The following is a 71,166-nucleotide window of genomic DNA, read 5'->3' on the forward strand; positions in this document are numbered from 1 at the left end:
CCCTGGCAGTGTTCCAGGCCAGGCTGGACAAGGCTTGGAGCAACCTGGGATAGTGGAAGATGTCCCTGCCCTTGGCAGCAGGTTGCAGCTGGATGCTTTTAAGTCCCTTCCAAACCAAACCATTCTATGATTCTATGATTTTACCCACTTTGATACCCATCACAAGAGTTTCCTTCTATCTCCAAAAGGGAAGCTGTTGTCCATCTCTCCAAGGTCCAAGGCAGTGAGAGAAATTCTCTGGATTTTCTTAATGCCCAGCAGCACAGGCTCTTCTGGAGATACGATGCAGAATTGCAAGGGTGGAAAAATTCTTCTCTTAGGTTCTGTTGTGCAGCTTGCTGCAAAGTTTTTAATGTCAGGGTAATTAAAGCCCTGAGAGCTGTATTCTCATGCTGCTGTAGAAGGATTTGACCTAATGGCCATGAAAATCCACAAGAACCTGTCTTCTGGTCCTAAGATGTGTTGGGTTCTGGCTTGAATTGACAGTGAGATACAATGTGGATCTCAGCAATTCATACTGAAGGAAATATAGTTTATTTAGTTACACAACAAATACTTAATACCGTTCTATTAAAGAAATGAAAGCAATTCATTAATTACACCTACTTTGCAATGTAATGAAGGATCCACTCTGCTCCATCACTCTTGGTGCCTTCTGACACTTTGCCTGTGCTGCCAGGAATTTCACGTCTTCTCTGAGCCTTGCCCTCACAGCTTAAATAAATATTCTATAAGTGCAAACAGGATCAGCAATGCCAGTGCGAGCAGCTGGACCCAGGCCCTGGGTTGAGGCACTGTGCTCTCACGTGTGTGTGCTTGGAAGGTGAAACTCAGAAACCTCCCAATGACTGGGTCAGTCCTGTAACACACACAAACCTGAAGAGACAAAATGAATCCCTACAACCCCATGTATGTAGTGACACACAGAGGTGACACGTGAAAAGCCAGCTGTAATGCCTGGGAGGCCATGAAGGCCTTGGTAAGGTGACTTATTCGTAGCAAAGCACAGGAAATTGTTAAAAGCAATAAAGATATCAAATGAAAATCATGCTGCAGCACTGCTAAGAACAGCCTTTCTCCTGTCACCCTGTGCCACACAATGTGGGTGCGAACCTGCAGCCCCTGGATGCTTCCTGGCACCACAAACATCCCACTGACAGCAGCAGGACTGCAGGGAGGCTGGGGACTGCTGATCATGGAGGTGACTGTGCAGGATCAGGGCAGCACACGGTGGCAGATCAGTCCTGCATCTGCAGTGCAGGAGAGCAGAAATAAAAAAAAAAAAAAAAAAAGGAATTTTTGATTTAATAGTTGAAGCAGTGGGGATTTACTGAACCAGTGTTCCACCGTCCATGCAGCTTGCTCAGTTTCCTGTTGCTAGCAATTCAGATATTGTCCAAGCTGTCCTGCTCATCAGTGCATGAACTCTGAAAACACTTAGCCACTACCAGCTCTTTGCATTATTTCAGCTGGAAGAACCATGGTAGGTAAAGCAGCGATGATGGATCTAAACGATAATAAAGTCTCCCTGTTGAAAATTTAAAGTGCTATACAACTATTTTTAGTGACCTCTCCAGCTGAGATAATGCAGAAAGCTAACTGGATGTGAACATCCATCTTAGGAGAATTGATTCTTGCAGTTTGCAAACCAAGGTGAACTGTAGAAGGTTAATGTTCATGCTCCAATACAAGAGATATCAGCTGTATGAAAAGTTGTATACTGCACATGTAAAGTAATAACCTATTCAGTGGCTAATGTGGATGCAATGGGTTTTTTCTTCCTCAAGCATGTTTATTTCCATAATGGACATTTAGCTTAGACAGAACACTAAGAGCTCTCTCCATCACAGCCTCCTCCCTCTGTGTGTGTAGATGTGTGTGATGTGTGTGGGCATGAGGGAGGGAGAAGAATCTGGTTTTAGTTCAGGAAAGCGAACATGCAAGCATTCAAGCATGGCCCAAACCTAAGTTCTTGGGTCAGCATTTTCAAATTCGGGCTTTTAAAAGGAGGCAACTGCATTATGTGGCTTCCTAAATAAAAGAGCTGAGCACCAGCAGTTCTCTCTCTGCAAAGGAGATGGAGAGCACTGGGTGCCTTTGCAAAAATGCAGCACATACTGCAAAATGCAGCACTTATTCCAGGGCTGCTACAGCAAATTCTTTGCTTCTCAGAGCTGATTTATCTCAGAAGGGCTCCACATCCAGCAATGCAGCCTGCTGCCCTGCCCCTCCAAACCCTCAGATGGCAATTAGCAACATCAATAAGTAATAGAACAAATACTTTGTCTCTGAAAAAACAAGCCGCAGGCAGAGCAGCTCATTCACTTTACTCTGAGACTGTGCTAAAAACCCTAAATTTTTAATATTTCATCTGCTTAAAGCTCCAGTCCTACAAACACTTAATTTTGAGATGAGACACTTGAAAGCCAATGTGTGATGAAGGAAGGGTGAAAGGCAAGACCTGATGCTTGTAAACAACCACACTCATCAAGTCTGGTGCACACCAAGGATGCCACTGTGATTTTTAGCAGAGTTCCTGTGGCTCACCTCTTTACCAAAGAGACAATGATTTTTCCATCAGAAGCAAAGCCAAAAGAAAATGGCAGAAAACAGCTAAAATACTGTAATAGGAAAGTTTATTAGCAGCATTAACTAATAATAAATTGAAGTATTACTGGGGAAAAAAGCTTTTAAAAAGTTGAAAAATAGTGAGATCCACCAAGAAGCCATGAGCTTTGTGCTCTTAAGTAGCAATGTGGCTCTAGTCTTGCTTCAAAACCATTCTTTGCAGAAGACATCCCACCACTGGAGCCCTGAAGTCCCTCTGACCCACAAGCGACCTGCCACATGAGTCTGCCAGGAAACACTCCAGCAGTTTAAGCTTAACAACCAAATTGGTTTGCATCACTCCTTCAGCACTTGGGGCTCTCAGGGGATAAAAAGGATCACCGACTGAGTGGGAACAATACTCACAGAAATCAACTCTGGCCTCAGGAGTCTCCTCTCACTCTGCGGTCAATAGGTAGAGACGAGCCTCGGCAGACAGTGAACTTGATTAGAGAGATGATCTTGGTTAAAACTGCCTAGATCTCCTTGCTGCTAAGGACAGAGGGGGAGGAGGGTGGGGCCGGCTCTCCAGGCAACACAGCCTGATTGACGGGGCTGGATTACCGTGCCAGCGTAACCAGAGTGGGATTAGGTGCCCTGAGTCACCTACCTGAGCACTGCTCTCTCCACTGACCACACGGCAGCCGCTGGAGATAAGCCCTCTCCATGGTGGTTTTGGGGACATCTGTCCCCAAGGTGACTCCAGGGACTGGCTGCTGACCTGCACGAGTGGAAGGTGTGGTAGAGAGAGCGGTTGCAAGCCGTAATAACAACCCATAAAGTCTTCAAAATTGACTTAAAAAACGACCTGGCCTGAGGAGCAGTTTCCAATATAGATGTCCTGTTTATGAGAAGGCTTTTTTTTTCCCAGCCTGCAGACACAGTGATTTGCTCCCTGAGGAATGGTTGTGTGTTCATGTGTTTCTTCAAGGTGCCTGAAAGGCACTGGAGCCGTGTGTCCCAGTCTGTGGCTGGTTCATTGTACATTTAATGGGGAATTACCTTCCCATGCAGAGTTCCAAACAAGAGCTCTCATTCCATCCTCGGTTACCTTGGTATTACAACTATGTGTTATGAAAGCATTTTAAGAATTGCTTCTGAAGAAGCACCTGCATTTCAGTCTGTGAAATAAGGAGGAATGGGATGGCTTTGTACTGAACGGAACCACTAATGGCATTGAAAGAATATTCAGACTAACAAAAGGCTTCCAGATGAGAAAAATCAAGTTCTGCTCTCCTGTTGTAGAGCTCTCTGTTGAAATCAACAGGTCTTGAAAAAGAGAAGGTAGTGCTGGGTTAAAACTTCCTGCTTGTCCTAGAGCAGCCCCAGATAGTGTGCCATTGGGGTTACTATGGAGTTATTGAATAAAGGCTGAGAAGCTTGTTCTGCTGATCAATACCTGTGTGTGCATGCAGACCTCAGCAGTGACTGTTTGTCTCTTAGAGGCTCCACTCTGAAACCTTTATCCTGCTTTTGTGGAGTTTTCAAAGGGGTTGAACTTCTGAGACCAGTCCAAATAAGACGTGGGTGCTGAGGACAAATAGATGCCTCCATTCTGCTCCTGCCTCTAGATTATTATAACCTCTCTTCTCACATCTTTGTTTTATATTAGACTGTTAAAAAAAAAAAAAGAGAGAGAGAGAAAAAAAAGGGGGTATCAAGAGGAACAGCTTTAAATGGAAATAAAGAGATGTGTCTAAATCCTTTAGGCTGTTTGGGATGTCTCAAGTGATTTAGTCTGGCTGTATCTGTACATTAAAGCATATGAGGGCACTGAGGTTCACCACTTATCCTATTAAAACGTTAGAAGAGTCCCTGGCTCGGGTTTGCCTCAGACCAGGCAAAGCTGTGTCACACAATCCCTAGGGCAGAGCTCAGTAGCTGGCATGGCATGCAGAGGCTTTCCCATGGACACAGCCACCTTATTGGGAGGGTGAGGGGGCTGAAAATCACGGAGCACTGACCCCACCAGCAGGCAGCAGTATCAGGACAAGTCATTTAATAGCATAGGCATGGCAGAGTGTCTTTCTGCTCCAAGGCAAGTCTGTACTGTGACAACAAAGAGATAAAACCCTGCCAGGTGTTTTCCAGTCAGGAGTGTGTGCTGGATAGGGAAAAGAGAGACCACCCCATAAGTCTGGTCTCCATATGGACACTCTCCTGATAAGGCTGTCCTGGTAGCCTGAAAATGAGCTGCCAATCCAGATTTTGGGGATAGTGAACTGCAAGTCTTGTCTGACACCATTTATTTGGCTGCCCACTGGGGAGGAATTCCTGGACGTCCTATCAAGTCCCTCCTTGGGCACTGCTGGAAAAGAGATGCTTTTCCCTCAGCAGTAAGTGGGGAGGGTGAGGATCCCATCCTGCCCATGCTGGGTGTGAAGGTCACCCACAGAAGTGGGTTTAGCTCAGCACTGTGGGACAATCCCAAAATAAAAGACAAGTCCCCTGAGTTTTACTCCATACACTGAGAGAAGAGCCTGTAAAGGGAGAGCACTGGGTGACTGGCACAATTTATGGGATTTCTGGGACAAAAATAGTGGAAACAGTGGTGAGGGCTGATGCTCTGGGCTGACTCCAGTGGGATGGAATGGCACCAGCTCTGCTAAGTGTAAGGAGAAAATTAACAAAGTGTGGAGGATTATGGGCTCCCACCTCTGGGAAGGCGCAGACACGACAAATATGTGAACCCACTTTGCTTTTACATGGTTTGAAGCTGGAAATTTCCTTCCAAACTCTATTTCTTGCTGGGGAAAGTGTGTGTCAGAGAGGCCTATGTCACAGATCAGAAGGCAGTAGGGTTAAAATGAGCTTTCTGGGGAATGTCTGCAATTCGGGGGAGTTTAGACTGGATGCAGCTAGTAATGAAGGAAGGGGAGACTTTTCCTGGCCTTTGGCTGGGGGTTTTGCAGCCAGTCCTGGCAGAAGGAAATATACATCCACGGGCTTTTTCTGTCACCCTGGTGCCAAGAATAAATGCTGATAGAGTGCAAAGTGCTGTAAGCCTCGGAGGATCTAAGATGAAATGTTTCTTCCCTGGATCCTCAGCTAGGTCTCACCCTCGTGGGGGCACACCAAGGTCAGGCCGGGGTTCAGGCTCCTTTGGGGTGCTGGGGCTGTAGGGTGGCCTTGGGGAAGGGACGAAGGAAAGGACAGGTCAAAGTTTAGCAGCTCCTGCACCCCACAGTGCCCTTTCCCTTCGGCTTCTGACGTCTCCATCCTCCTCTCCAGCAAACACACGTCGCTCTTCTCCTGGAGAAGAAAGAAATAACAAACATGGAAGAGCCGGTGCCTGGCATTGCTGGGAGGCGGGGGCAGACACGGCTGGGGAGTATTACGCTCTCTCTCACGGTATTACCCCAGCGGCAGCCAGGGGTAACTGGATCTGCGAGAGTCTGATCCTCCCAAGCCCTTAATTGGATGCGTGAAACGTCCAAAACGCGGCTCACTCTCCTGCTTCCCCCAGCTATGACACACACACACACGCTCTTCTTGTCACACGAGGGTGTTTCCCCCTGAAGCCAGCCCCCTCCTACCTCTCCCAGCACCCAGCTAAAGCTGACCCTTTGTACGGGAGCCCTCCCAGCCAAGAGAAGTGCTGCTGGTGGTGCAATATTCAGCAGATTTCCAGACACCCCCTTTTTCCTGCTCTGCAAAGAAAACACCTTGGTTAGACAAGGGGCAAAAGGCAGTGGTAGAACAAACAGGGAACAGCCCCTTTTTTAGGACTGGCCTATGGGATGGGATGAAGGCTTTGCAAGGGCTGTGCAAACTGGAGCGTGAGGATGGACGTGCAGGGAGCACCTGCATGGACCAGGCAGCAGCTGGGGCAGTACCCCCGGCCTGGAGAGGCTGCTGTGGCTTTTCCAAGGCTCTTGCATCCCCCAGCCCACCCTCCACCCCAGTTTCCACTCCACTGCAAGTAGCAGCCGTCCTCCTCTGCAGTGTGGGAGTGGGACAATGCTCCCTGGATAAGTGGGCCTTCTGTCCCCAGCTGCACCAGAGCCAGACTCTCTCCCCAACCTGCATTTGCTTTTCCTTTTTTTTTTTTTGTTTTTTTTTTTTTTTTTTTTTTTTTTTGTTGTTGTTGTTGTTGTTGTTGTTGCAAGGTTTTTTTCTGTTTTGTTTTTATGGTGGGTGGTTTGTTTTGTTGTTTTGGGGTTTTTTTTTGTTGTTTTTTTTTTTTTCCCTCTTGCAAAATCAATTTACGGACAGCTCACTCATTTTTCCCCCTTGCAAACTTATTAGGTATTCAGTCCCGGCTAGCACTCGTAAGCATCCTTTGTCCCAGGGAGGGCTGGAGACCCCTTCATTAGCAGTGATTACCTCTGAGCAGTTTGACAGCCTCCCAGCCCGCTTACAAGACTTTCCCATTCAGCCCTGCCCGGGGCTGCCCCGCTTCTCAAAAGAAACGGAAATATTCAAACATTTCTCCCCCCTTCCCAGCTGAAGAGAGGAAAAGCTGTTTCTCTTCTCCGCCTTCCCCATTCACTTCACTTTTGATACAATATTTTCGGTCTTTGTTAAACTGGAGAGAGAGGAGTCAAGGCAGACTTTTTAGTGACCCTTTTCGGAGCGTTTTGTTTAATGTAAATACAAGCTCCTTCACTCTTATCCGTTTATAATTATTATTATTATTAAAACAACCAGAGGCTCGGGAGGGCGACGGCTTGGGCTGATCTTCAGTGGGGAAAAAAATTGCTGAAAAAGCCAGGGGAAGGACATTCACTTTCAATTAGGGACGAGAAAGGGCAACTGAAAAAAACCAAAAAAACAATTAAAAAAAACAACCAAAAAAACACCCCCCACAAAAAAAAAAAAAAAAAAAAAAAAAAAAAAAAAAAAAACAAACGGGGGGACGGGGTGGGGAAACCGCGGTTTTATTTTTGGGTCTTATTGGTCGAACTAAAGGCGCCGGCGCAGCCCCACGGCCCCGGCCCCTGCAGAGCTCCGGCGGGGAAGAAGCGGAGCTGGGAGACGCTCGTTTCTCGCCTTCTCCCACAGCAAGCAAGGCCGGGCAGCGGGGCTGCTCTTCCCACGAGGGCTCCGTGCTCCTTTCCCCGCCCCGGCCACTCTTTCCGAAGAGGTTGGTTTGTGCGCTTGTCGCCAGCATCCGCCGGAGGTTCCCTCCACTCCAGCCTTCATGACAGTCAAACCCTTTGTCGAAAGAAACGTTATCATCCCCGCTGCCTATTGAACAAATTCCAGGTGTTTTTTTTTTTTTTTTTTTAGCTGGAAGGAAATCCCACGTTACCAGGGCTGAGCGCATGTGCTCTCCGCTCTCTTTATATCTTTAATTCCCCACAATAAGCGCTGCTACTCTGCCCGCAGAAGCCGACGGAGAAATTGAATCCAATTCACCCATTTCCCGGGGAAGAAAAGAAATAAAGAAAGAACACGATGTTTTTCAGCAGATTCCGTTTCGAGGGCGAGCACCGCTTTTGCTCCCAGAACAACCTCGCGGATGGGAAGCGCTGTCCTTCAGCGAACCCCAAACCCAAGGTGAAACCCCAACCTCGTTTGACGCTTAAACAGCACAGCCGGGCTCTTCTTGCACGCTTAAATCCGGTGGGGTTCAGGAGCCAACAAACCTCAGGGTTTGGGGTGCAAAGTGCTCTCCGGACCATCCCATAGGCGGGCACCCCAAAGACAGGTGGAGACCCCTACTCTGCGCTCACTCCCCGCCCTGCGATCCGACCCTTACGTACTCCTAAAATGTGGATTATTTACACCCCACCAAGAAAAGAGCTGTCTGTAAATTGACTTGAAAGAACAGCGAATAAATTCCTACTACCTGCCCCATCCCTGGAACAGTCTGTAAGGAAAACGAAGGCACTTGCATTTGGGGACGGAACGCAGATTTAGGCATAGGGAGTGCCAACGCCTTGAATCCAGGTTTTAAATTCAAACTTAAACAGAGCGGGGAAAGTCACCGCCGAAGCGGGAATAAAAGGCAGCAGGACTGAATTAAACTATCACGGAGCTGAAATGCCCCTGTGCCCCTCCGGCCGCTGCCCTTGTAGGCAGCCGGAGCCGAGCGGGAGCCGGGGCATCTCCCGCTCCCAGCGCTGCCCGGCTTCCCCCAGTGCCAGGCTTCGGCTGCTAAATAAAACGAGCCAAGCAATCAGCTTACAGGGGAGGCATCTCTCTGAGGACAGGGAAGTAAACGCGATGAGACCGAGAAGACAAAAAAAGCACAGCTCAGGCGATTTAAAGATCAATGTCAAATTGTATAATATAAAATCCTTCTGCTGGGGAAAAAAGCTTAGCACGCTTCTTGGACCTGGCGTTTGGTCTCCTCCAGCAAAACCGCCGCAAAACAAAGCGAGGGAGGCGGATGGTGGGGACAGCCATGGGCACATGGCAGGGGTCGCGATTTGGGGTAATTTCGTCCCCGTTATGGCCTTTCACTGGCATGGAGAACTGTTAATTCCCCATCCTTCCCTTGCCTTTGCCAGGTGAGGGAGGAAGCTTAGTTTTCCCGGCGGGGCTGTGCCCCAACCACTCCACTCCATAATATTGTCTTTTTTTCTTTTTTTTTTTTTCTTTTTTTCCCCCCTCCCCCGTTCCTCTCATAAAGTTCGCCTCCGATAATCCCCAAAGCTTCAGCCCTTGGGAGAGAAGAAGCTGCGGCGATTCTGCCTCCTTCCTTTCCTCCGGCATCCCCCAGCAGCCCCGTTCCCGCTCCTCTCGCCTCATCCCGGCTCCTCCCAGCTCCCTGCCTGGCAAAGACATCACCCCCGGTCCCGGGGACCGGCTGGTTCGGTTCCTGCTGACCTGCTGCTGAAATACCCGTGGCCTCGGAGATCTGCTCTGCGTAAACTGGCGGGGCTTGAGAGCGACACCGTCATTTCAAAGCAGAGGCGAGGGTCGTTCACCAAATATTTTATTATGGTTTTAGGCTGCTTCATACAGTTTCGTCCTGCACATGCTCTACAAGTCACCTGTGCACATAGAGAACAAGCCAAAAATAATAATAATAATTAATAATAATAATAGAAAAAATCTACCATAGCAATCCCTTAAATAAGTAAATAAACATTATATATATATATAAAAAACCCTTTAAAGTAAAGCAAAACCCAACCAAAAGAACAGCGTCTTTTCAACATGGAACAACCCCGCGGGATAAGGGCAGGGGCTCAGACATTTTGCAACTTGGCATTCGGTTTTTAAATTATTATTTTTTTTTTTTTTTTACATTTCCTGGGCCTTCTTTAATTATTTCTTTTTAGGCATCAATTCTGCAAATCCTTCAAAATAAAGGCGACAACGATTTTAACGACGTTTTTTAATGCAGTCTGCTGCGGGGCTGGGAGGGAGGCTCGGGCGGGCGGCCGGGCAGCGTCCCCCGTACCCCGCGTTCGGCGCCCGCGCCGGGCACCGCCAGCCCCGCTGCTGCTCCGGCCGTGTCGGCAGGCACCGGTGAGCCGGGCCTCCCGCTGCCCACGGTTTGCCATGGCGGTGCTGTCAGATGTCACATTCACTGTCGCTGGATGTGATGGAGATGGCGGAGGTGGCCGCTTTGCTGGAGAGGCTGGCTGCGGGGCTGGAGGCGGCCCCCACCGCCTCCCCGCCGCTCTCCTCCTCCGCTTGCAGCGAGCGCACCGAGCCCTGCGTTAGGACCTGCTGCTGTAGCCTGCAAGGAAGCGGCACACACAGCATCACCGCCCGCCCTCCGCATCCCGGCACCCACCGACAGCCCCCGGTGTCCCCACCAGGGGCTCCCCCGACCGGCACCCCCACACCGCTGTCCCCGACCGCCGGCTCTCACCACTTATACCAGTGATAGGAGAGAGGAGAAGCTGGGTGGGCACACAGTTCCTCAGATCTGTCTGAGAAAGTGGGTACCCACGCCAGGGTCAGTCCCGCTCCTAGGCTGGTACGCCCAGGGAAAGGCTGTCCCCCTCCTCCGCAGCCTGCCCCCAAACCGGGCCTCATCTTAGGGGTCAGTAATGCCCTGCAGCAGCTCCCCAGCGGCGTCTCCCGTCCGGTAGGCCTTACATCTTCCCCTGGCCGATAAAAAAGGGCTTCGGGTGACAGTACCCACGTCCTCGACGTGTGACAGACCGGCTGAGGGGTGACAAGGGGAATTTTCCTCATCCCGGAATCCCAGGTAGGAGATAAAGGGGGAACTCTGCTCCCTCTCCTGCTTGTGTCACTAGCGTTGGGGTAACACTGCTCATCTAGAGCCGTGATTTTGTTCTGTAACACATATATGTGTGTGTGGGGGTGTGTGTGTAGTATTTCTATTATATATTTATATATATAAAATAGAAACAAGAACAATATCTCAAGGAATGTTCCCGGATGGCTCCGGCCGAGGAACAGGGCACGGCGGCTGCGGCAGGGCCTGCAGAGGGCATGCCCGGCTCTTCTCAGGATGGACAAATCTCAAACCGGTATTTCTACGTCTGGACAAAACTTTGAAGGGGGTTTGTCTCCTCTCAGCCCCTGAACATGGTCTTTCCGCCGCCAGCTCCAGCCGGTGGCTGCAGGCCGCCCCTCTCCTGCTCCCTCTGTCCTGCTCCCCCACAGGGCAGCCAAGAGGGAGCCTAGGGTGGGGATCCTCCCCTCTTAAATCCAAGTAATTAAAAAGCCTTAGCGTTTTCCCGCTGCTCCTGCTTTATCTCGCTGCATTTCCTGGGGAGAAACCTCCCGGGCTCGTTTCCCCCATCCTCTGCCGGCAGTCTCGCACTGCCTCCCTGCAGCCTCCGGCCCCGGCGGGCGGGGGCGAATTCTCCCTAAGGGGGAACCTGTGTCCCGACGGGACGGGCAGCACCTTACCTGTTCTTAGCGGCTGCTGCCCTGTCCCTTTGCCGGCGGTTTTTGAACCAGTTGCCCACTTGCGTGGGGGTAAGTCCCGTGGCCTGAGCCAGTTCCCGCTTTTTGCTGGGGTTGGGATAAGGGTCCTGCAGGTACCACTCCCGTAGCAAATGCCTCGTCCGCTCCTTGAAGCAATGTGTCTTCTGCTCGCCGTCCCAGATGGTGCGGGGCAGCGGGAACTTCTTCCTCACCCGGTACTTGTCCACCGGTCCCAGGGGTCGGCCCCGCAGCTTCTCCGCCTCTTGGTAGTGCGCTTCCAGCCAGAGGGCTTGCAGTTTGGCGTGGGACTCCTTGGTGAACTTGTGGTTCTCCAGGATGTGGTAGAGCTCCCGGTAGTTCCCCGTGTGGAAGGCCACGATGGCCCGGGCTCTCAGCACCGACTCGTTCTTGTTGAGCGCCTCGCAGGCCGCGGGGGCCACGGGCAGGGACCAGAGGAAGCGCCCCAGGCGCTCGATGTCCCCGCTCTCCTCCAGGGTCTCGCATACCCCGGCCACCTGCTGCGGGCTGAAATTGAGGATGGGCAGCTGGAACATGGAGGCGGTGCCGGGCTCCGCTCCGCGCTCCGCGCACCCCCGGCGATGCCCGCCGCCAGCACCGCGCACAGCCCCGCGGCGGGGAAGGGGCAGCGGCCCCGGGCCGCCCCTCGCTCCGCTGCTGCCTCCGCCGGCGCCGGCGGAGCTGCCGCGGGAGGGACGGCGGAGAGGCGATGGGGACCGCTCGGCAGCTCCGGCGACTGGGGGCGGTGGGCAGGGGCGAGGCGGAGGAGGATGGAGCAGGGAGGGAGGGCGGGCGGGGGGAGAGGGAGGGAGGGAAGAAAAAAAAAAAAAAAGGAGGGGAAAAAAAAAAAAGAAGAAAAAAAGGAAACCAGAAAAGGCACAAGCACAGCTCCCCGCCGCCGCCGCGCTGCTGCGGGAGCGGCTGATTTGCTGCTGCAGGCTCGGCAGATTGGCTCCCGGGTTTCCATGGCGGGGCTGCCACTCACTGTCAGCCGCTGCCAATCACGGCGGAAGGCTCCGCACCGCCCCGCTCCCCGCCCCGCTCCCCGCCCCGCTCCCCGCGGCTCCCCGGCCGCTCCCCGGGGACCGCGACCCCGACACCTTGCCCCGCCGGCCCGGGCAGGGCAGAGCCGCCCGGCCGCCCCGGGGAAGTGAAGGCAGGCTGAGGGGAGGGAGGGGGGATCCCACTTCAGGGTGCTGGCGGCAGGTTGGAGGGAGTGGTCCCAGCAATAGGGCGGCCGGGAACCCCACATCCTCCCCGGTAAAGCTGCGGGGTCCGGCCCGGTGATGCTCGCACGGAGCTCCGCGCACCCGCGGGCGGGGAGGGGGATAAGGGAGAGCTGAGAAATCAGATTTAAAAAATTGGCTGCATAACTGTGACAGCGATGCTGGGAGTGTCGCTGACAATGGATGCAGCGGGAGGACCGCAGGAACAGCCGAGATTTGGGGAAAACTCTCCCCTTTTCCCCTGTAGGTGACTTCCCATTTAGATTAAGACGAGGAACTATCTGCAAAGAGCCAAGGGCCCTTCCCGTTCAACCAAAGTGTTATTTTTTTAATTCTATTTTTTTTCAGCATTTAAACCCCTTATTGTTTTCGGCTGAATGGTCCTGAATAGACGCCGAGAACAGTCGCGAGGAGTGAGAAGTCACTTGTAGGTCAGGAAAGCGACTTAAAGCAGATTTCGGGAATCTTTTGAAATATTGATCACCTCGTGGTAATCATTCCCCGTGGGTTTTTTCGCCCCTCGGTGCCCCGAGAGAGCAACCGCGGGGCTGGGTGCGAGGTGAGCGCCGGACGCCCCTTCGGATGAGCGGGGCCAGCTCCAGACGTCTCGGGGAGGGATGAAGTCCCTTTCTGAGCTGCAAGGATACGATTTATTTTCCGTAGAGAACGGGAGGATGATCAAGAAGCCACTCTTTATCCTACAAATAGCTGCTCAGTCGTAATTTCTTCCCGGGAATATTAGGGACTATGCTCGGAAAGGCAGCATATATTTTGAATTAAGCTCAATATGTTCTCCCTTTGCTCTTTGCAATGCATTTTTTTTCTAGAATGCTTGTCAAAAAAATCCCTTCTTAATTTGATATCTTGTTATTGTCTCTTCCCCCCCTTATTCTTTTTTTTCTATTGTTTTTGTTTTCCTTTCTTCCCTTCTTTAAGAAAGCTCCTTTGCTAGTTGCCTGTAGACCGAAATTAAACAGATTTACATTTTGTCCAATCATTTCTCCGCAGAAATGGAGCTGGGCTGAGGCTCGCCGTCTTTTCTTTAGTATCAAGTACAATTTGTCTTTTGCTTGTGAAGATTTGGTAAATCAGAAGGCAGATAGATAGCGCAGATGGTCGGAGGTGTCGGGTCAGATTATGGTACGCCTCAGTACAGTGCTAAGCTCATTCTGACGGAAAACCCTGATATTATTTTCACAGATCTACACAGTTCACTTGAAAAAAACCCTTCGAGCCATTTACATCATTTATGTGAGGCTCACAGCTAGCGGGATGGAAAAGCTTTCAATACTGCTCATTTTCATAAAACCCGACAGGGCTAGGGAGACATAAAAGCGCTCACAAAACTCACGAGTTCAGAGATACTCCATAGAAACTTAAAAAAAATAAAAGAAGTGATTTTTCTCCTTCACCTTCATCCAGGTTTGATTTGCCCGTCTGTTTAAGGGGGGAAAAAGAGGGAGAAAAAAATAGAGAAGAGGAGAATATAATCTATAAATATTGCCGAGAGTCCTCTTCCAGCCTTCTATCCCACCACTGTCCACTCCGTTAGGGAAAAACAATAATTTGACCAACTCAACGAAAGATCCCAAATAACCTTTTCGGGCAGGAATTTAAAAAGCCTTCAGACCTCCCCGGTATGAGCATAGGGCTTCCCCAGCGAGCGGGTGAGAAGGCGGCGACCTCGGTGGCTCCGGGCGCATCCCCGCGGGCAGGAGCTGCCCCGCCGCCCCCCAGCTCACCCCGCCGAGCCCCCGGCAGCGTCCCGGGACGGGGCTGATGGAGAAAAACCTCTGCTGGGAGAGACGTGGAAGGGTAGAAAGCCTGTATTAATGGGTAGCTAATCTAGAACGGCCAGATGATGATGATGATTACTAATATTACTGAAGGGGTCCTTTTTCTTCTTCTTCTTTTTTTTTTTTCTTATTTTTTTTAAATCATGCACATGATCTGGCGAGGGAGTTACTGGGCTGCAGCCTAATGACCATGAACAGAGCGAGACAGGCTCCGTAATGAAAGCCAGGACTGTAGGCTAAAGAAATGAATCCTCATTAAGAGCGGCTCGCAGAGGCGAGGGGCTGTCCCCCAGGTCCCCAGCCTTTGTTCCCCAGAAACCGGCCCGGATGGAGCGATGCTGGCAGCACTGCTGGGAGGGGAGAGGAAGAAAAAGAAAAGCGACACCGAAATGGACCCAGGAACCTTGTGTTAACCATTTAAATGGTCACCCAAGGCGGAAAACCAGCCCAACCGCAGTAGTTTTGCACCCTCTCCAGCTGGGAACGATGGGTTCTGGTTTTGGGATGTGGCACGGTCCGGTGTGACTGGATTGTCCCTGTCTGGGAAAGGTTCTTGGGGCTCCTTGCTTTGTGCCATCAGGGCCGAGAGAGATCAGCTTCAAGGGGGCCCCTCCATCCCTTTCCCAGCTCTCAGGGAATTTTATCCACGGCCGGTACCACAACAGGTTCCCCGTTGCCCCGCCGCTCCCAGGAGCTCTACCGTCGGACCGGGCCGAGTTTTGTCTCCGGAGCGCGACCCGCAGCAATCGCAGAGACCCCAGGAGCGACCCCATCCCCGCGGGACGCGATGCCCTATCCAGGGAAGCCGAGATTCCTGCGGTGCCCAAGCTCCTGGCTCAGCCCCCGTGTCTTATCAGAGCTGCGGGCGAGCCTGAGGGTGCACTTGGCCGTGCCCTCTTAATTTCGGCCCTTTCCACTCATTTTCTTCTTTCCCCCTCCTTCGTCCCACATAATAGAAACACTTCTCGTGACATTAATAGCAGGCAATGATTACTACTTTTATTTAGGTGACATCTTTGACCCTTGCTACAGGTGGCGTGATGAGTCAACCCTGCAAAGACAAACCCACCGGAGACCAAGAAATAAAATTGTACATGAAAAAATATTTATCAAAAAATATGACCAGACGTCTCTGGCATTTCGACGGCCCGCATGGACACGGGCGTTCTGGCCTCAGGATAGGACATATTCCCCTCTCCTCATAGACTTAAAGCAAAAATACGCTGAGCAACATACCAATACACCTTCATATCAGCGTTTGTCAGCTATCCTGGGTCCTAGAATCTCAGTACTGGGGATTATTTATCTAGACGGAGCTCCCAAACGCAGCAGAGATGCGAATACATTTTTCAAGCCCTTGATTGGCGTAAATAGTGTATATTAAAAAACACCCTCGGGAAGGAGAAGCCTCACTTTAAAGTCTCGGTAGGATTGTCAGAGATGTGGGAGTTCATTAAGGGATGCTGACCGGGAGAACTGGAGCGCAGGCAGTCCCTCGGGCGGATATCTGGGAAACCAGCCGGGATTTTCCGGCCTTGGATGGGTCTTGGCAGGACCCGGGCTGGTGCCGTGGAGCGCTGCGGGACGGGTGGGGCTGGAGAGAGCAGGAGGCTCCCTGTCCTCCCCCCGGCTGGCTCTTGCCCCGCTCCCTCGGAGCCGGCGGGGGATGCTCAGCCCGAGGACAGTGCCCACTGTCGGGGATAGAAAAGGTTACTGGAAATGTCAGTCCCCCTCGGGGAGCGGGGTTTTCGGGAGCCTTTCCCACCGAGCCATCCGGGAGCTTTGATGGTGAACTTCAAGCTCAGGATGCTTGGTGGGGAAACGACCTGTGTTTCCATGTGTTTCACGTGCTCGCCTTCTCATTGTTAGAAGTGCCGAAATTCTTGAAATAACAGCTATCAAACGTTCCATTGCTTCCTAAAAAAATGAAGTTACATTTAAAGCTGTAATCTGCTTAATATTAAAGAGAGCGGGCAGGTTGGATCTGCACTTAAGCTTCTGATACCTGTTGAAGCACTGAAGAGTCCCTAAAATGCTGTTGGGCAGGGAGGGATGTTCACCCATTTTCTACTCTCACCCAATATATTCATTAAATCTTTGTTCTTCGGTGTATTATTAGAGTTACTTGTCAAAAGAAGCATCAGGCCATGACTGGTATATCTGAAGTTAAAATAAAGACGCACTGAAAACTCAAAATATCTGAATTATTTTGATATTGGTAAGAAAAGATGTTCCTTGTACAGGCCCCTGGCCAAGGCCATAGCTGGAGACAGAAAGGATCTACCACCCAAGAATAACCCTTAATTTTCTTTCGAGTGTAGCTATGAACCTAGTTTTAAAGTTTCAAATCCTTTGAGATTTGTTTGGCTGCTGCCTTCACCTGCAGATAAATACACACACTGCCAAATCACCTTCTACAATGAGATATTCCTGTACAGTCTTCAATCTGCTTCCATCGGGATTTCACTGAAAATTTCAACAAAAGCAAAAAAAATCACAAAGTATTCAAATAAATAGATTTTTTTGATTCATGGTGTTTTTCTCGACCATTAAGTCTCTCCTCTCCTCTCCTCTCCTCTCCTCTCCTCTCCTCTCCTCTCCTCTCCTCTCCTCTCCTCTCCTCTCCTCTCCTCTCCTCTCCTCTCCTCTCCTCTCCTCTCCTCTCCTCTCCTCTCCTCTCCTCTCCTCTCCTCTCCTCTCCTCTCCTCTCCTCTCCTCTCCTCTCCTCTCCTCTCCTCTCCTCTCCTCTCCTCTCCTCTCCTCTCCTCTCCTCTCCTCTCCTCTCCTCTCCTCTCCTCTCCTCTCCTCTCCTCTCCTCTCCTCTCCTCTCCTCTCCTCTCCTCTCCTCTCCTCTCCTCTCCTCTCCTCTCCTCTCCTCTCCTCTCCTCTCCTCTCCTCTCCTCTCCTCTTACATTCAAGTCCTTTAAACATTACAGCTTCTCCCAGTATGGGGATGAGGGTTGTCAGGAGAACACTTATTTAGCAGAAAGCAGGAATGAGGACAATTCGCGGATTTGGGGGAGGTGAGGAACCACGGTCAGATACTCTGAGGTATCTAAATGTTTCTGGGGCTGAGTCCGAGAGAAATCCTGTGTCCCGAGTGGCCTGAGCGCTGGCACTGAGCAGGACTCCAGCTCTTCCTGGAGGCGACTCGCTGCTGGTTGAAGGCTGCTCAGGAATTGGGGTCCCTCTTTTCTTGGGGGGAAGCTCCTCCGCGGCTTTGGGTACCATGTGGGAGTCAGGCACCACCTCGGGCTTGGAAACAGCTTTAGGGCCATGGGTGAAGGTGGGCACCTGCCTGAGCTCCAGAATTACAGCGCTGCTTCAAGGAAAAAAATTATTCCGGAGCAGCTTCATGAGGACAGGAACCTTCAAACCCTTCTCCCAATAAATCAGACAGCGACAGTTCCCTGCTTTCTCCTGGGGGTATTTGGCTGGGTGCCTCCAGGGGCCTTCCCAAATTAGTTACCAAAACAGGTACTGCTAGGGGCACTGGGCTCCCTGTGCTCTCTGCGGGGAGATCCCGGGTTTCCACCAGCTGGAGGAGCCGGCAGTCAGGACTGGGGGGAGCCGCCAGAGCACAGCAGAGGGGCACGCAGCTCAACGAGAGGCAGCACCGGGGCCGCCCACGAACAGGATGATGGGTTTGGGGGTCTGCCAGCAGTGGGGAGAAGGTTTGGGAGCCTTTTCTGAGCTCTGACTTGACTACATTTCTTTTCAGAGTAATGCAGCCCATTCATCATTGATCAGAGATGATACTATGAAAGAGCCCTTCCTTCTTGCCATCGGTAATGAAAGTGCCTGTTTATGGCCTTGGGGTTACTTGGGGACTTTTTAGAAAGATTCTGCTGGGAAGCAAGAGAAAACAAACAAGTCAGAACCAGAGGGATACAAAATTCCCCTGTCTGCAGCTTCAGAAGGAGTTTTTTTGGTGGGTACAGAGTGATAACCTCGGCTAGGGAGTTCTTATAATAAATAGATCGGTAAAGAAGACTCCCCGACCCAGCCAAACCCCGGTGGGAACAGGCCCTAGAGGGAATTAACCGGGAAGTCTCTGCCGGCTTTATCCAAAGCCTGTTGAACTGACTGACCACCTTCCGGGTGAACTGGGGTCCCTGGATCTCTGGGAACCTCAGCCTCCCTTGGCACCGCTTCTTAAGTTACCGGGACAGGGCGAGGTGTTAATGAGCATCATTGAAGTTGCCGGTTTCTCTGCTGTTAAACTCCCACTTCGAGAAGTTTAGTGGGTCTTTAACGAATTGCTTCAGGCAGGACAAAGCTTTGAAGCCATTTCTCCTTGGCAAAACATTGCGTGTTTTGGGAAGACGGAGCGGCAAATGCAGAGCCCCAGGGGCATCTAGGAATTAGTGTCCCTAGGGAACAGGGCAAGGAGGCGGCTCTCACCCTCCAGAACAGGCAGGGAGATTGGTGGGAGATGTTCCTGGAAAGGACAGAGCCTCACCACGGGGCAGAGGCCGTAGATATCTACCTTCCAAAAGAACACGCCTATTTCCATATCCCTCTCTTTTTTATTTCCCTTCCTCATGTCTGACCTGAAGCCAGGTAGATCAGTCATTTCTCTCTGAAGCTGCATTTCTTGTTGGTTGAACCAACTGTTCTGAAAGAAGCATCGCATCTGACTGACGCCTGGGCTGCAGCTAGAAGGGAGAATTTTCTGTGTATCTCTCTCTTCATTCCTGTTTCAATTTCTTTCTCCTTTCTTCTTTCATCGGCTGATTTTTTTTTTCCGCCTCCAGCTTGTACCCTACACCCCAGTTTATTTTCCTTTGCTTATTGATAATTTTAAATCCATCCTCTGCCTCAGTAATCTCAACTGGGGGTAAAGAACAACCAAGTCTAGAGGGAAGCATCATGTTCTAGTTTTTGCCCGCCCGGGCTGTGCATTTTTGCCTCCTAATGCCGCACTTCCATAAACAAACAAATGCACACAATTTTGTGAGCACAACTTGTGTCGAGGCAAGCGGCGGCATTCCATAGCATCCTTAGTGTGAAGCGTTGCTCCGGGATGAGAAGGGAGATGCTTTAATACATTTTTAAACTATCTGAGGGCCGGGCCCGTGAGGGATTGAGGGAAGGAGGATTTAGGCTGATTTCCACCAGCTGGCTCAGCAACACGAGCGGGACCTGGAGGGTTGGATAAAGCAGGTTGCGCTCTGCAGCTCCTTATTTTTGTGCCACATCTCGGAGTGCGTTTGCGTCTATTTAACCCTCAGTATCTTTCCAGACCGTGTCCCGTTCTAGCGGCGCTGCCTCCTCTCCCCGCCCAGCCACCGCCCGCCTGCGCGCTGCCCCCGGTAGATGGAGCATCCTCATCGCTTTTCGCCCTCAGAAATGTTGATCTTTCCTTCATAAGTCCCACTGCTCAGGCAAACGGGTGGTTTGGGGGGCACACGCGCCCCGCCGATGTGTCCCTGCGGGAGCGGAGCTCCGCGGCCGCTGGCGATAAGCCCGCCCGGCAGGCGCTGCGGTTGTTCCGCTGGGTGAACGGGCTCAGCCCCTTCTCCCGACCGCCGAAGCAGCTTCTGGCTTGCCCGACTACCCCGGCTCCCGGCAGCCCGGGCACGGAGCGCGGCGGGCAGGCGGCACCTGCCGCCCTCTCCGCGCCCTTCGGCGGGGCTGAGGTGGCCCGGGACGCGGGGGCTGCTCCGCGGGGCGAGGCCGGCGCTGAGGGGCAGCGTCCGGCGGTGAGGGGGGCTGTGGCCCCTTCGTCCTCGGTGAGTCTCTGGACGGCTCCTCGCCTTTTCCCTTCTGGCAGCGCCCGAGGCCATGCGGGGCCGCCGCGTTCTGGTCACTTTCCCAGTGCTGGTGGCCCCGCAGAGGCAGAGGGTCGGCTGAGTGCCCCGGCCCCGCTCTCCGCCCTGAGGGACTCGGGCCCCGTTTCCCACGCCGCCATTTTGTGGCGCTCTTCTCAGCCCCTTTAGTGTCCCGCAGGATGGGGGCCCCCCCCCATTATTTTCTCCTTTGACAAAAATAGTTTTAATTTTTAAATCCCAGTACTTTAGGGAATGATCTGCAGCAAAAGCCTTTTGTTGGGCATGTGCCGGACTAAGTAAAATGTAGCGGTCCAGTGGGTGCTCGGTTCAGGTCTCCTCAGGGGGTTCACGTCTTCTGCAGGGTTTCGTACAACAGTGTTGCAAAAGAAGGGCAGAGGAGCATAAACGTGATGAGCCACACATTTTTATTTTATTCTATCAACAGAGATAAAAAAGCCACGAAATGTAAGCTCTTCTAAATTTCAAGAAGGCTCGACCAACCAGTCCCTTTACAGTCATAAACAGTAATGAATAACACGGGAGAAGCACAGGTTTGCTCTCAAATGAGCCTCCCTAAAATGAAAATTATGCATATAGAGCCAACGGGAATTAATACTGTTTCACAGCCTACAACTGGTAGAATCGAGATGTGGATTTTAAGGAAGATATTTACCTCAGAGTTTATGGGAATTTTCCACCTATTGATGAAGAACTTGTCTGTTGCCAGATGGGTTACTGAGAAGTAACATCATCAATGTTAGTGCTCTAAAGGCTTGAGACCACACCAGGCAGTTTGCCTGTGGGTTCTGCACCCAATGCAATCTTCTGATATATGGAACTTTATTGCCACGATTGAATTCCATGTAATTACATTAATGCTGTGCAAAAAAAAAAAAAAAAGCAGAATGCATGAAAATACTTTTCTCCTGGCAGCATTCTGAATAGCCCCATTAGAAAGAAGACATGTAGTCTGAAGCTGGTTTACCCAGGCGCGTGTGTTACTTATTTATCTTTAACAAAAATATCAGCCGGGTAGGGGAGTTTCCTCTGAATCTCTCATCCTGAGTTTGATGGTTTGATGCTACTTTTCTGCAGTTATGTCCAGGAATCAGTCTTTGCTACAGCCGTATCCTTTGAAGACATCAGATATCAAAAGTTTGTTGCAGGCTAGTGTTATCTACTGTTTTTAAAGTCTGCAGACACCGTATATATTACCAGTGCAATTGAATCTCTCAGCCTTTTCTGCTAATGACACCTGTATCCTCTTAATTCACAGCACAGAATAGCATTTGACATTTGCAGTTACACTACTTCATTTTAACAATACCAGAATAACAAGGATTTTACGTGTGCATGCTTTCAGAAGCACTGTTTTCTGCAACTTTGCCCTTTTCATAAATTTTATGGTAAAGCTAAAGGAAAAGAAAATAAACACTTTAGTTCTCTTTACAAAAGCATTAGTACTCTTCTAAAAACGTTTAAAATATTCAAAAGGTAAAATTATTTGTATTTTTATGTGATAATATAGTAGTCTCTACCTTAATAATATAGAGTCTGCTCTATTGAACTTCGTGTTGCAGTTTATTAAACAGTAAATAAAATTTATTTGCCCCAATATCTTTCAGTTTTTATGGGAAGTTTCAGAAAACCAGCTAATAAACATTGTTAAATTTTTCTCAAGAACAGCTTTTTAATATGTGCTCTGAACTAATTTTTTTTTGTAGTAAGGAATTACTTAGGATTTTTTTTTTCACATGGTGTGAAAGCAAAAATATTCTGCCTTAATCTGTGGCTTGAGGTAGTATTTCCTAGTATTTTTCTTAGTGTTTTCAGAAGATTTTTTTTTAAAAAAATTTGCTACCTGAAGTGTTTCCAGCAACTAGGATTTCAATCTTTTAAATACATTTGGTAAATCTATTATCCCTTTCTCGGAGTTTTTATCACAGCCTGTGCTAATCCACGCACTTGGATTAGGTGTTCTGATCCTCCCCTAACTCCCTGATGAGACAAATTCATTTCTGTCAAACACCCAGCGTTTGAAACGCCGCCCCCTCCCGCTCCCACAGCCTCAGTGCTGCAGGATGTAGCCTTAATGCCACTTTAGTTCAATTCTGCACTTGTTTTCTGTTCCACTTTATCCTGGATTAGGATCTCACCCTCATCACCCACTGGTCGTGGCTTTGCTTCTCTCGCAGTGCGATGGGGAAGCCACTGTGGGACAGTTAAAGCCCGGACAACTTCGCTCGCTGTTGATGCACCTGAGCTAACGAGCTGTTCTCACGAACGGTGTTTGCATCCTTTTAGAGATCTCCATCATCCCCCATCTCTTTAAAAACTCATCACAGAATTTCTGCACGTAGCAGCGCGGTACAAACAGAAGGAAGAATTTATACCAATCCGTTTTCCCTTTGATGAGCATTCTGTCTTTAATCACGCTTAGCATTGATACACCTTTGATTTAAATGGACTTGGTGGTTGTACGGGAGGAGTGGGCAGGATGCTGAAGGAACTTTTCCATCAGCAGCACTGCAGTTCATAGGCTTAGTAACCAGCTACACATTTTGTACACAAACATCTCTCCTTGCATTCTTCATTGCCTTCTGAGAGCATTAAACCTCTCAAACAGAACTGTTCCAGGAGCAACGCTTTACCTAAATTATAAATCTCCTTTTTTCCTAACCGTGGTTTGGACTCTTACAAGTCCCTCACCACCATTAGTGAAAAATTTGGTTCCAGCAGAAAGCAATTCAAATACAGTTAAAACTGCTTTTCTCCCTTTTATGTTAAAATGTGTGGCATTGTCCTGCCATTTTGACTTGTTTATTGTATCAACAAGGCTTTTGACTGTGTAAATCCTTGAATTGCATTTTTCTTTTGAAGTTTAAACAATGAGTGACAAGGCTTCAATCAACTTGGACAAAATTCTGGTCAAGTTTGGTAGGTCTTTTATACATTTTTTGTTAACAATTACTTTTGTGCTGCATACAGTGATATATTCTGCTTTAAACGGTTATATTAACTTCAAATAAATGTATAACATTAAGCTTTTGTTCTTTGCCTACATAATGTTTTGTTACCTGGGAGGTTGTGGAGAGGGGTCCTGACAGCTATTTAATAGTAAAATTTCTATTTGATATTTTGCTTAAATGATTGTTAATCAGAGTTTGTGCGATTAATGCTGCACAGCATATGTTTGTTTCACAGCCCCACCCATATATATGTATATAACGAAGGGTCAATTTTCTTCTTAAGCTTCTGATATAGAAAAAACTCGCCGTGCTAAGGAACATGTGGATCGTCAGAAGAATGGTGAGTGGTGATAAATTATCATTGTATTGGATGCTGAACACTGATTTTGTCTCATCAATCCTGGGACATGCTCTGTGCCTCGGGGGCGGAAGCGGGGTAAACAATGGGAGCTGTCCCGTGTCCTGCTCTCACCCTGCCTCGTCTTTAGCCCTCAATACTCGCTCATTCTCCCCAGCAGACTTTGCTTGTGCTCGGACTTTTAGCTGAGGCTGTTCAGCTGCCTCATGGACAGCCAGTTTCATGCTGCGCCATTTCCTGCCCTGACTCTGCAGCTCCTCACAGTCACTGGCAGCCCTTTGATTCAGCTGTGCTTGCTCAATACATCTGCCACTTGCCTCCCTTTCTTTCTTCATGTTTTTTGTTCTTTCCAGATTTGGACCTCTGCCTCACTGCATCTTCTCTCTTTCTGTTTTCTTAAAATAATGAAACTTCTCTCAGTTGCTGCTACGTACTCAAGCCTGGTTCTTCTTTTTTTGCAATCAAGCAGCTGGTTACTTTATTTGAAATTCAAAACAGTAAACCCAAAGAGAAAGTCTTGCTCTGCATCAAATTTGTTCTCTCCAGGGCTTACAGACAACACAATACTATGGACTTATGTCTGGACTGATTTTTTAACCATGCTACTATTTGGAATCCCTCATAAGAATGACTGAAGAATAGTCTCTCTACCACAAACAATCTGAGAACATCTGTGCTCACCTCTGGTACTTCATAGGTGGATATTCAAGCACATAACCTCCATAAAAAAAAGGGAAGAAGAAAAAATTCTGGTCTAATTGGTGTTCTTTCTGATTATAGCATTTCAAATAATCTTCACTGATATGTCCAAGCAAGTACTTATTCATTAAGAAGATTATCACAATTAAATTGAAGCATCTTAAACATGAAAACATCTGTAACGCTAAATCTGGCACACCTTGCATTCTGGTTTAACTCTCCAGTCACACAATTGAACCTTAAAGACAAGGCTTTTCTTAACATTTTTGCAGGCTTAGGGGAAATGCTCTTGGGGAAAATCCAAAGGCTGTGTAGTAACATGGCAGAGCTGCTTTTATGTTCAGTTCAGAGATACCTAAATATATGTAAACACACAGCCAATGCTCAGGCTTTTAGCTGTTTGGGTTAAGTCTTTCAAAAACTTAGCAAAAAGTAGTAACACTGATGTAATTTTGTCTCTGTGTGAGTATTACTTGGCAGATGAACAGCTGTAGCATTCAGCCTTGGACTTTTGGTATGAGATTCATCAGGCTATTTGGCTACAGTCCCTTTCTAACCAGTGGAGAGAAATAGGCACTTTTCGGGTGTGGTTTACCTTATCCTGAAGAAACAGTTTTAAGTGGGTTAGATAAAATAAACTTTAAAAGTGTCAGCTTGTCTCAGCTCCAGCCGTGGGTGTGTTATTCTGAACGTTCCTGCACTAACCTTGAGTGATGGATCTCACCCACCAGGTCCTTGTGAAAGCACAGGGTGAGTTGAACAGCTCACACAACTGCTTCTCTGTAAAAATGACTAAATGAGATGTGAAGTGTATATTTTGTTAATAGCATTATGTTACATTTTGGTAAATCTCTAAAAGCTGTTCTGCTACATCCAGCTGTTTATTTACAGAAATGGAGCCATGTCAGTTGTCCAATATTTATGCTTCATGCTAGGTAAAGGCAAGTTACTGACTTCAGATATTGGAAATATTAAGCAACTTAAGATAACCCAAGGATAACCCAAGATATTAAATTACATTGAGAAATTTTTGCTCTTCATTAATGGACATTTCTCTGTGAGAAAAGGTTTATTTTCTGCTATACATGCAGATGCTGTTGAAAATTAATATATAGCAAGTGGTGCAAAACCAGAGCCAGACTTCAGGATGAACTGAAGTTCCAGAGCAGTAATTCCAACAGCTCAAGGCCCATCTTGCATCACTAAGATGCTCTCCCCAGTTGAGTAGATGAGGATGTGGCAGGATGTGATTGACTTCTGTGCAGGACCACCTACTCTGGCATTTAGTGCTTCAGGGCAGCACTGATTGCTCGGGATGATTTAACACTGGTAAATCTGAAATCTTGCATAGAAAAAAGAAGAATTAAAAAATGCAGAGGAAAAAAATCCACCAAGTTGTGCTTGTTGCATTGCAATGTGAGCGTGCACGATGGCTCTCACAGCTTTCACTTGTGGAGAGAACACTGATTGTGTTCAACAACAGGGATTCTCCTCTAAACACTGATTCAGAAATTGTCACCAGCTGTCTGCTGTCAGAAGAGGCAGAATTAAGAGTTTGCCTTAAGAATCTCCACAAATATCATAGTCCTTGAGAACCTGTCATTATAATGCACTTTTTAATTAACTAACCTGTATCCTATATTAATTTATCATACATTACACATTCCCACATTGAATAAAATTCCTTTTTATTTAGATTTTTCTCTTTCTGTTTTCCACTAATTGCTTATATGCCTTTTGTGATGTTTTTTCTTTTTCCTCTATTGCAGTCAACTTTCCCACTCAGAACATTTGACTTTCTGGGGCTTCTGCAAAAGAATGCAAATGTTTGAAAGAGTTCTGGCTAGAGAGTGAGTGAGCAGTGCATGGTTCGGAGTGTTTCAGTGGGGAATACCACTAGTACTTACTTCAGTTCTATACAGACTGGGAGTCAGAAACAGCACAGATCATGGCAGTCTCACAATATTAGATGATAATTAAAGTACTGACAGCTGAAAATCCCAATATTTTGCCTCACTTTGTTGTTACTTTGCTTAATTACAGGCTGTCCACTCAGCTGGTATTATGGAGATTAAGTTTACAGAATAATAATAATTCTGAATGTAGACTTTTTATTTCATGCATTTGTTGAAAACACTTGAATATACTTTTAAATTTGTTTTTTAATTTCAGTGCACGCTGCAAAAATCACAGAAAAAAAGAATCAGATTGCAGGGTTGGAGGAAAATATAAAAAAAGGCAAAGAGGAACTTGGTGATTTGCGAAAGCAGAATGAGAGCAGCAAGAAGAGATGTGATGTGTGAGTATAAAAAAACCTAAACTCTGAGTTGTGGCTGGCATTAAGGAAGTCACTGAGGAAGGAAGGAAGAAAAAAACATGTATGGGTTTGACAGCAGTAATGTTAAAGAAAACTTTAGTATTCTCCTGTTTTGTTTTTAACTGCAAATCTTTAGGTATAAAAATTGCAGCACTACCCATCTGCTGATGAATAATTATAGAAAAACAGACTACATTTAATTTTGGGTTGGTTTTTTATTAAAATCCCCAGTTTTCAGAAGATCACAGGTACTATCTTTGCAGCATGCTAAAATATTCATGTCTTAAGGTAACAGAAGCATAATTCTTCTACACTTGGATGCCCCTGAGTTTTGTCCAATTTGACCAATATTAAGAATACTGTTAAAAAAAAGACTTCCTAAAATGGAACACCTTTCTATTCTTTGTTCACAACGTATTTCATGTTACTTTTTGTTCTGCATGTATTTTCACACAAGATCTGCCATAGCTGCCTTTCCATACACATGTCTGTGTGCTTCTGCTGGGAGACTCTAGTGTCAGTTTTGCTCCAGACTGCAAAATTTGTCTTCTGGGCACAATCTTTTGATGAATGCAGTGGGCTACCATTCACAGTTTTCCTTACATAAATGTTCGTATCAGATAATTAATTCAAGTTTTAATTGCTGATCACTTTTGGATCTTAGTAATTAGAAGCTTTTCAAGACACAATTTAGCTATAAGGGGATTTATCTCCCTGACATGTAATTTTTAAAAATTAAAACCTCAGATTGTTTGCAAGGGTAGCTGAAAAGGCAAATCTATATTTGACAATCCAGAGAGTTTGTCCCAGGTGATAAAATCCATCAGTGTTCCATTTCTCCACTTCCTCATTTGTTGGCAAATTCTGTTTTGTTTTCCTAAAGTTCTGTATCTAAAGGTAAGTGCTTCAACAAAAATATCTATGAAATGCATCTGATTTTTTTTTTTTTATAATGTGAATGGAGAGTGTGGGTGCTTCTGAGAATAAAAAGGGAAGTAAGGATGGCATTGGGATTCTTTCTAGGTTTATTCTGAACTCTCAGAAAGAAGAAGAAAGAATGGAATCATTAGTGAATAAAGTGGGTGTTGTGGCTGGCTTATTTGAATGAGTATAATTCAATACTGATTTGTAGCTTTACCATTAAAAGAGTTGGGAAAAGATCTGACCATGGTAAAAAATTCTATTTTTCCATCACATTAAGTTCTTGCCTCCAGTGTAGTATAAAATGAACACTTACGTAAGTTTATGAAACTATCCACACTGCTTCCTTTGATATCTTTCTGAAGCTGCAAATCCGTTTGCAAATGACAAACTGTTAAGTGATGCAAATGAAGGAGTAAAAAATTAAGGGTAGAACTAACGATCTGATCTAAATTTTAATCATTGAATTCAATGGGTTTTGGCTCAAGTCCTACAGAGAATAATTAATGGCATTAGTGTAAAGAGACTGAAAATGAGAAGTGACTCATTAATGAATACATGTATTCATAGAAGGACAATGCTTGCAGAAGAGTAGAGACTTTGTGTCTTAAATTATTGGAAATGTCATTTAACGACAGACTGAGACCTGCAATAAACAAGCCCTGGCTATAAGATCAGACAATTAGAGCACTTACACAGTAGAATCACCCCGAACTTCTAAAATTTATTCTAGTTCACACTCCATCTATACTGGCCATGATTCTAATGTTGGTTTTGTAAATTCAAATACTGTTTTGGAGTCACAATCACCCTCACAGCTGACTAATTGCCAGTGATAGGGCTCAGCAGAGCTCTCAGAGAAACAACGTTTTGTCTGGGTTACAAGACATTATCAGTATACTGAAGCAGATTTGAAGACTTTGAACTAAATACAAGGTTCTTCTATTCAACAAGTCCAGAGAAAATATGATATATGTATGGGATAATACTGTGGTTTCTGAAAAAAATCCATATTGGTTTATGTTAAAAGACCTGAAGACAAAAAATGACCCAAATGAAACATATTTTTAGACAAGTGGTGGCATTTTGCTAATATTTAGTTTCTTGAAGGATCCAAACTAGAAATGATGATCCCAGAGGAGTAAGAAGTAGCCAATTTTATTGTTTCTCTTACAATTTTTAAATTTGGATGCAAGGATGGTGGGATTTCATGGAAAGAGAAGATAATTTTGAAAAAGCCACATGAACTCAGAATGTTGTTAGCTAGGAAAAGAAATTGTTGTCTTGTCCCACTGGCCAAACTGCAGGATAATTTTATTGCTTTCAGAGTAGTGTGGATAGAGATCTTTTCTATACCTTGGCTGATGAAAGGAAGGGCAAATAAATGTGATGGCTACCAAGGACATCCACGAGACCATGATGCATTTAGCAAACAAGTAAATGAGCTGCTTGAATCCTGCATAGCTGGTTGTGTTCACAAACCACTGTTCTTGTCCCACGTGTTTTTTCCATGTCCACAAAATAGATATGAACGAAAAATGTAGCTCACAACATGGCTTGTACTCTCATTAATAAAGCCTCTATGAATTTTACATCTCAGGACTTTTTTTTCCTCCGAAGAAAGTAATGGAGTTTGCTGAGTAAAAGGACATCACAGTGTCTGGCGTGCAAGCACATTTTTATATAAGTATGTTGGTTTCTGCTTTTGAAAACTTCTGACCCTTTTGAAATTCAGCTTTCTGCCGAATTTACAGTAGATGCAGTGAAGTAACATTCTGTGGTTCCACTTCTAATCACCAGTCCTGTCCAGCAATTTGTGCCAGGAGTGCTGGATGGCTTATCCTTCTTATACCATTTTACTTTCTTTTCAAAACCTTTCTAATATGCCTCTCCTAAAGATCACATCCGAATTTCACTTGAATCAGAAAGTCTATCTGGCTGTTTTTCTAGTATTCCCATATCCAAGGCAGAGGTATCTCTAGTGCCTGGGTGTTGAGAAAGTTGTGCTCTCTCAATAGTTATAAGTATTCTGTGAGGCTGCTCTGCTCTCAGTACCATCTACAGCATCCTGCTGTAGGAAAGTCACTTTGATGCCTTCTGAGCAGGACTTGCTTAGCAAATGGAGGAAATTCTGGGTTTGTGACTGCTGTTTGCATTTAGGTGTGAGATGGGTGCTGGTGATACTGGTGAGAATGAAATTCTGAGTATCTCCTACAAGAACATGCAACATATCTAAAGGATTTACTGATGGTGATGTGTTGAGGACCTAAAAAGTGGATTTAGATACCTCATTACTTGACATTAGCTCCAAAAATTTGTGAAGTCCATTTCATTTATTCCTTAAGAAATGCTTTGTAATGTTTCTTAATTCTAAATATATATATATTTTCTTTCTTCTTGAATTTGCAGGTTTAAAATATTAACAAAATAAATGTATTCCTCCCAAATCTGTCCCAAACCAGGAAAGCCTGCAAAAGATTTCTGAACTAAACCCATTTATGTTTAACTTTAAAAATACTTATAAATCATCTGTAAAGTAGCTACAGTAACTCGGTGTCATTTTTTTCTACATTTTTTTTACTAAGAAAGACCATTAATAGCCTTTTGTTTTTTGTTTGCTTTGTCCACAGCTGGAAGCCCACCTTTGCAATTCTTAAAAAGCATGGAGAATGTTTGAAAAATGAAATTAAAGCTTTAGAGGAAACTATAGAAAATGAGAGGTATCTATGATCACATGAGATGAGGTTTCCAGCAGTAGTACTGACTAAACTGACTGAACTGATCAGCAAAACTAGTGCTGTCTGCATGAAAAAAAAATGTTGCAAACTTTTCAGAAGTTTATAGTCACTTATAAGTGGCTGAATAATTAAAAGAATTTTTTGTTTACATTACTATGAGATCACATGGTGTTTTGTAGTTGCCAAAGAAATATGATAAAATATGAATTCTCGAAATTCAGTTGCTTCCCAAAAGCCCATTACAATTTTCTCAGAACATTGTATGATTGTCTACTGTTTCAAGAAAAGCCCAATAAATAAAAACAATTAATATTTTCAGGTAACAGTTAGAAGCATTCAGATAATTTTATGCTTTTCCTTATATTTGAATATAAATTGCATAGGATTATCAGAATATACAAATCAAGTTTTTTATAGTGTTGTATATTCTTCAAAATAACCACTAAGGATGCAAATTCACTCTTAGGTCCTGAAAAAATGAGTAAGTGGCTCAGAAAAGCCTGGCCTAAAACCATTTGAAGACCAGTTGTGGGCAAGCTTCTAGTCAGCATTAATTGCAAATTCAGTTCTGTTCAGTGAGTGGCATCTCAGGTGTTTCATCTTCATTCATTAGACTTGGCATTTAAAAGAAATTATTCATTGTGTGATGTAGCTGCCTAGGGTCAATGAGATAAAGAACAAACCCTGAAGATCCTCACTGAAATGTACCAAATGTGCTGTGCCAAAGTGTCCCTCCGAAGTCCTGCTGAACAAAGTAGAACCAATATCCATTTTAGAGAGATTTTAGAGAGGCTGCTCACTTGCCCTGCTCTGCCTGTCAGGGCATGGCAGACACCAGTTCAGAGTTGTAAATTTAGGTAATTTAAAACATTGGCTTTGAGTCTTTTGTAATCATTCTTTTTGCCAGTTGTCCAAGACAGCAGAATCAGCATGCCTGAGAGCCTTTAATTAACTCACTTAGTAGCTTATCTTTCTTCTTCCTGTTCAGAGCTCTAAATTTGGTGAAAAATAAAGCTAAATTGGCTTTCTATGAGTATATGATTAAGCCATTTTGGCTTTCACTAATTTGAGCTGACAAGCCAAAGAAGCATTACTTTTAAATTGCTTCTTTAGATAACTAGTTTCAATTCCAACATGAAAGTGTTTGATCTGTTTTCCTGAGCTTAATTATACGACATCATGAGTGCAAATCACAAAATAAATTTAATTCATGTATTTTTCAAAACTGTGCCCCCAATATAGTCTCTCTGCACAAAAGCATTTGATGATATGTTCAAGTCAGCAAATTCTAAATTTTTAAATTAGGGAGAAAAATAAGTGTCTTTAGAACTTTATGAGCTGAATGTTCTTTTTAGCCTGGCATTTGGGGGCACTGAGGACATGCTGCTTTAGATGGAAAGATGTTTTTAAAAGATGGGCAGATCAGTTCATGTTTAATTAGGCACTTATAATGGAGGTTTATGAAATGTTCCACTTTTCTTTGTTGTTATTGGTTTCAAGAACATATGAGAATGCATATATGAACTGGGAGTTAATCCTGAAAATAAGAGATATGAAGAAGGAAAAAGTAACAAATTGCTATCCACATAATGTTCAGGGGGTTGTGAGTCCTGCCCTTGTCATGTTGTACTTAGATTAAAACTTTTTTTAATTAATGTGAACAGTGGTGAATTCTAAATAGTCTGTGTTATCTCCATGAGCTGGAGGATGTAAATTACTTGGAGAAAAATATCAAAAATAATGATGATTACTCAAGACTACTATACTATATATGGCCATAAATATTATCTGTGAAAAACAGATTTTGGGAAAAGAATATAAAGTTTGAGGATTATATCCACAAGCTTGAAATGTACCAGTTACAACAAATTATTTTACTTACTTATATTATTTAAATTTATTTGTAATGCATTCTAAGTTTATTAGCAAATTTATTTTTTGATCAGTTACTGTTGTAATATCTATTTAATTAAATAGGACTGAATATTTTCATGTTTCATACCTGGGAAATTTTGTACAGTATACAGAAATATTAAGTAACTCAAAAAACTTAGATTTCTGAAACCACCTGTGTAGGAAAGTAAATAGATTAGTGGCATTTTCTATGTGAAGTTTGGAAAATATCAATTCCTAGGTTTGATTCACAGTGTTGACCTACAACTTCTCTCTCCTAAAGTTTAACAGTCAGTTTAACGGGAACTCGTGCCTGGAGTGTAGTTTGGTTTGAAAATTAGAATCTGACTGTGCTTTGCCTCGTGAATTTGTTTTCCTTTTGTAAGAGCAGAAGATTCTAGTGTTGAATTTGGACATAAGTTTTTCTCTCTCCCTTTCCCTGGCACAGCCAGTGGGTAGCCAGGACTGTCAAATGCAGCCATTAAATAATTAATAGCAGTTTGAGATAAAATGTGTTCCTTAAAGAGAAGTCCTGTGTGCTTTGCAAGCAGTGAGAGCTGTTCCTTAATGTAGGGGCAGCTTAAGAGGTGGGTTTCTGGCTTTAATTTCTTTTATGCACCATAGTTTTTTCCCCATAAAGGGATTTCTTGCTAATCTTTAGGTGTACTAAAAATGTAATATTTTAAAATTTGCCTCTCCATTGTTCACATAAGCTTTTCTTGCATTAGTTGATGTTACCTACTTCAGTAATTCACAGCTATGTGCTCACATGATGTCAGTGAAGTTTCATTTAGTGCAACATTAATTTCCAGGGCAGCCCCACAAGAAGCTGAGTGTTCTGGCTCTTTGCCTCTGAAACATTTAAGTGTTTGCTTAACCTATAGTATGAATAGTCCTGTTGTTTCAGTGTGGCTGATGTGTGTGTTTAAGGCTTCCGTGAGTCACACAGAGATTACTCAGCACCTCCTTGGAGGCAGCTCTCTGTCCAGTTGTGCACCAGGCTGCTCTAAATATGGGAGGTTTGGCCAAACTCTCTTCTACTGTGACTTTGATCCAGCTCCACCAAAACTGATGGAATTGTTCCAGGGTGCACCAGCAGAGACTTTGGCCTGCAGTGAGTTGCATGATAATTACACAGGGAAAAACACATTTGTCATCTGCCAGGCTGCCTTTGATTATGGTATGGTCTACATTCCCTTGAGAACAGGGAGGTTTGGCTGGTTTTTACATCATGACTATTCTGTGTTACATACAGCATAGTTTTCCTTGAATATAGCTGGAAAACAAAAACAAAAAAACCAAAACCAACCAAACAAAAAAGACCCACAAAAATACCTAACAACAACAACAAAAGCCAAATATTTCCATATTAAACATAACCTGACTTTTCTTCCTATTATAGCAGCAAATTAACTGAGCTGATGCCATGAATTTGTAGGTTTTTTGGTTTTTTTCCTTATAGGCAATGGTTTCCTGTAAAAAAAATTAAATTACATGTATTTTACAGGAAAATATATGAAGATTCTTTAACCCAGTGTAGAAAGACTTTGGAGGAACATCACAAAAAATATACAGAAACTCCTCTTTCCCAGAAGTATTACAAAGGAAATGAAAAAGTTGAAGACATTCAAAAGACAGTTTTGAAACACCTTGAAAATTACAAATGGAAAGAAGATGCTTCCTTGGATACTCTGGGTACTGCTATTTTCAATGCTTTTACAGTAAAAAGTAGTGGCAGTGCACTGCACATTAAAGGTGCCATATGGAAAACCTCTAATTTTCTGAAGTTAGTTAAGCTATTATATCATTTTTAGAAAAAAAAGTCTATAGCAAATAAGAATTTAGATTTTACATACTAATATTCCTTCTTCCAACACATGAATGTAGTGGGGAGAGATTTGTCATTGAACTTCTTGGGGTAAAAAAGTTCTAAGATTTCTTTAGATCAAGCCTCTCAAAATTTTAAATTTATTTTATCACCATTTAGTGCTGTTTTTTAGTGCCATTACTGTTATACTGCAATTTTTGTAATCTATACTAAGCCAAGATAAATGCTCCTGATCTATTAATTTATCTTGAATTTGTTAAGAAAATGGATTTGTTAGTTAATGATCTGAAAGCAAATTTTATTTTTGCAGAGGCTGCTCCTTTTACATCCAGAAATGCTTGGGCTATACACATGTATCCTTTATTTCTAGTGTTTGTTCAGTTGACAGGAAAGCAGTTTTATTTTTACCTTTCACAACTTTCTATTTGAAAATAAAGTAATTATTTATATATTTGTGTTTAGAGTGGCAGCATTGGTATTTCCCTGTGAGAAAACTGAAGGTCAAATTCAGATATTCAGTTTAAATTTATGGGAGCATTTTGGGGAAAGAAAATACAATTTAACTTAATAACATGCCAATCAAAATGCTTCATTTAGGAGAAGCTTAATTGAAGTTAGAGTTGGAGATTTGCCAAGGAAATACAGATTTATCAGAGCTTCCTGCACCTCTGGCATTTGTTACAGCATAGGGAGGTCAGGCATCTTGTGGCATCCCTTGAAAAAATAGATTGTTGTAAAATGTATTCCATGACAATGAAGTGCTTCCATGAGGAAAAAAACACAGGAAACCTTGCAGCTTGCTGGAGCTGCTGGGCAGGAAACCATCAAACTGCAAAAAGAAGCAGAAGAATTACAAATGAAAACTGACTACTTAAAAAAGGTAACTATATCCTAATTTTATTTTGTATAAATACACGTTATGTATGTGATCATACATAGCACTGTTACATTTTCTGAAACATCAAAAAAAAGTATTTTCAAGCTCACAGGCCAACAGGATGATTCCAGCCTTTTATTATGTTTCTATAGCATCACATTTGTTTCCTTAGAGAAGAGGGATCCATAAATGTAAAGGTTCTTAAAGCTTGCTTTCTACTAACCTCAGTTTGTACCACAGTTTCTGCTAAGGCACTGTGTGATGCTGGCTTTGGTGTCAGCTCAGGAGAATACACTTCAAAATAGATCAGGGCCACTCCTCAGTGAGCCCCAGGGCTTGAGTGTGCAGCTTTCACAGGTCCTACTGGGTTTTTAAAGGTTTGTATTTAACTAAATATGCTTTACAATAAGAATAAATTCCTTCTCTCCTTATTTTTTTTTTCCTCCAAAATACATATGTGAGTATATAATACCCAGCAGTAAAGCTGGCTGGTTAACTAGGAGAAGCACTGATTCCAAAGGGAGAATCTTCAAAAAAAAATATATCAATGGGATTTTATCATTACAGAATTTGGACCTACTCCTCTGTAAAAAGGTCTCTTCTAAGCCTGAGTAGCCCAACCTTGTAATGGTTTAGTAACTTTTTTATGGCATTGCATTTGGGTGCTTTTACCTGTCTGGAAAAGGGCTCCACATGTTTTGCACATGTGGTTTTTTCTGTTTATATTCTGTGATCCTGTTTGACACTCCTAGATCCAGACTGAAGTTCCCAATGTGGTTTGTGCTGTGTAAACGTACAGGAAGGGGGATGTGGAGAATTTGTTTGTAGCTATGAAGGAGACCATGTAAGGAGCTCCAGGTTCTGACATTTAGGCCCATGCTCCAAAACCTCTGTGTTTATCCTGTTGTTAGAGTTGATCCTTCAAAAATTATTGCCTCTTTTTAACCTTGTTCTCCTTATTTCTTCAGAACCTCTTGGCTCCAAAATCTACTACTGAGCACTGGTTCATCAGATTTAGAAAACTTTTGCAGCTAAAATAGTTCAAGTTTTGTCAATTTTTATGCCATTTTTTCTTTATCCTTTAAGACCTTCAAAGAGACTAAAGAAGATCAAAATAATCTCAAAAATATTGAAGGAAAAAATCAGAAAATTCTTGAGAAGCCAGAAGAGTTTAAAGAAAGGTACACTTCAAAATTATTTTTCCCCTTACTTTTATCCAGAATACTACCTCAGAATTACGCAAAGACTGCTACACAACATAAGTTATTGTTGAATAAGGACTGGCAAGCTTCTCTAATCCTAATCATGTGATTTATTTATGGAATTTAACAAATTTTATATTTCTGAGGGTTAAGATAGTGACAACTTTTGATTCTTGCAAGCCAAATGTATCCGAAAACATGGTATAAAAATATTTTGTAGAAGCATCTTCTCCTCAGCTACTGCTGAGACATCTGTCTAAGTAGTTTCAAATGCAACTACAGTGACTGTGCAGTCAGAGATAAAATAACATTAACTCGACTAAATATATATTTGGAAAAGGAGTCAGGGTTCCCCACGTCAGTTGTCTTCACCTCTGAACTACTTAAGAAATTTAACTCTTAATTTAGTTCTTAAAAACAAGCATGAGTGAAAGTTTCATAGACAGGATTAATGGCTTAGTAAATTAGTCAGCAATCATTTACAGCTGGGACTCACTTTAATTTGAGCTCAATTACAATGACTGAAAATCACCATGAGGACTATCTTGCACTTGTCTGGAGTCCTTGTGAATGTTGAAACTTCTTCTGTCGAGCTGACACTTCTAGACCAAAATCCGTTTTAAAGGGAATATATGTCTGAAAGACTTAGACAATGTGATTTTGTATTAGGGTGTGCTTGAAAAAGAATCATTTTAAGGCTTTAAATAAGCATTTAGAGGAACATACCTATAAAAAGTGTCATTTTAGCAATTCCTAAGACTCTTTTCACTGGGACATTTTAAGTCTTAGTATCTTCTTACAGATCTACAAATCATTCAGATGATAATTTCTTTGTGGTGTAGCCTTTGCACCCATTAGACCTTCTCATGTAGGACTTTTTGTAATTGGCAAGAACAGAAACTTGAGGAAGCAAGAAATCCCCTTAGTTTTAAGACAAGGTTAAAAGAAATGGGAAGCACTGTCTTTGGATTTTCAAAGAAACCCATGTGTGTTCAGTCTGCAGAACACAAAACACCAGTTAAAGACCTGCTGTAAGAGGCAGAGATCCATGCTCTGGGTATGGAGTTGTAGGAATCCCTCAGTGAGGTTCATTGTGGTGAGGAATCCGTAGGGTGCACTGCCAGACCTGCCATTTGTACATTTTTTTCCTATCATGGAGTCTGCTTGTACCTTCACTTTAAGTCGTGTATGTTCCACAACATAAAGGCTTGTAGAAAATGGCATAAAATTGGTCTCTTAATATCTTTATCCGGCATTAGTGTATTAAAAAAAAGTCTTCACTAGAAAGTGTGGAAGTGACTGCTTAAGTGACTATTGGTGTTAAAAATGTATGTATTATGAAGCTGAAAAAAAAATTCAAAAAAATCCCAACCAACCAAAAAAAAAAACCCAACAAAAACCCCAAAAAACCTCTGAAAAACAAACAAACAAACCCAAACAGAAACTGGGTATTGAGAAAATGTGCCATAGGAAATAAAACCTCTGCAGACGCAAAGCAATGTACAAAAATACAACAGCAGAATGTGGTTGCCAAAGGCAGGAGTTTCTTCTGAGCTGTCCTGCAGCCACTACGAAGTTGCTACTGAGCAAAAAGATGTTTGTGAAGAAAGGAGATATCTTCATCTTCTGCCACAAAAGAAGAGGAAATAAAAAGGAATTGTACTGTGAATCTTCATGGACTGCTCCAGAGCAGCATGAAACCAGCAGCATCAAGGGAAAGAACTGAAGAGAGCAATGAAAGCCCTGAGCAGAACAATGTGCACATTAATACCCATGAAAAGCTTTAGAAGGCTTCAAGACAAGAAGCAAGCTTGCAAGCCGATTAATAGGTGCTGATATTTATGTTCTGCTCTGGGCAGCAGGATGGCAGTGGGAACTGTTCCTTTAAAAAGCCTGGCATGTTGTTGTTTGAATCACTTAGGTCTGCTCAGTTTTTAGTTAGGAGTGTAAAACACAGATTCCTCTGCTCTTACCAGCTCATGTCTCTGATTCACAGCTCAGCAGTTACACTGACAAGTGTCACAGTTTAATTTCCAAAGCAAAAGTTCTCATCAGTCACCAAACGGGACTCTAATCTTTTGCAGCCCTGGTCTTTATGTCTCAAGTAGACCTTCTATTTATTACACTGGAAGGCTGGTGTCTTGGACTGTGCTATGGCATCTATAGAGCTCATTCTCTCTGTTTTTGTAAAGTGGTTGGGAGAGATTTAATTCCATGACTCTGCAATTCTTTATTTCTTTTTCTTTCCAATTTGGTAATGTGTTAATTCCATCTCTTACTTTCCAAATGAGAGCTTTTTGCTGCATCTTCACATAAAGGAGATTCCATGGTGGATTATTGCAATTCTTTCAGCATCCTTCATCAGAAGTGGTTGACTTTTACTGAGCAAAGAAAAAACTTGATAATATAAATCTTAGAAAAGTACTTATGATGTCGTTTCTGGATTTCTAATCTGAACATATATGAAGAGCCAACTCAAAAGAATGCTCCTGATGAGAATATTGAACATGGTTTCAGTAGCTGTAAATACCACAGAAGCAGGTGTGATTCTTCATATGTATAATGAGATACACTTGATTCCTGTGTGGAAATTAATAGTAATCCATGGGTTTCTTTATGCTGCAAAGAAGAAAATACTATTAAGGAAATGACAATTTATTTTGGCTTAAGAATATCTGTTTTTCTCTTTGCCCTTTAAAGAAACTCCTGCAGTATGGATCAAGATAAAGGGTTTTTAATCTACTTGGATGTCTACTAACAATAAAGTAGAAAAAGAAGACAAATGATTGTTCTTCTTGCTGCAATTTGGATTGTTTTGAGCTTCATGATGCAGTTTTATTTTTCTTCCAGGGGTATTAATTACTGTCAGAGAAGATCTGCATGGTTTATTTTTCAATAGTGCTTTTGTGGAGGGAAGGGAGAGCAGGTTAACTGCAGGTTCTTTTGGAAGGTTTTGTTAAAGAATGAATATCTTAAGAACCTCTGAGTTTGGTTTGTAGCTCTGCCTTTGAGACTTTCTTCTACATAGATAAGTGTTGTAAGATAATTTTTTATTTAACGGAGAGTAAATCTTTAGAAATACAGAGTTGTCTGCTAGGCTTTACAGAAGCACAAGGAAACTGACTCCAGGAACTTTTAAAAACAGAGTTTGACATCCTAAGTTCTGAAAAAAACCCAAACCTACCAACCAATCAACCAACCAAAAAATCCCTAACCACAAACCCTCCCCTATTTATGGTGACCTCAGCCACAGCAGCCTTGTTCAACTGATCTTGGAATGATGATTGTGGCAAAATGAGCCATTTGGAACAAAATGAAGGAGTTTTAGTCAGAATTCTGTGCTTAGCTCTGTTTTGATTTCCCCTTGCTTTTGAGTTTCCTGCGTCTGAATTTAAAGATACACCAGCCACACACATCTTGTTTTCTGTATTCATTCTTGACAGGTTTATCTAGAACTAATGTAACAGAAAGATTTACTTTTGTATTTAATTGTTTAGGTGGTAGATGTTTTGTACAGTTTGTTCAGTCTCAGTCCGGCACAGCACCAGAAAGAGAAAATAATTCTTTTCATCAGAGATGCTTGTCTGAGGTGCTTTCAGGGTTTTATGTGAGCATAGTTCACACAGTTCACATGTATATATATGAGTTTAACGTGTTAGGTCCTTGCATTTAAACAGTGCTTCTCAGTGATATTTTTTTTGTTAATGTTGCTATTTTACTCTACAGTACCTTATAAAGTGTATCCTATGTTTTATCTTATCTTTGTTTATGGAGAATTTCAAGAAGAACGAAAAGACTGACTCAGTTCTTCATTTGTTCTGAGCAGCATTGTTCAGTCAGCTACAAACCAGATGTTGTAGCTAGAAGCACAGAAGTGCTAAGCAAGAATGCCGGAGAGAAAATAAAATAGAATTCATTATTCTAAAAAATAGTAAATGTTCCTGTGCCAAACAGCTACTTTACTCTTCATTGTTCTGCTCACCTTTGTATTTCTGCACTGTAAAGGACTATTTACCCTACACAGATAATTACCACACAAGTAAAAACACTTGCTGCAGTTTTCTCTTTTGTGTATGTGTAGTGTGAGTATTCCAGACAATCTCAGAGAGAGAGAGAGAAAAAGTGGTTTTAAATGTGAAAATGTGATTTCAGAACTACAATTATGAGACACTTAAAATCAAAGTGTAAAACTCCACAATACTAATACTTTTCTTTGACACTGACAAAATTTAAACCATCAATGTTCTTATGATTGGCTTATTACTCCTTTATGGCTTCGTTTTCAGAGATATTGTCTCTCTGATATTATTTTAAAAACCCCCTTTTTATCAACTGCTGGTGCTGAAAGTGGTAGAACTCCCTTGACAATGTCCAATGCCCTTGTGAATTCCACTTATTTGAAGCAGTTATATTTTATGGTTTATTTTCTTTTGCAATGATTTGTTTGTTTGTTTGTTTATTTAATTTAAATTTGTTTAGGGTGTTTGAAGAGCGTGAACACCCATCTTTGCCAAAGAAGAAACATCAGCTGTATAAAACATTGCATGTCCCATGCATTCCTCGGAAATTGGTCCAGTCTGTGCAGAGTTTTAGAGTCTCAAAGCAACAAGCAGAAGCAGGTGTAGTGTGTTTAATGACTTCAGTGACCATTTTGGGGTTGTTTTTGTTCAAAAGAATGGGTAAGTGGTCGTAAAAAAACTAGTGAACTGCTCAACTACTTATAGTTGAAGCCAGGCTTTCAACGGGAGTTGGGTGCTCAGTTTTTTTATATTCTGGAAATCTTGTGTGTCCGATTTCTCCCTTGTCTGTGCAATGAGTAAAGTAATATGAGATACACCCGCTGCATGGTGTCAGAAACATCTGAAAATAATTTAATTTCAAATCTAAAATACCTTTAGCACTGTTCCCATTAGTACAATAAATATTAAACAACTGTTATTTGTTTGTTACTTTCATATTTTGTGATAAGTTTCTTTTTGCTCTCTATTAAAAGGAAAGTTTATAAGGCTTGTTCCTAAGTTCTGTTTAACAGTGCCATGCTTTGGATACTTAATCTTATTGATAATATTATATAATACTTGTAAATTTAGGGAAAGAAGAAAAAGAGAAACCAGTGGAACTTTCAGTGGTCACCAGCAGTTCCTCCAGCCTTGCAGAAAATCTATCACAGGTGTGTTGCTCTCCCACTGGTAAAAATGTGAAGTTATATAATCTGTTTTATGTGGTTGTTTAAATTTAAAATACTTCAAATATACCTCATGGTATTATGTCTTACAGAAAACCTGTTAGCACTGTAAATTGCTAATCATAGTAATCTGCAATTGCTTGGTAATCAGAGCAAAAATCTTTCTTTGGTGCCTTTTCATTCTGGAAACATCTGTGTTCTTACAAAGTGCATTCTAATGCCAAAATTGAGGTGGACCATCTTACCAACTCATTTTGTAGTTTTTAGTATTTAAAATAACCACTGTAGATTCTGTATTTAGCAAGTATTTGGAACTCTAAAGGAGGGTCAGAATCTTGTGTTACTGATGAATCATGAGCCATCTACTCCATAATGAAGGATTTCATAAAGAGCTGAGTGTATAGGACAGCCCACAGTTACCAGCTCCATTCTGAGGTTTAGCCAGAAACAGAAGTCTGGCTGAGAGGAATAAAACCATGAACAACACTCCTTGGTGTACTGCAGGAGCCCACAACTCCATTTTCTATCTCTCACCCATAAGAATATAGTTACTATGACATTTTTGAGATGGTGGAATGAATTGCAGGTTTATTTAGATAGAAATTTTTTATTCAAAAACATTAAACTAATCCAGAAGAAAGCTGGAGGTACAACTTGCAAAGTTGTGGAAACCACCAATAGTGTCATGGAGTGCAAGACCATTCATGGGAGCAAGACATTGTTAAAGTATTAAAAGGAGAAATTAGAGGAAGTAAGGCCATAAGGGGTAGAAGAATTTGTAACTGTGTTTGCTGTGCAGGAGCTTTGGAAGTTTCTACCTCTAAATCATCTTTCCGAGGGACATCTCACTGGATCTATTTAAAATCAAAACTTAATGAACAACAAAAAAAGCATAAAAAAGTTAGCAGTTGTGATTTTCTTAAGAATTTCAAGGGAACTGAAGAATGAGGTGAGTGAATCACTGTATGGTTTAGAGTGAAGCCTGTATGAGAAGACAAAGGCCTCATAACACCAGACAAGATGAAGGACAGTGACAGGGCTGAGTGGGACAAGACCAGAAGAAAATTCAAGCAATTCTGATTTGTACCTGGCTTAGGGAGTTGGACATGATGAGGATGATGGAAGGGCTGTTGCCAGGGTAATCTAGAGATGAGGCTGGAAGTCTAGGACCTAGAATTGCAGTTAGACAATTGTAGGAAGCAGTAAGTCAAGGTTAAGAGAACTTTAAGAAAGGGTGATGGCAACAAGAAAAAGAAGATGGAGTCTGAGGAAAAACAAAAAGATTGGAAGAAAGGAGGTTGCTATGCATCAGGAAAGGTGTGCTGTACACTACAGGAGTTGAGTGGCAGGCAGATTCTGCAGAACCAGCTCTTTTGTCCCCTACCTTAAATAGAATTCAGTTTGATACATTTTGTAAGTTAAAAATTAGCAAGAACTAGACACTCTCTGTAAAATAATGTGTTATTTGATGCTGAGGCATAGATTGCCTTGCCCTTAAGGCACAAAAACATGCTACACAGAAGAGTGGTGGCTTCTGCTCTGATGAAAATCTGTGAGGTGGGAGTATTTCCATGTTTTCTGCAGTTTTTTAGTCCCCCACATGAGACCTGTGCTGGCTGAGACTGATGTGGCTGCTCAGTTGGCCTTCAGAGGCAGAGCCAGGCCTGGCCCCAGCCCTTTTTGGATTGACAAACATGAGCAATCAGGCTGCAGCAGCAGCAAACCTGCATGAAGTTTGTAAATGACATAGCATTATTTGTGTTACAGAAAAGATAATTAATCACTTCTAGTTATCAGTGCTGTGACTAAGACTTTATTAATAAATTACCAAAGTGGTTTTGGGTATCATGCTGTCAAAATGTAGGTAAAACAAGTAAAAGGGTTTTACATTGTCTGATCCTTAAGTTCTGATTAAAAGAAGGTATTTCCACAGTCTAAGAAGAAATCAGAGTGATATTCTTGAAGTGACAATTTCACTTGCTGCCTCATTTGAATTTTTTCTGTCTTTTAGATGGTTATTGACACTGCAGGGACTAAAACCCCACAAATTGCCCAAGTCCCATCAATAGTAAGCACACAAAACCAAGGGAAATTCAGGTAATTTTATTAAAATAGCTTTAATTCTTGAGGCTGGGGGTCATGGAAATAATTCACATTTAGACAAACATTAAACTTTGTATTTTAGACTGTCAGATCTTCCAAAGCAGTTGACTTCCAATCAACAGTTTGAGAGTCCAAATGCAGTAATGGGTAAAGTACTACTGTAATTTTTTTGATAAGGTTGGATCATATAATTATACACCAGAAACTTCTAGGGACCAGATTTTCATTCTGTCATTAAGAGGGGCACTATTTGTATTTCTTTTCCACCTTGACTGTATAGCGCAAAATTTGAGTCTAGCAGACAGGCAGAGTCCTAATTTAAATAGAGACTTAACTGCTCAGTAATGTAAGATTTAGTCTGCACTGACCATTGTGAATAAAAGGATCTGTCCAACATCTCTTGTAAATTTACACTTGACTCTCAAATTACTTGGGTAAAATGAAATCCAGTCTTAACATCTAGCCAGAAGGTATGAGGAAATGCAAGGAAAAGGGATGTAATAAACCCAGTAATTTAGGTATCTTGAAGAATCAAATCAAGATTATTAAAGATGAAAATTAACTGGAGAAACACATGCAGAATGCTTAAGACAAAACCAGGGTAGTTACAAATAGATCTGAGGTTTCTGAAATCACAAGGAACCGAGCTTCAGTTTAAATACCTTTTTCTAATTATACTGCTAATTTAGATGCATGTAAAAGATTATAGCCTAGATTTTTTTTACAAAGAGAATACTGAAACATAGGACCTTAACCCACAATGCCTGAGACACAGCACAGTCTGAAGCTTAAAGCAGAAACTCTGACAGCAGAAAGTCTGATGTTTCTTCTCATTTCTCATCCTGACTCTTGCCCAGTTCTTTAAACTACACTTCATCACTGTCACATGGATGTGCTTTTTTATATTGTTCCTACCTGGTTTCTATTGACTAGCAGCACTCTCAGAGGGCAGTAGCTGGAGGAAACAAACACAGCACTCTCAAGGAACAATGGGCAGGTTTGAAGAACACCAAACCACAAGCAGCAGCCTGAGTAATGCTTTGAAAACAGCAAGTGGCAGAACAAGAGGTAATTGTTATGGACAGAGCCTCAAAGTGGGTTGTTGAGAAAACCACAGTCAGAACACTTCCTTACCAATAGCAATGCCATGCTAGTGAACTTCTCTGATGGATCCTTTCCCACAATGTCATTTTTATGTGTCTGTTTAAAATGTTGTTATAATGCAGGCAGTGCTGTCTTTTTTTGTGCAGCAAGCCAAGAGGCCAAACGTGTTGCTGAAGAAGCAGATGAGCACGTGGACTGTTTGTATGTACCTCAAGTAAGAAAAGCACTTCTTATATCATAAGTAAGAAGTTTATTTAGAATAGTCAGAGTATTTTGACATACTTGATTCAGTTAGAAAGAGGCAGGTCTCAGAAATTGGTTGTGTCAATTAGTGTATAACTTTTTCATTAATGGAGCATTTTGAAAAAGGTCTGTATTTAAAACTCACTTCTTGCACAGAACTATAAATATACAGGCTCAGTGCTGGCTCCACTGAGAACATATTTATGGTTAAAAGGACTAGGATATTTTGGGAAATTTTATATGTTATAAACGCCATTGTTTATTTCTTTTTCATAGGATGTGCACAGAGGTTTTAAGCCAAAGGAAGATAATCCTGACATAGCAGAAGAAAGTGCAGAACCTTTCTTAAGAGCACTTGAAACACCTGACTTAAAGGGGAAAAAAACACGCTCCTCAAAAGCACCTCCATTTGACTTGTATGATTTCAACTTTTATTTTGATTCTGAGCAAAAAGTTGTACTCACATTTATTGTATAAGCATTTCTGCTCTTTTTCAAAGATACTAGGGAAAGAATTTTCTAGAAAGCTCTTCTGAAAATGTTCAGATTTTTTTTCCTGAGTTATGCTTGATATTTATTAAGTTTTCTTCTTACAATATCATTTCCAGTTGAAGCTGTTTTGAAAGATCAGTACTTTGCTTAGAAATATATGAGACACATAGTCTTTTCCTGCAGTAATATTTGTTACTCTGATTTCTACCTTTAAACAGGCTTTTTGGGTTTTTTTGTTAAGTGGGTAGGGAGTTGGTAAGAACACCACCTCCCTTTACTTTAAAAAATTGTGTTATCTGTTCTGTGATGCTAAAAGCAATAATCGATGAAAGCTATGGGGATATAAAAAAGTGAAAAAAGAGGAAAAGAAAGAAATAGGAGGAAAAATCCACCTACATCACATAAAAGCTATTAATATAGTTTCTACCTTTCTGTATTTACAGCATTCAAAATTTAGGTTGTGAAGAGGGGACATCAAAATCTCCTGCTTTCTTTTCTCTCATGAACTTCTCCCAGAAGTCACCTGGCTTAAATTTATTTGATTCTTGTCTGTTTGGAGCACAAAATTCGTCTGATGAGGTAAAAAAAAAAAAAATTAATTTTGAACATTAAATTTCCATAAAGCAAAAAATGCGAACAAAACAGCATTGGCACTGAAAGAGATTTTTTCAGACTGGTTATTTTTGTAGCAAACATTTCTTTTAATATCTTGGTTACTTTTAAGTTTGATATTCTTTGAAAATGTTTAATTCCTTTCCTGGCAATCCCCCGATGAAGACTTCTAACCAAGTATGAATCTCTCTCGTATGGATCATGTGCAAATATACAGTGACTCAATTCACCAAAAGGCTTCTGGCTCAGTATTGCTGTGCAAAATTCAAGTTCTCTAGCAGACTTCACAACTTCTCCTGTGTGATTTTGTCTTGATAAAGGGAAGAAAGGACAGTCTATTAGGGTTACTGAACAGCAGATATGGATTAGCTATACTCAAATGGAGGAGCTAGGTGGGCAACTAAATGGAACAGAGAATGGAATCCAGGTCTTCCATTTTCTTTGGAGGTTCCCTAGCTCCAGTGCTCTCGAGTAAGTTTTGCTCTCCTGGGCTATTGGGTTGGTAATTGTGGATCCAGGATAGGTGTGTGTATCAGACAGGGCTTAGGTATCACTTGGCAGTGTACATCCAAGCCCCATGATGCAAATAAGGGATTTGAGCCCGGGTAGCTGCTGTTGCAGGTGGCTGGGAGCTGAAGCAGGGATGAGGGAAAGCACCTTTTTATTCTGGGTTTGGTATCTCATAGCATGAACTATGTGTAGGAGAGAACACACTGGTGTGGAGTTTGTGAGTTGTTTAGGAATTAGGTGGGTTTTAAGCCACCCACTGCTGTCAGAACCCACATTATTTTGTGCCTGCTCAGCAGCAGAAACCAAGAATTTATCAGGCTGGAGCAGATCTGGGATTCTTTAAAGTTAGATGGGAGTTTTGAAGGACACCAGTATCTATTTTAAATCTAGTCTAAGAATGTGTTTTAAGAGTGGCAAGTGGTTATCCTCCTACTCTTTCTGGCAATTTGAGGCCTTAGTAGGAAATATTTGTGTTGTTGTTTGGAGATTTTATAAAATGTCACAGATTTGAACACTTTTGAATCTTTTCGGTTTAGAAAACCAGCAATAAGTCAGGTCAGCTTTTGGACTGTTATCAATCTGGGTTTTTTTCCTAGAAGAATGGAGGAAGGGTGTTTGCAGCTGCATGCAAATATCATAAAATCCATCTGATCAAAGAACTTGCAACTTTAGGGACTGATAAATACCTTTAAATCATATTTTGTAAAGGCTGCTAACATTCACTGAGACAGTGTTTTTCTCACTAAAACAAATGAACATATTACATATAAGCAATAAAGTTTACTTTTTTGCCTTTCTCATTTGTTAAATTAAAAATTTGTTTATACTTCAGACAGAGGAAAATTATTCTGTGGGAAGCCTGAACTCTCTGTCCCTACACAAAGGTATTGGTAAGTCTGAAACTCAGATATACTTGTGTATATCATCTCCCTTCTCCATATGTTCCTATGACTGACAGGCTCATGATCCAGCCTAACAGAGCTCCTTTGGCTGTCTGAAAGGATGTTCAGTTGTGATAATGTAGCTCAGTGGTTTATTGTGCTCATTTGTGGTTTAAGTAAATCTTTAGCTTAAATCTCCCCTTGCATGTTGGGCTCTAAATGCCTGATGTATCATGGAAAAGAAGAGGTATGAGAAAGAAAGAAGTAGGGATAGTGTTAGGTGTGTTTGAAGCAAAATGAGAGGACTTGCAAAGGAGAAGAAAAAGTTCAAGTATTTCAATGATTGATCACATTTTTCTCTAAATAAACACTTTTGCAGATTCTGTTTACAGATATCTCTGGTGCAAAATGTGTAATGCAGAAGTGTTTTGTTGCTCTAAACCATTCAAGTGCTCCACGCTTCCTTCAATGTCAATTCTAATAACAACCCCCTGGAAATGCCATCTCTGGTGCAGCAATAAACACACAGCTGTGGGGTGATGCTCAGTGGGATATTTGGCACAATATATTAATAAAGAAGCATATGCTGAATGCAGTGTCCTCTCAGATTTAATCTAACAACAAATATTATATGTATTTCATATAGGAAGCTTCTTTGAGAAATCAGAAAATGAAGATGAATTTGTCTTTCCCTTCCAGTCGGAATCAAATTCTCATGCATTTGGAGATGGAAAAGATGACATTAGTTTTTCATTTGCATTTGGACAGGATCAGAGATCATTACAGTCTCCCTCTGTGAAAGGTTTTCATCCTTCCATACAAAATACAAAGCCATTTACATTCTTTTGAATACCTTTGACTTCCTTTTAAATTGTTTTCCTACTTAGCCTTGAAATGTTTCCAGTTTCTTGAGTTAAAGTACAAAGCATTTCTTCTCCTTCCATTTTTTGAAAGAATACGTTATTGCAACTGCTGCAATGTGTGTTCATCAACCACAGGTTTTGAGATTTTCTTGTTTATCTTTGAAATGTGTTTGTTCGTAAAATACTATTATATTCTCTTGCTAAATTGGCACTCACAAATATTTTAGGGGTAGAATGCTAATTCAATGTCTGTGAGAGCATTTAAACATAGATGAGAACGTTCAGCTTCTGATATAAACTAAACTACTTGTGTTAGTAAAAATGACTTGTAGCAGTTAAAGCTGAATTTTAATTAAAGACAATATTCTTGAGTATTCTGTGTATAACAGCTGGTTTACAAAATATTTGAAATAAACGTTTTTGTTCATTTTATGTACAGTTTTGTAGGTATTTCTTAATATCTGAAGTGGAACAATGTTGCAACTGTAATACTTCCCTTCCCTTCCCTTCCCTTCCCTTCCCTTCCCTTCCCTTCCCTTCCCTTCCCTTCCCTTCCCTTCCCTTCCCTTCCCTTCCCTTCCCTTCCCTTCCCTTCCCTTCCCTTCCCTTCCCTTCCCTTCCCTTCCCTTCCCTTCCCTTCCCTTCCCTTCCCTTCCCTTCCCTTCCCTTCCCTTCCCTTCCCTTCCCTTCCCTTCCCTTCCCTTCCCTTCCCTTCCCTTCCCTTCCCTTCCCTTCCCTTCCCTTCCCTTCCCTTCCCTTCCCTTCCCTTCCCTTCCCTTCCCTTCCTCTTTTTTTAATGTCTTTCAAAAAAGACAGAGGCAGTTTTCAAAGTCCAGCTGTGGTCAGTTCTACCCCTCAGTTCTCCACATAGGCTTTCCTTATGGAAAGAATGGCTGTTAGGACAACATCAGGGTCAGTCAGGCAGGAATGCTGACTGGTCTGAGCCACCAGAGCACTGTGCCCTGGGAATCCCTCAGAATCATCTTCTCGAGAACCACAACTTTCGTATTTATGGCCTCTGAAGGAAATACCAGATCACTTTGAAGTTATTTTTTCTGTTGCGTATGAAGCATAGGTTGCTAATTTTTGAAACTCCTCACATATTTATAAGGGAATTGGGTTTCCCAGTCACTTAGTGTGAGAAAACTCCCTTTCTGACAGTAGCAAGCAAAATGAAGAGAGGTCCACATCATTCAGCAGACTTCAGAGAAGAGATTGCAAATGCACAAATGAGTCAGAAGAACACACAGACTGAGAGGAGCAAGTGGCCAAAAAGCATCCTACCTTTACCTGTAAAGTCTGCAGTCCCACGGGGAGTAGAGTCCCTTCCCCTCTGCTGCCCTGAAAAACCCTTAATGACCAAAAGTTTGATTATCTATTCCACTGTTTCTTTTCTGCCAAACTCCTAAATGCATCAGGACTATTTTTATGCCTAGACATTTGTGAAAATTGGATTTTTTTTTTTTTTTAACTGGAAGTGAATCAGGAAGTTTTAGTGAATTTCTGCTGAGGTCCAGCTACTAAGAAGTGAGACACAGCTTTTCTAATCTACTGCATACCTGTCACTCTGAAAAACCTACGGTAGAGGGAAGTTTATGTCTCTACCTTTTATTTGGGGCCATGTTTATGGTACACTGCTGACAAATATTCTGAGATCATTTAGAAAGCTAAAAGTTTAATTTTGTTTGCCCAGTTATTCCATAACCAAATATCTTTCCTGATGAATTCTGTTATCCATGCCTAAGATGTTGCAGTGTAGTAGTCAAGGCTGCAGGCTGAAGTGGGAGAAACCACAGTCCTAGGTCTTTACTGACACAAATTGGATAGACTGATTAATAACAAAGCAGAGAAAGCTGCTTCACAAGAAGCAACCTCTCAGTATTTGGGATAATTCTCTGAGGTCTAAGACCATGAACTGCTTATAAACACACACTGGGATTTTTTACATTGACACTGGTCAAATTCCACCCAGAAATGGTCCCTGGTTATGCCTATAAAATCAACAGCAGTCTATGTGTGTTGATGGATTGCTGATGCTGGTACATCTCTCACTGCCCAGTGTCATTTTGGTTTGCCCTTTACACACTCAGAGGCTACACCCATTTCTAGCCTGAAAGCTGAGCACAGAGAGATTCTCTTCTCAGTGTAGCAAGGGCTGCTTGAGAGCAAAAACCAGGTACTGCAGGTATCCCACACGTGGCTGCAACTGAACTGGAGCCCAGGAACCTCCAGAAGCAACAGCAGCTGGGAGCTGCAATCCCTTAAAAGCTGTGCAGCTGTCAGCAAAGTGACAATATGGTGACACTGTGCACTTGTGCTGTGAGTCCTTGGAGGTGGGGGTGCCTTTTTGTTCTCTCCTTGGATTGCACAGAGTAAAACAGAGTTCAGGCTCACAATCAAGCCCAAAGGTACTAACAACAAAAATTTCTCTTAAATAAGCAGGGCAGGCATTTGATTATAAGAGTGTCCTGACTAGAAGGTAAATGTTTATTTGAAGCCCTTGATATCTTTACTGTTCCACTTAGGTTTTTAATGAAGTTTTTGACAGAAAACCACTTCATTTGAAATATTGGTTGTAAAAGCTAATGTGCCACAGTCCATTAGGTTAAATAAACGTTAGTAAATAAATATGTTGTGTCACCAACCTTGTAGGAAATATAATGATACCTGAATAAATAGATTTTTGAATTTGTTGAGTAAATAACTTATGAGAAGTTTACTAATGAAATTTACACTTTTATCTGCTGCTGTGGTGATGAAGACACTGATGCCTCGGTTTTCTCTCTCCCACAGAAATACCAGCTCTATGAAAATGCCATTTTTCTGATCAGAAATAACTTAGAGGGCATTTCTGCACATCTGCTTTGTTCTGCAAAGTGGTCTTGCAGTAATAAGATTGTTTTAATTTCTGAAGTAACATAACATCATGACTGGAGCACCATCTACTATTTTACTGATAATTTTACTGATACATAAATGTAAAGCATATTTGTAAACAGGGGTATTTGGCTGACAAATAAGCAACTGCTGTATAAGCTTGACACTAAAAATTAATTTAGAAACTATGAGGTAGAGACTAATGTAATGACTTCTAGGGGTTGTGGAATATAAGATTTATTTTCGTGTACTAGTTTTATGCCTTCAGACACCACTTTTAATAGGAAATAAAACATTCAGCGAACTGTTCCCACTCAAAAACCGAGTTTCATGTTCAGAGCTATTTTTGAATTTTCTGTAACTTCAGTCCAAGAATATCTATCTAAAGTTGATATGCCCAGCATAACACTCTACAGGATAAATTTCGTTGTGCTGTTATGTATAATTGTTAAAGTGATAAAACCACAAGAGTTATTTATATTTTATACAGAAACACTGTATGAATAGGGCAACTGAGAGTGTTAAAAGTGTCTCTTTACCACACTGAATTGTCAATGGCAACGTGTGAATGCTTTGAGGAAAACAAAAAGTTTGTGTCATGACATTGTAGGCTCATCTAATTGCTCACTGATTTTATGTGTAATATAACAAGAGCAATCAGAATTCTGAGGTGGAAAACCTGCAATGGTACAAGTGATACAAACCTGGAGTTGCAACCCACAGAGTAGATCAGAGAACGTTGTGTACAAATAGTGGCTTTATTTCTAGCTACCTCTTAAACTACAGCACTGAACCCCACAGAAATTCTGTAGATCATTTCATCCCCAGTCTGGGCTCTATGCAAAGTAAAGAAATAGTTTCAATTTTTCATTTCAAGACCATGAACATATTTAAAACTTTGTGTTGGGAGTAACAGAGCAGTATGTGGGTAAATGTGGGCTTTGGGGGCAGGTGAATCACTGCATCCTCAGAAAACAATCTTACACTACAGCATTAATACGTTTAAGTATTTCAAGGAAATAAGCTTTAAGTGCTACATATTGTAACAGATTGGAATGTGTAGACTTACAGTATTAGATGGTCGTAATCCCCCCAGTGCAAGGCTGATTGCAGGGGTAGCAAGAGTTGGCTAATCCTTTTGGGCCAATGGCATAAAACAAGGATTAGTTTTTCATTTACTGCAACTGAGTGGGTCATTAGGATCCAAAGACACTAATGAGCCTGAACAGGCAATTGGATTCTGGTTTCAAAGTTATGGGCTAGTTTGAAAGGAGGTTGATTGTGTCTTTTAATGATTTAAAACATGATGTTTTGGTGACCTTTTGCCTGAGAAAAATGAATGAAGGATATAACCATGGAACACAAACCTGGAATGCTGGCTTTTTTCCTCCTGAAGCTTGAGTTGTTGCCAGATTCGTTGCCTTAGAGGCTGAATGGCTCATTTAGAAATATCTCTGTTGCCTTGCTTTTATGTTCTGCTCTTGATGTCTCCAGAGTTGACACAAGTCACATGCAATCAAGTCTGTATTCCTGGTGGACAGGCACTGTCCTAATATTCTCTGACTCACACCCAGGTTGTTTGCAGCTCAGCAGTTCTGCTTCCAGACACATCACTTTGTGTTCTGATGCTAACATCTTGCTGAGAAATTGCCTCTTGGTATGTTGTTTCTTGGATCCTGTACCTTGCTTGATTTGATGTGAAGATGATGCTCTTTTTAGCACTTGCAACACGTTACCTTTGGAAAGGTAAATATTTTCCCCGCCTTGCTACATCACAGATTTTTTTCTTCTCAGGAATCACTTGAATTCAGCAATAATAGGTAGCTTCTATTTGGCTTCATTCAAATTAAGCAAGGGTACGAAAGAAATATCAAAAGATGGACATTAGCATGCTAATTGAATGTTTAGACATACACAAAAGGAAAATACTTTGACTAATACGACTCCATAGGAGAAATAGTGTCAAAAGTTTTAATAACATTAACTTAATTTTCTGTATCATATCACAGTCCACAAAGCATCCACAAAATTATTTCATACAGCACAGGACTTGGTCCATAGTACTTTGAGGCTTGACCTGGGGAAGGGAAAGAAGCAGAGGATCATGTTACAAAAAAGTTCTTGCTAGTGGGGAACCAGCTGCTCTGACTGGTGGGAAGCTTTGAAGCTGGCAATCCATACTGAAACTCAGTTTTGAGCTTGCAATTCTTATCTGTTCCCTTCTGCCAGAGCAGGACTGCCTTGAGCTAAGTGTGGTCTCTTGCTGCTCTTTTCTTTTTCTTGAGGCACATGTGTGGCAAGTTTAAACTGTTTCCACAAAATCCCTGATGCTGTGATCAGTGGTGTTGCTCACTGCCATGGCTGCAAAGGGCTCCTGTCCAGAAGTTATGGGTAAAAAGTGGTTTAAAATGTTTCTTAACAAGTACAAAACCCCTGGAAGCTCTGTTTCCATTCATTCCAGGGAGATGTCAAGCCTTTGAAGCACTCTAGCCATTACCCAAGCTGTACAATACAATTTCAAATTGTGTCACATAGGCTTAAAAAAAATCCCTGGGCACAATACATTCTTCAAGGTGATTTTTTTCCTTGGGAATGAACACTACCACTCAGGTATTTCATTCTACAAACATTGAAGGAGCTATCATAGGCAGCTGCTTATTTTTTTCTCTCCCTCACAGTTGGAAAAGGCTCTTGAAAAACATGAAAGTTGTTACCAGTATGATCTTTAGTGAGGAGATGTTAAACCAAGGCCTGACCACCTCAGCTCAGTGCAGACCCAGTGTTACCACTGCTGCTGTTTTGTTGAAGGAGAGTAATACAGAGTCATGGCTTCTTAGACTTTTAAAATTTTTTCATCTTGACCTATTACTTGTGACTCGTCACCAGACACTAAAGAGCAGTAGAGTTCTGATAAAAAAAAATTATAAATCACAGATTACATGGAAATCATCACTGAACTTCAAGGGTGCTTTTGAACCCAGGTTGGCCATCCAGCCAGAGCACTTAAAAGAAGCTGGTTCTGTGAAGTAGGTCATGACTTCATGGAAACCTCCACTTCATCTTGGATTGTGCTCTTCCCAGCTTTCCAAAAAACAGATCTTTAATAGATTTCTAGCACAGGAGAAACATTCTGGTCACATAAACAGAGGGATCAATGTTTGGGTAGATTTTTCTGCTCTATCACTTGTGGACAGTTATGTCAAGATTATCAATTGTAGTGACAAGTTTTTGAAGAATTGTTAAAAGAGCCAATACTTGGATGGACAGAAGAGATGAATTCTCCAGATCTTTCTTTTAAATAGTGCTGAGATAGCCTTGTTGCTTATCAATATGATACTTGGATTATTTGTGTTGTGCTGCATTGGAGTTATATCTGGTCCTTAGGTGAGTTTTGCCACATTATTGAAGTCGTTGAGCATCCACAATCCTCATTAACATAACAATGAGCAGAGTTTGGGGTCAGATTGTTCTAAAGCAGAAAAATTCCTGTGTTGCCAGAATTACCTTGGCATTACCTTGGGAGTCTCTGTGATCCAGAGCAGAAGCAGAGGGTCAGAGTGCTGAGGCACAAGTCTTTTTTTGGTGTGTGAAAATGCCTTGTTTCCAGCAGTGTAGGGCTGGCAGCAGCATACACTGCCCTGCGTGTTTATCACAGCTAGCTCACATATTGCAGTGTCAATATTTTATCAGAGAACACTTTACAACACAAAAAGGGAAGAAAAAAAAAAGAAAAGAAGGATGCTCCAGTGGATGCTGTATATGTTTCAGATTCCTCTGTTGAGTTTTATCTGAGATGACATTACTGGAATGAAGTAGATTGTCAAAGGCTGGGCAGAGTGCTTTTATCATTTGCAAGTATTGGCATCGAGTGAAATAATGATTCAAATTTCTGTTTTCTGTCTTTTGTGGATTACTCTGTCAGTTGCAGTGATGCTTTTGACAAGGGAGTGCTGCTGGGTTAGTGATTTCTTCCAGAGCTTCAGAAACAGTGAAGTTATCTGGTATCACCATCAGATCAAGTCTGACAGTTGACGGTCAGTGCTTACATATTGTCTTTGTAAATTACAAAATGAAGTAAGGAGCAGCAAATGCATCTCTCCACATTTATAAGGTTAATTCCATGGGATTATATCCATCTACTTATATCCAGACTCGGTAAAAATTTTGGTAGTAGATAAGTTGTGCAGAACGACTTCAGGTAAGATATTTTTTGGGTTTGAGGGTGGTTTTTTAGTTTGTTTTGGTTTTTATTGTTTTAGTTTTTTAGGTAGGGAAGACAAAAGTTCTACACTGAGCATATCTCTTGAAGGCTTGTAGTGTTATGGAAATATTTAGATCTCTACAAGTTCTTGAGTGGAAGCTGTTATTAAAACAGGTGTGGGCTTCTCTTATCTGCTTCTGCCATGTGTCACAGTACAGTGACCCTGTCACCAATGTAGATTTATAACCTAATGATCCACAGGTAATATTTAACTCTACATGAAATATCCCCAGCTGAAGCACTGGTCCTTAAATAAGCACTGGTTCGATTTTTGAGGGTTGTAATGTGAATACAGTTTAATCAATGTACCAGCATACTGCAAGGGCATGTAGTGATGGGACAAGGAGGAGTGGCCTTAAGCTGAAGGAGGGTAGATTTAGATCAGATATTAGGGAGGAGTTCTTTGCCCTAAAGCTAGTGAGGCACTGGAACAGGTTGCCTGAAGCAGCTGTGGACTCATCATCCATGGAGCTGTTCGAGGCCAGATCGGATGGGGCTTACCTGGTCTAGAGGAAAGTGTCCCTGCCCATGGCAGGGGGTTGGAACTAGATGGTCTTTAAGATTCCTTCCAAGCCAAACCATTCCATTAATCTATGATTCTATAGTGAAAAAAAAATAGGGAGAGAGAACAGAAAAATTTGAATATTGCAGTCAAAATTAGCTGTTCACTCACATGACAAAATGATAAATAAGTATCAAGGTGTACAACTGCCTTGTGCTGTGTTTGGAATGTAGATCTGTGGGGCTATAAAGTATAATCAGTGTGACTAGGTCTGGGCAAAAGAAAACTGTAGTCACTGCTGAATCATGTTGATAAATGTGGCTGAAATTTTGGGAATCATGTAGTAAATAACCTAAAAATAAAAAACTAAATAAAACTTAATTTTATGCAATCAGCTGCTCCTAAATAAAATAATCAGCTGACTTTTTAAAACCACTATAGTGAGAACTGGGTAAATTTTGTGTACATACTCCTTAGCTGGGAAAACATCACTGCTGTGATGGCTTGACAGATTGTTTTGTGAGCAATCCTTCCCATTCCCCATCAGTGAAAGCAAGGATGTGTCTGAATTACTGTGTAGTTATAGCTGGGAGAGCCATGCAGCAATTATCATTTATATTAGAGTGCCCACAGGGCACAGCTTCGTTTAAGGCCTCATTGTGTTACACACAATGAAAGAGTCCAGGCTTTAAACATTTTACAGTTTAAAAAGATTGGCAGACAATGAAGGGCTGGATGATAAAATGCTGAGTGCTTCCCAAAAGTTCTAAGCAACTTGACTGGAAATCAAATGGGATCAGTGCCTTGCAGTACCAGTCAGTCTGACTTACGTAGAATCCATTAAAAAGAAAGTATCAACTAAAACATTAATGAATAAGCAATTCCCACTAATTACATAACATTTGCAGAAGGGAGAAAATCTTAAACTAAATTCTAAGCCTTTGGAAAATGTGCTAGTTGGAAATAAAATGGAATTCCTCTCGTTGGCCAGATTTTGTTAGGATATCTCAGGAAGGCACTGAGCACCAAATTCAAACCAGGCCATTTCCACTAGATCAGTGTTCCTGACAAGCTGTGCTCTGAGCAGAGTTGTCATCAGGAACTTAAGCTGGGAGAAATTTATAAAATCTGAAAAACAGCAGCTTTCAAAGTGTTGAATGTCCTTTCAAGTTCTTGTCAGCCTAGGAAGATGATGAAAGAACAAATCTGATGAGGGAAAGAGAGGCAAATGGCAAGAAGGAAAAAGTTGTAGGGGGGAAAAAGAGACAGATTGACAATTAGTGCTTGAGATGTAGCACATTTCCTCCTGCTTACCCCAAGATTGTAGTAAGACTTTAGGCAGGATTGATCAACGTCTGCATGTTTGAGTGCTTTCAGAGGTGGATTCAAGGAGAGGTAGGTAGGTCTGTGGCACAGTCGCACATCCCCAGCCTTTGGCATGTTTCCTTTTACCAGGAGCTGCAGCAGCAACTCCAGTGCGGGGCAGTGTCAGTCAGCATGAAGGACTCCAGGCAGCCCCAATATGCCAGGTCAGTGGCCTGGGAAACCAGCCCTGTTTTTCCAATCATAAATCCTGGTTGTGTTGGGGCCATTTTTACTGTCATTACTCCAGTGAGCACTGCAGCTTCTGGCAGCTGCTGAGGGAGGCAGAAAGGAGGCCGCCCATATGGCGAGCGCATCGTACCAAAGGTGCCTCGGCGTTTGGGAAGATCCCTGCAAATGTCACTGCTGGGTCACTTAAGGCCTGATTTTATTTCAGCAAAGTCAATAGGGATTTTGGCTCTTATTAGTAGGAGCAGAAACAAAACCTTAATCCCTGGTAATTCTGTTTGTATTACATTGTACGCAGTGTCACAGATGTGCACAGGATACTGTGAAAAACACGCAGTCATATGCTGCTGTCACCTGCTCTCCCAACACAGTGGGACTGTAGCCAGAGTCGACCTGCAGGAGGGCAGTCTTGGGCCACTGCTTTAGGCCTCCGTTTCATTTTTTTGTCCATTCTCTGGGAGAAAAAACAAATTTTGGGGAAGTAGATGTGTGTCATTAAACTTACTGATGCCACCTCCAGTCCCACTGCTGGTGAGCTCTCAGGGTGCTGGGAGTATCACTTGGCTAGAGGCAATCTTACTTCCTACATGTGTTGTAAGATCTGGAGCAGAATGACAGACACGAAGTGAAGGCCGGGGCATTGAGACAGAGGTTCAAGCAGGGGAGGACAAGCAGCAAAACACAAAATAAGCAAGAAAGCAGGATATGAGAAAAAGAACAGGATCATGAAGCGTGAAGAAGGAACACTGGGTGGGAAAATAGATCCCCAAATGGGTCCTGTTAATTCCAGCTGAGTCACTGTTCTTTGACCCAAATACTTTATCTCCTCAGTGTCTCCTCCCTGCTGTGCGCTGGGCACCACTCTGAGGACATGGCCAAATCCTGCTAGGCAGGGACCTCTGCTTTCCTACTGCTTTTGCAGCTCATTGTGAGGACCTCAATGGCTGATTACATCAACTTAAATGGGCAGTGATCTGAGGAGACGCTGAAGTAAAGACACAGCAAGTAAAACCATTGCTGAGATGGACAGCAGCAAAGCAATGTGGAAACCCTGGTGCAGAAGTGCCCGAGTGTCTGCGTGCTCCCACTTACGTAACTCCCCCGTTGTGCAAAGTGCCAGCCCTGGCACTCAGCGCTGCCACACTGGCCTGGCCTGACCAAGGCATAAAATATCTTCTCATTTGGGGCTTGCTGACAACGTGCCCCGTTGTTCTGCAGTGCTGACCCAGGCCAAAGCGGCCGCTCTTCGTTTGTGAAGTGGGCTGCACTTAATCCAGGCACTGCTCCAGCCCTGCAGGCTCCGCAGAAATAGATGGCTGCAGCTGAGCTGCTTACACCCTGCAGAACAGGGCCTGTGGCTCGCCAGCTTGTTGGATATACTCTTGGGAATGGAAGGACACCTAGAGCATTACAAAGGGAGCATGCTCCTGTCACTGGGGTGGGATTCTTGTAGTGCATGGAGCCAAACACCTGAACTCGCAGCTCACTTCTTTCTCCATCTCTCTGTGACAGCCAGAGGTACCTGCTGAACTTCGACAAATGATTTTGTTGAGACAGTTGTCCATAGCTGGCAATATTTATCATGGGATAAATTTGTTTTGCATGAAGAGTTTGTTTAATAAGAAGTCAGGTGTTAACTGAGTGGTTGCACTCTAGAGCCAGGGAAAGCAGAGCAAGGACAAAGCACATGTTGCTTTTCAGCTTTGTTCCTCTTGCTGGTACTTACAGCCTGGTATAAGCACCACTCACACACTCCCATGTCTGGCAGATCAGGCTGTGTCTTTATGATCACAAGAACTTGTGTTCTCATAAACAATAAGTGCAAGCAGAGGTGTGTGCATGTGGAAGCAGCACAATCCCTGTTCCACACCCACTGCAGCTTTCAGCCTCCAGCTTCCCAAAGCACATGTGGGTATAGAAAGGTGGAGAATCAGTGCAGAGTCCAAATAAACTGGAATGACTTGGGTTGGAAGGGGCCTTAAAGATGACCTAAGCACGATTCTAACACCCCTGCCACAGACAGGGACACCTTTCACTAGACCAGGTTTTTGAAAACCCCAACCAGCTTGGCCTGGAACACTTCAAGGCATTGACACCCTGGCTGTGCTAGTGCCATTAAATAAACTTCTAACTAGAACAGCTATAAACACCATGTCACCATTTCTGGGGCCAGTCTTGTTTTATTTATGTCAATGGCAAATCTCTAAATTTATTTGTTTTATGTAACCTCTGGAGAGCTGGGCCTGTCTCTGGACAGTCTCCCAGTATCTCTTGTTTTCAAAGAGCATAAAAATTAAAGTGTTAATAATGGCTTTGTCACCATCATTGTTAATTTTTGTGCTACAAGGTCCACACTTTTTTTAGTACTTCCAGGGATAGTGGTTCCACTGGGCAGGCTTTTCCAATATTTTTATTAGACTAAACAAGTGGGAGAAAAAGCTAAGTTGATTAATTTGTTTTAATGTCAGTTGTGATGGTGCATATTTTGGTTGTTTGAGCTGCATATTGAACAGGGTACAATATTTTCCTGGAAGCAAGCTGAGTGCCTCTTACATAAAGGCTCATCCTCTGAGCATGAAGTCAGGATTCTGATAAAGCTGAATTGTGATCTTAATAATGCACAGACATGATTCACCCCAGGATTTCCACTGAAAACAGACCCATATGCCACTGAAATGTCACCATCACAGAACATTTATTGGGAATAGATGTTGTGAAGCTGGACTGAGCTTTTAGCTCCAGGAGCTTCAGGTGAAAACCTGGTGCAAGCAATTCTAAGTTTTGGTTGAGAACAACAATCCCTTTGGGATTTTTTTTGTTCACCAGGAGCACAGTCCATCTTTCCATGGTCTTTCTAAAGCTGTTGGCAGGAAAAGACAACACTGTTCACTTGGATGTTTACTCCAAGGTGTGCATTCGTGCTGGAGCTTTTCCTTTTCTGAGCACTTGGAGCTGCTGTGGGTGCTGTGGGCACGAGTCTGGTCACACCAGCTTTTTGTTACAGCACCAGACTGGCAGAAAGGGGCTTCTCTCTCCCCAGAAAATTAACTCTGATCAATAGAACACACTGAAGATGATAATCACTGTTAGACCGTATTTCTTTGTCTTTATTTCCTTTACTTGATCAGAGAAGGTATTTTGCTAGCTGGGGGTGTATTTGAGGCACTCACCTTCCCATGCTGTAACGGAAAGACAGGATCACCAGCATCCAAACCTCAGCTGGGGAGGCAGAAAAACCCCAAATTCCCAGCATTTTCACCAGTCAGGATACAAGATTTATTGCCTATTTCCTCTTATATCTCAACAGTCATCCCTTGTGCCAGAACATCTCTGATCTTTTCTTAGCCCCACAGGTGCTGTTTCCAAGACCAGCTCGCCTCATGCACGTGCAAAACAAACCAGATTCTGCTCTACTTTCGTTGTGCTTTGTGTGTGTGCTTGTGACATCACTTAAATAAGCTTATCCTGCTCAGAAAGAAAAAAAAAACATTCCTACCACAGTTTAGGTAAACCAAGCAATTATTCTGTTACTAAGTGTAATTAATGCCTAATGATTTGCTTTGATTAATAGGACAATCAGCATCTGCTCCTTGAAATAGGGATTAGTAACCCAAGCCATCTCTAGTATTAGAAGGTAGGGGGTCCATTTGTACTAAACCTTATTTTTCCACATTCATCTCAAAGCAGAAAAGCCCTGTGTTATATTCTAAAAGCAGACTAAAGGGAAGGTAGTATATTTATGAAAAAAATATAGAGAAAGCTTTGTAATGTTCTCATGATTATGTGTTTTTTTGAATGAAATCAGTGCATCTCCATCCTTTTAGAAATAAATTACTCTGATCAAATTCTCTGATAATTTTTACAAGCAAAGTTAAAGCCAGAACATTTAAGATGTTGCATCTGCTAGGCTGGAACTGCAAGTTTAACTAAATAAGAACTATGTTTGATATTTCTGTGCAGCTGACTACTACTGAATATTCCCAGTATAGGAAGTTATAAAATGGCATTTTATAGACACGATGTTAATTTTTCTAAATCCCCTGATCAGTTTATCTTTTTTTTTTTTCCCTCTATGACTGAAGAATCACAACACACAACGCAGCTGCAAGGCTAATCATTCTTTAGCATCTTCTATTGATCCTGGAGACAGAGCTGGAGCGGGGTTAGGTCCAAACACTAATCCAATCGTATAACAGACATCCCCATATGGTTAGTCCCCAGCTTTGCCTTAAGCCAATCAATAATCACTTTGACAAAGAAAAATATATTTGGATTTTTTTCCTCCCTTTGGAAAGGTTGGGCTCTGAATGCTCCATCCACCAAGTGTTCTGGACTTCTCGGTCACTTCAGTGCCCACTCTGAAACAGAGCTTGCAGTGACTGGTAGATAACCAAGGAAATTGTCTCATTTCTGGGATTAGTACAGAGCCAAGGACAGAATTAACTTGAGCCACACGTCTTGCTTCTAAAAGCCTTTAAAGGGGACTGAACACCTTGTCAATGAGTTGGGCTTTCTTTTTAGTATAAAAATGTCCTTGAAGAAACAATGTCAGATGGAGCTGTAGAGCCTGGGAGGTGTGTGAGGCTCACCTGGAGGCTTTTTCTCACTACTCAGGGTTTGGACAATACAAGAACACGGAGAGGGTCTGTAGGAGACACCCGGTAAGACCTTGGTTTATTCCATTTATTGATGTTTTCACAGGAATGTTCATCTGCTGTGACGTGTGCAGCACTGAAAGCAGTGAAGAGACACCATAAATGCCAACTTTTCATGTAGCTCTACTTCAGCTCCTCTCTGAGTCTGGCTGCTTGAGGGCTGACTCCTGTGTTTGGTCTTAGGCCACAGGAATACCAAACTCCTCTGTGTCCACAAACTGCATTTCCAATCCTCTTGCACAGGAATTCATGCTGCAATTGCAGAAGGACTCTGCCACGTCAGGACTGGTGGTGAAGGATGATGACTGAAGAACAAATTCTCCCTGAAGATTCAGATTAATCCAGTGAATAATTCTCTGATACTAAAATTTTGATATTCAGAACGAACTGCCTTTGGCCAGATGGGAGCTGAAACAAAAGGACAACACATGGACAGTTAGAGGTGCTTTTCCCCAGCAGGTCTTTAAATTAGAGAATCTGAACACCAGCAGGTACCAAGCACTCGAGAGTTCAGAAAGTTCTTTGAAAGCCAGAATATTGCAAAGTAGGAACCCAGCAAAAATAACCTGCCTAAGAGATGACAAAATCCAGCTTCTGGGCAAAGTCTTTCCTGATCTTTCTCCATCTGGAGGATGAGACTGTTTATGTGTATGTTCTCCCGTTGGTCCCTGCATTTCTTATTGCACTGTGGTGCATCTTTTTACTTTTGTTTTTAATTAGAGCTGCGTTGGGATTGGTCTTGACAGCAGTTTGAAGTGGGTTTTTGTTCAGAAATGTCACAGGAAGTAAATTAATGGAGAGATGCCAAAGGTATGAAAAGCTATGAAGTCCCACGTTACAATGGAGACAAATCCTCGTGTATATTCCAGTGCAATCTTTGAAATATAAAAGCAGAGACAAAACATCCCTGGTGTTTCTTTCCTCCCTTGAATTCCATCTTTCACCACCCTATTCCCTTTACAGGTTGGTGAGTGGCTGTTGCTAAATATATGCATAATAGTGAAAACCACTACATAATACAATGCATTGTAAAAAGGTCCTGCCAGGCTTCTAGGTCAAGGGAAGGAATATCTCTTTTTTTCCCTAGTTAGCTTATCTCCCCATTTTTCTCCTTTTGCTTTATGAAAGAGCTGATGGGCAAGATCTCCAGCTGATGGAGTTATTCAGAAAAAGAACTGACATTTTGAATCAAAATTCAGGCTGCCTCCAAGCATCATGTCCCCGGTGCTATTAAACAATAATAAAATACAATGAAATCCATATTTACTCTGAAAACAGAAGGTACACAGGTATTTGATTTCAGAAAACCCAGGTAATTGACTTAGAAATGAAACCTGTGACAGATGGCTGCAGAATGGATGATTTAGGTAGAACATGAAAAAGGGTAATGCTTAAACCTTTGGGAAGAAGAGACAAGAGCCAACAGTAGGCAGAAGCACAGATGTCTGCGCTCTTATTCTATAGAGATGTGCACAGAAAAATGGGGGGAAAGGCATGGAAAGGGATCCCCACCTCAGCAAAGCCCACTGCTGGGATCACCAACAGTGTGGTGACAGATTCAGGCTCAGAGGAGCTCCCAGCACAGCACATGTGCCAGTCCCCACATGCCAGCGACGTGTCCCTGCCTGCCTTTCTGACTTTGATAGTGATTTTAACACCCCCAGTGTGTTAAATTTGCACCTTCAGCATGTTTAACACCTTTATTGTGTGGCAGTGATGACTTGGGTGACACTGGGGTGGATATTTTACCCCACTCTGTGGGCAAAAGTTAGAAGTTGTAGCCCTAAACCAATGGCACATATCTGCCTGATGGGTGCACAGTTTTCTTCTTTGCCCCAAGCCTGTCATCAGTTTAACCCTGACTTTGTGATAAACCACCTGACTTTGTGATAAATTTGAGAGCTCTCAGGAGATCAGCAGAGGCAGTAACTCAACTTGCATGAAAGCCAATGCACGTGTGGATGCTTCAAAAGATGCTGGGGAAAAGCATCCCCAAATCCCAAAACTGTCAATAATTGTGGAAAAAAAGTCTTCTCAGAGTCTTTTAAATGGTCTTTCAGATCTGCAGGTTAAGTGATTTTGTCTTAGTTGCTGATTTCAGCACCTTCCTCAGATCTCACATAGTCCTGATGTGCACTCTGCTGCCATGGAAATTGTCACAGACCAAACTCTGTCCCACTCCCCTGACCCTGTGGATGGAGCACCTGAGTAATGTCTCTTTCAGGGTGACTCCTCCATCCCTGGTCCTCAGAGCTGCTCTTTGTAAGATGATTCCAGAGCTGTGAGTTGATCCTCTTGCACAGCCAGGTAGGAATTACCAGTGTGTGCTCAAATTCCAGGTGACAGTGTCAGGATGTGGCATTGCTTCTCCTGTAGCGCTCATGGGTGTGTGACCACAGAGGGTAATGCCAGAGCACAAAGCCAGGCAGGTGAAGAAGGTCTTTGTGTGCAGTTTGTCACCCTTTAAAGCGTCAGTGAATGGGATGGCCACGCTGCTGCTGCCAGGAGTGAGCTGGAACACCACAAGGGCTGGGAGAGAATTTAGGTGAAGATCCAAAGTCTGCAAAAGCCTGTACACATCCCACACAATTTTGCAGTTTGCAACAGCCAATACTTGCATAATGCATCTGCAGCCTGGGTAATTCTACAGTGATGACCACAACCAGGGCTAGTGCAACTTGGAGATGCTTCCTGGCCTCCCACCTAACAGCATCCCTGAGACCTGAGCCCTGCAGTAGCATGAGAACGGTTAGGGACTTGTTGCCATGCCCATGAGATCTCTGGTGCTGCGACAGGTGAGTCTCAGAGCAGCAGCAGTTTGTGTGCAAGCACAGTGGATCCCACAGGCTGCTGCTCCAGAGTAAGAATTGGATTTGTGTTGTTGAAATCCCTCTGTAAAAGCTTTACTCACTCAGTGCTCTCGGGGATGTGCACTCACAGCTCCCACCAACACCCACCCAGCTGAACTCATCTGCCTGTTGCCTGACAGGACATCCCAAGCCGGTAGAGCACTGCAGGAATCTCCATGTCCTTCAGAGGCTGGATAAGAAATGTCATTGAGCTAGAGAAAACATCAGCATTGTTACAACCACCCACTGTGCTTCACAAGAGAGATGACTCCATCAGTTCCTGGCCCTGCCCTGCTTTCCCTGCCTCTCAGCTGCAGGTTTAAAAAACCTCCGCCAATACACTTATCTTCAAAGCTTCCAGGGGCAAAACTTCCCTCTGCAGCCCTCGTCACAGGCTCACATTCACAAGTACAGCATTCAATGTACAATCAACACCCACTCAGCACAAAGATTATTCTTGACACCAGAGGAGAAGTTAATGTTTGAAGGAATAGAAGAATGTGTAATTGAGATTTCCCCAGAGCAGAAAGGAGTGGAGGAATCTGCCACTGCACATCATGCATCTCACTAACAGATCCATATTCATTGCGCTTAAATGTATTCTGGTAGTTCTTATGTATTCCTCGTAGTTCCCAACAATTATAGCTCATCCCTTTGTTAGGGACAGAAAATGTAGGCTTAATAGGATGTCAACAGACAAGGAGTATAAAGTAATTGCCCATTATGCTATAAATGTGTTATAATCATTTGCCAGAGGGAGAAAAAGTCTAATTGAATGAAAACTCTTGATGGTTTCATTATGCTTCTATTAAAAGGCAGTCAGGCCTCCTGATCCAAATACAAGGCTTGACTCTTCTTTCATTTACATCTATAAAAAACTGGGGGCAACCACAATGTTACTGATGGATTTGCAGCAACACAGAGCTGGAGTAAGAGAGCTCAGAGTGAGTCCTGAGCATTTCTGAGTCAAGATGAAATGAAAACATTTACCATGCACGTGGCAGAGAAAAAAAATTCAATACAAATGTCAGCAAAGCTGAATAAAATGCCAGAGTTGTTCTCAGAAATGACAGGAATCAAAATCTCTGTGTGTGGAGAAAGCAAAGGAAGGGGCTAAATTCTGCCTTTCAAACTGCACTCATAAAAATCCACACTGATTATTTGCTTCTTAGTTGTTAAATAAAACTTCATTTTCTCCATCCTCCCTGACACCCAGTCAGAGCAGAGCTGCTGAAATCCTCTCCTGTCTTTGCCAAGATCAGCCCAGCCTTTTACAACCACTCTCCAACTCCCCCTTTCTCTGCTGCATCTCGTTTGAGATCCTTGTCCTTGCCTCTGCGCCCTGCACAATTCCAGCTCTCCCCCGCATTTTCCATGCCCTGTGTACCAACTCCTCTGCACTTTCCCCTCCTGCCACCACTCACAGCCCTCCTCAGGTGCTTCACAAAGTCATCCCCTCACTGACTCCCAATAGTTTTTGAAGACCCTTTTCTTCCATGACCTTAAATAAACACAACCCTTGGTACCTTCATCCACTCACCACCACACGACAACAGGGACTGTTGCTCCTCCTCTGCATCAGCCTCTCCAAATGTGGATCTTCAGTGCTGCTGTGTTTGTCCCTGCTTCCCCAGCCCATCCACCTCAGTGCCTGCTGTGGAGTCACTTTTGAGCTCTGTGGGATGGGAATGGGGAGTTGCAGAGAGGTCCCACCTGCCCTGTGAGGAAAAACGTGGGGTGGGAAAACACCTAAATTTGGGTGTCTCTGGATCCAGCTGTGGCTCCTGCAGCAGGGCATGGTGGGTGAGAGGTGAGCAGGTTAGGAAACGGTGAGGACTACCCATGATTTAGGACTTAGGAAGAAATTCTTCCCTGTAAGGGTCTGAGGCACTGGCACAGCCCAGAGAAGTTGAGGCTGCCCCATCCCTGGGAGTGCTCAGAGCCAGGCTGGATGAGGCTCTGAGCAAAGTGATCTGCTGGAAGTTGTCCCTGCCCATGGAAAGGGGGTGGAATTAGATGGTCTTTGAGGTCTCTTCCAACCCATATCACTCTAATTCCGTGATTCTCTGTTCTTGGATCAGCCTGAGATAATAGTCAAGGAAGCCCTTGATGTCTCGTCAGCTGCCCACAAGACCTCCACGGGACAGGATTTATGCCTGGGGAATCCTCAACACAGGAGAATTTGGGGATGTGGCTCATAAAGTCAGGGACACCCCTAAGCCAAGCTGTCTCGGCAAAACCACTTTCAGCTAGTTTTGATTGATAAATGTTTTTGGTTTTTTTTTTCCAGCAGGAGCAGCACCAAGCACTGATATTTCAGGCCTTTCAAAGTCTGGTTTTCTTTATTATCCTTGGTGGGTCTCTGAAGCACCACACACAAGTCCCTGAGGATCTGCAGCCAACCGATGGGAGAGTGTTTACCACTCGCTCCCTGGTTTCCTCTGACTAGGCAAATTATTGAAGCTACCTGAGCAGAGGTGTTTGTGTGAGCTGAGGGTGTGCTCTGGAGGTAGCAGGGAGCAGAGATCTCCCCTGCACAGGGATTTTAAATTGTTGGGAATCCAGACAGCTGCTCCTCATGCTCCCTTGCAGACATGCAGGATACCTGTGTAAGTTATAAGACAACAGCAAAAAAAAAACCACTGGCCATTATCTTGGTTGCAGAGATGTTGTTCTAAATAGAATCATCACCCAAAACCAGAGAGAAAGTAAGTATCTACACACACTTAGCAGCAAATATTTTTGGCCCTCAGCCCCCAATCTCCCCTGGCTTTCTATCTGAGTACCTGCCTACACAGACACTTTATTGCATATCAAGTCTTTTGCAGACTGAGAATATAGCAAAGTTTTGCTTTCCTCCTCCCCTCTCTCAGTCTGGCACTCTTTTAGATCTGAACTTGTGTCATTACCAGCACCTTTTTGGAAGCTCAGGTTCAGGGCTCAGCACAATAAACAGCTGAACTGGTTATGTAAAAAGCTCAGCAGTGTAGCTGATGTTTGGGCACTAGGATATTTTGAAGGAAAAACATCACTTTTTCACTGGGTTTGGTTTTGAGGGAACCACACTGTGCTTGGCCCAGCCTCTGGACCTCACTGGCTGTTTTCAGTCACGTCTGAAATGTTGATTTCATTGCAGCTCCCCTGAGAAGGAACAGAAGAGAGGCAGGTGAGTCGCTGCCTGAGGAAAGGACAGGCAGGCTACAGCTGTTTCCCCGTGTCCAGATGTGAAATTTTGGCCAAGCAGCACTTCAGCTGAGCTCAGCTGAGGTGAGGCAGGGGAGGCAGCCAGGGGCAGAAATCTGGGGGACAAAGAACACCCCCACTGCAACTGAGACATCGTTACCTCATGTTACAGCATTGCTTCGTTATCCCGTGCTGCATTTTTATCTGCATTTAATTGGCTCGTGCATTTGCATGAACAAACCATTGCATAATCCTTGGATTGTGCATCACAGAATATTTTAGCTTGGAAAAGCCCTGTAAGATCATTAAGTCCAGCTGTTACCCCAGCACTGCCAAGGCCACCACTAACCCACGGCCCCAAGTGCCACATTCACACATCTTCTAAACACCTCCAGGGGTGGCGACTCTGTCACTGCCCTGGCAGCCTGTTCCAGTCCTTGACAACCCCTTGTGTGAAGAAATTTTCCCTTGAGAGAAACTAACCCTCCCCTGGCACAACCTGAGGCTGTTTCCTCTTGTCCTGTCCCTTGTTACTTGGAAGAAGGGATGTCCTTTCTGGGAGCTGTAGAGAGCAATTGACTGAATATTTCAGTTAGAGATCCTTGTACACAGCACTGGGATTATTATCCCTGTCTCTGCTGTTTTATATAAATAGGGATACTCTCTGTTCAGGATACCCCAGCAGAAGAAATGTGGCTAAAATGCCGCACTATGAGCAGCCCTGTGTGCTGGCTGCTTTGTTTTACACTGTTTGGAGTAAAAAAAATAAATAGAATGACATGATGAACAAAACCTGGCATAAAAGATAAACAAGGATCACTAAACCCATGTTGTTTAAAGATTAAATATCGCTGTTGCTTTTAACCAGGTTCATTCTAAAATATCACAAAGTTTTTTATCACTTTTGGCTAAAATTCAGTAGTTTTAACATTTTCTGTTGGTTTAACACAACCAAACAAAGGATATAAAAGTGTCAGCAGAAATTCAAAGTAATTCTGCTAAAATCTTTAGACAAAATTTTCAGCTTGAATATGTTGAAACAAATTTATATATATTTCTTTAGAAAAATCTGAATTTTAGTGAGAATTGAACCATTATCTTTCCTGGTCTTGCAAATCCCCTTCAAACATAGTTACATTCTGACTTCAAAAACATCAGTATTTTAAATGTTTCACCTGATGTCTTAGAATTTCAGTTCTGAGAGGAAAAAAATACGACTCTGGTTTGGAGAGTTATCAAAGCATAGATTTAGGGGACTAATTTTAGGCACGCAGCCTTGAAGTTTTGACCGATGGGATTACATTGGTAGAAACAAAAGCAAAGCCCCAAATCTGGGGAAAATAGCAAAGCAGAAAGATCTTCTGAAGGAAGGGCCATCCACCTCCTACAAAAGCTGCCAAGGATTACTGTAAAGCAATAATTAATGACCATTGCTGCCGGGTCTCTAACTGATGCAGGGGGAATATTGATATAATCCTATTAGTGTGTTGCTCTCATTAATGTACTTATGTCAATTAGCTGAGCATTTCAGCAGAAAGGTGAATTTATGATTTTTTTTCCCCCCATCCAACATAGATTTCCATTGCAAAAATCAGTTTTGAACAACCACCAAAGATCAAGGTCCATTAATGAATCTTATCTGACACTAATGTTGTCTAATTACATTAAAATGTCACAACTAATTTAATGGCAGCAGAGCTCCCTACTCCATAAACAAACACAAGTTTGGTTACATTTCTAAAGAATTTAATGTTTGATCAGGAAAATAATGAATGGAACTTCCAGTTTTGATCATTTCCTGCATTTCTGTCATTCTTGAGTGTTTTGAAATAAAGAGCAAGAAAAACCTGGGCTCAGTAGAACATTCCATGCTCCGAGGAGACCTTAGAACTCCTTCCAGTACCTTAAAAGGCTCCAAGAGAGCTGGGGAGGGACTTTCAGCAAGGGTGTGGAGTGATGGGCCAAGGGAAAATGGCTTTAACCTGACAAATGGCAGGTTTGGATTAAATATTAGGATTTTTTCCCCCCTGTGGGGTACTGAGGCCCTGGCACAGGTTGCCCAGAAAAGCTGTGGCTGCCCCTGGATCCCTGGAAGTGTTCAAGCCCCATCTGGATGGGTCTTTGAGCAACCTGGTTGCTCAAAAAGAGGGACCAGAGACTGCAGGGAAGACACAGTGAGAGTTTTCATCACTCACACAGACTTGAGCCTTGAAAATGAGTTAAAATAAGACACTGAACCAACAGCTCTTCACATGACTGAGAACTGGGGCAAGGAGGGGAGATCTTAACCTAATTCCCACTGGGTTTTTTTTTTTCCTTCAACAAAACAAAACAGCAGACTCTTTCACAGTTGCCAGAGCTGGAGCCTCAGTGAGAGATTATGAGGGATGCAGCCAGTGACTAAGTTTGGATACAAAAGTGTTTCTGATTGGTTTCCTACAAGATGAAATTCTGTTATAAAACCTGCTGCTCATTTTCCATTGAAAGAGTAATTTGGGAAACTGTCTCTCTTTGCGCTCTAACTAGGCAGCAGATGGCTCTAGATATGTTTTACTTGGTCCTATTGATTTCACTGCACGATTTAATTTTATTTCTCAGCAGAGCAGATTAAAATATGTGAGATGCTTTATAGGCCCCTGAAATGACAGAAACCTGCCCTGAAAAAGCTTCAGCATCAGTCCCTCACCAAGAGCACCTCTTTTCCCTGTGTCAGCTCAGAGACATCCCCTTCCTCCCCACAGTCTCCAGCAGCAGTTTTTGGGTCCAGGGGATGGTGCTGGCAAACCCAGTGCAAAACGCAGACAACAGTCAAAGGAGAAATAAGAGAGCCTGAGGAAAAGAGGTGCAATGTGGTGGGGTTTTTTTAAAAGCCCATCCCCAATGTGCACTTAATGAATAATTAATTGCTGTTATTTCCAAGCTCAGATCCATTTTCACACAAATGCACTTTTAACTCCAGTGATAAAAAAAAAAAAAAGATGCTTTTTTGTTGGTTCTTCTTCAATGCAGCCTTGGAGCAATAAACCAAATTGACTGCTAAATTTAGACAAGAACACAGTCTGGCCCAGTCATCCCAGAGTCCATAAATTTATTAATAAGTGAGATCAAGACAAGTCAGGGAACAATCCCTGAGATGCAGACCTGCTTCTCCTTTTACTGGGTCAAGGATAGTTTGGGGTATGAAACACATATTGTACTCTCCAATTTACATGTCTAAGTCTGGATTTATTCTCTTAATTGTAAAAAAAACCCAAAAAAACAACAAAAA

The 71,166-nt window shown here is 42.9% G+C and overlaps 2 protein-coding genes across 2 annotated transcripts; one reads left to right on the forward strand and one right to left on the reverse strand.

Moving 5' to 3' along the window:
• Positions 1-9,514: 9,514 nt before the first annotated feature.
• On the reverse strand, positions 9,515-12,034 carry SIX6 (SIX homeobox 6). Its single transcript, XM_066186943.1, has 2 exons — positions 11,395-12,034; positions 9,515-10,246 (listed from the first exon to the last, which is right to left on the reverse strand). The coding sequence occupies exons 1-2, from the start codon at positions 11,964-11,966 to the stop codon at positions 10,078-10,080; spliced, it is 741 nt and encodes a 246-aa protein (XP_066043040.1). The 5' UTR covers positions 11,967-12,034; the 3' UTR covers positions 9,515-10,077.
• Positions 12,035-20,133: 8,099 nt separating this feature from the next.
• Positions 20,134-48,407, forward strand: CUNH14orf39 (chromosome unknown C14orf39 homolog). The gene is made up of 17 exons (XM_066186944.1): positions 20,134-20,187; positions 23,107-23,163; positions 23,479-23,535; positions 26,425-26,551; positions 33,629-33,816; positions 34,260-34,302; positions 34,709-34,829; positions 35,913-36,007; positions 40,508-40,647; positions 41,119-41,198; positions 43,225-43,310; positions 43,399-43,463; positions 44,567-44,634; positions 44,940-45,079; positions 45,598-45,733; positions 47,109-47,166; positions 47,804-48,407. The coding sequence occupies exons 2-17, from the start codon at positions 23,115-23,117 to the stop codon at positions 48,004-48,006; spliced, it is 1,656 nt and encodes a 551-aa protein (XP_066043041.1). The 5' UTR covers positions 20,134-20,187; positions 23,107-23,114; the 3' UTR covers positions 48,007-48,407.
• Positions 48,408-71,166: the final 22,759 nt, after the last annotated feature.

This window comes from Chamaea fasciata, unplaced genomic scaffold (genome assembly GCF_029207755.1).
Source record: "Chamaea fasciata isolate MVZ Bird 193981 ecotype frontalis unplaced genomic scaffold, bChaFas1.0.hap1 SCAF_7, whole genome shotgun sequence".
Classification (NCBI taxonomy): domain Eukaryota; kingdom Metazoa; phylum Chordata; class Aves; order Passeriformes; family Sylviidae; genus Chamaea; species Chamaea fasciata.

Bases quoted from the DNA above. Each gene is read 5' to 3' on its own strand.
- SIX6 (XM_066186943.1), bottom strand. From the start codon at position 11,966: ATGTTCCAGCTGCCCATCCTCAATTTCAGCCCGCAGCAGGTGGCCGGG. The intron at 10,247-11,394 runs GTAAGGTGCTGC...GCTTCCTTGCAG, and splicing joins GCAGCAGCCGCTAAGAACAG to GCTACAGCAGCAGGTCCTAA.
- CUNH14orf39 (XM_066186944.1), top strand. From the start codon at position 23,115: ATGAGTGACAAGGCTTCAATCAACTTGGACAAAATTCTGGTCAAGTTT. The intron at 23,536-26,424 runs GTGAGTGGTGAT...TTTTAATTTCAG, and splicing joins TGTGGATCGTCAGAAGAATG to TGCACGCTGCAAAAATCACA. The intron at 43,464-44,566 runs GTAAAGTACTAC...TTTTTTGTGCAG, and splicing joins GAGTCCAAATGCAGTAATGG to CAAGCCAAGAGGCCAAACGT.